Source organism: Chelonia mydas, chromosome 9 (assembly GCF_015237465.2).
Source record: "Chelonia mydas isolate rCheMyd1 chromosome 9, rCheMyd1.pri.v2, whole genome shotgun sequence".
Classification (NCBI taxonomy): domain Eukaryota; kingdom Metazoa; phylum Chordata; order Testudines; family Cheloniidae; genus Chelonia; species Chelonia mydas.
The window spans coordinates 78,202,868-78,274,956 of NC_057855.1; the positions used below are offsets into that span (position 1 = coordinate 78,202,868).

Here is a 72,089-nt window from a genome sequence, read left to right on the forward strand (position 1 = left end):
GCTGGGTGGCCTTGGGCAAGTTACATGGTTTCTTTGTGCCTCAGTTTCCACATCTGTGAACTGAAGAATTGCACTATGTAAGTGAGATTAGAATCAGGCCCACAAAATACAATTTGAAATCCCAAAGATAACAAAAAAGGTGTCTGACACTGAGCCTTGTACCTCCCTGTTTATTCCCTACATCAATGTTGGGGATAGGTAATATCCAAAGAACCTTATCATTTCAGCTGTAGCCACATAATGTGCTAATCTTAAACCTACAGTCCTCCGTCTTCACACACAAAATATTTTACAAGGGCATCAATTAATTACTAAACAACTTAAATTGCTCGTGGCAGGGATTAATGGATGAGGAACAGGGTTACGTCTGGGGAATTCTAATGCCTTGAGCCAAACAATTTGAATGTTTATTTCAAGCCTGTTTCAGTTGAAAACTAAGGAGTCAAAGTGCATTGCTAAATATTCATGGTCATTATTAACTGTGTTAATCACTGTGCTGTGCCCCTCGAGCATGAGAATAACATTTTTTGCATTATATGCTGCAAGCTGTAGGGGACAGCATAGGTCTCCGGAGAATGCCAGTGTTTTTCATTAAATACAATGCATAAGCAATTAATATGTAGGGAAAAAATGAGGCATCATTGTAATCAATCACATTAACTCAAGGATCGGCAACCTTTGGCACGCAGCCCATCAGGGAAATCCGCTGGCGGGCCGGGACGGTTTGTTTACCTGCAGAGTCCGCAAGTTCAACTGATCACAGCTCCCACTGGCTGCAGTTCGTCGTTCCAGACCAATGGGGGCTGTGGGAAGTGGCAGCCAGCACATCCCTCAGCCCACGCTGCTTCCCACAGCCCCCATTGGCCTGAAACGGCGAACCGCGGCCAGTGGGAACTGCGATCAGCCGAACCTGCGGACTCTGCAGGTAAACAAACCATCCCGGCCCGCCAGCGGATTTCCCTGATGGGCCGCATGCCAAAGGTTGCTGATCCCTGCATTAACTGTGAGAGCACTTTAACTGTGCAGTGATATTCTGACACACATGGGAACTTGACTTCAGCGATCTTTTGTGCCCCATCTGTAAAATGGGCTGAATAATCCTTCCTTTATCCGTCGTGTCTAGATTGTGAGCACCTCGCTGGAGGGATTGTTTCTGATTGAGTCTTTGTGCGTTGCCCAGCAGAATGGGGAGCTCAGATCTCACTAGGGTATCTAGGTTTTAGCTGTGATATAAATAATGAAAGGGGTAAAGAAGTTCAGGATCCTTTCATTCACACTGTCTTTAGTGGCTCACAGACATAGGTGGTTTATTTTGGGGGAGTCATTCTTATCCATCTCTTAGATGGTCTGTTTTTTTTTCTTTTCGTCTGTATTTCTTCTCCCTTATTCTTCTGTAGCTAAGAGTATTTGCATGAAAAGAGGGTCTGTTCTGCAAGAATTCTTCTGATCTGGATGCTTATTTGGTGGTGGTGGGGAGTTATAATCATAATGTTCTTTTTAGGAAAACATGAATTCATTTACTTGAAATAGCCTTCTGAGATATGCACCTTGTTTTCATTAGCTACCCAAGAAAGAAGCAATTTTGGTTGTTACTCCAGCATCTTTCAGTACAGCACAAGCAATATAAATGGAGATACTCCATCTAAGAGAGCGGACAACAGAACTGAAACAATTACAATTTCCATTTATTTTACACTGACAGGACTTCTCTGTAATAAAGGATGTGCATTTTTTTCTTTTTTCTTTTCAAGCTAGACAATGCAGGTGCCTGTTTCAATGGGACAGATACTTTATTCCAGTCGTCTGGGGTTGTTAACCCAAAAGCCTGCCTCACATAGCCAGCCTTAGCTTTAGGCACCTTAAAATGAATAAGTAAATTGATTGAAGGGCATAGCTGCAGCCTGCTTTGGAGAAATTTTGGACATAAATAATGTTTGTACTGAGCAGTAACTAGTGCTGCCTTTGCTCAGAGAGACTAGCGTTATTTACTGTTGTTCTTTACTGAAGCGCTAACGATGGTTTGGTGCAATACAGTATACAAAATGAAGGTCGTCTCCCCCCTGAAGACCTTACGAACGAAAAGACAGATACGGAGAAAAGGGGATGCACTGTTAAGGGAAACCTGGGAAAAGGAATTGGTTGGAATTGGATTACTTCTTGTGAGCATTTAGGAGGAAGTGAGTTCTAGGAGGCACTTTAGCTTATTAACTTGAATGCAAAAGGTCATAATCCTGAATCAGTGTTCATAAGAAAGTGCAGACTTCCAGAATAAGTTCATTCTCTCTACTGTGCCTTCTGAGGCACTTAAATGTACAGTAAGACCATCATTCACTGTGGGTAATACCGTAACTAGTGGTATTCCTCCACTCTGCTTTCTTGGAAGTTTATCATTACTGACATCCAAAAGAGGGCTAGGTGTGTCTCAAGACTGCTGAAAGACATAATCACTGCCCAATAAGCTTACAAACTGAGGCCCGGATGCTGCAAAGTACTTACCTTTTATGTACGCAAGCTATCCCAATTTAAATTTGCTGGGATTTAGTTAAACTCATGCTTAAGTTCTTTGCAGGCTCAGGGCCTTAATCATTATTGAGAAAGTTTCTATAACCTGAGAAGTGAATCAAAAACTATGGTCTTTCTTTTATTTAATTTTAAAAAGTACCCCATGGGAGTAGAGCCATGCCCCCAGGTTGTTAAAATCTGACTGCTGGTGATAGCTTGGGGCAAGGATGAGGCACTGTAGTACAACGTTGTGTCAGGGTGTATGGGTGTTTTATTTGTAAGATACTTGGTTGTGTGTGCAGGAGAGAGATCAAATTTCCTCCAGTGGCTTGGCCCACAGAGAGAATAGAGAATTTTATTTCACTACTATCAACCACTTTAAGGAAGACCTCCTTGTTGTAGAGCAGGGGTTCTCAACCTATTTCTTTTTCTGGCCCCCTCCAACATGCTATAAAAATTCCATGGTCCACCTGGGCCACAACAACTGTTTTTCTGCACATCCAGTAGCTTAAAAGCCAGAGCTGGCATTAGTAGGTAGTAAGCAGGGGCCCCACGCCACAAGGGGCCCCACAAAGCTAAGCTGCTCAGGCTTTGGCTTCAGCCCTGGGCGGTGGGACTTGGGCTTTGGCTTCAGCCCCAGGCAGCCCTCGGGCTTCGGCTATAGCAAGTCTAACACCATCCCTGCTCTATGGTTTATTTTGGCAGACCCCCTGAAACCTGCTTGCAGGGACACCCCCTGCCCCCAGACCCATGTTGAGAACCACTATTGTAGGGGATCTAGGTTTTCCTTCTGAAGGAACAAGGTTCTGTGGTTCTAATTGTGAATATTTAGAGCTACTACTCATGATGGCCACTAGGGGCCATATAACAAGGAGGTAAGGATCTGCGTAGACCTTACCCAGCTCAATGGGAATGTCTGTCTCTAGCATCCCCCATTTTTTCATGTTCTCTGTATATATGTCTTCCTACTGTATTTTCAACTACATGAATCTGATGAAGTGGGTTTCAGCCCACGAAAGCTTATGCCCAAATAAATTTGTTAGTTTCTAAGGTGCCACAAGTATTCCTTGTTCCTTCTGTCTGTAGAGAGTGACATGTAGTCCCATGGACCGAATGCATCCTTGGTCAACTTAATGAAGCAAAAGTCTTCTCATTAGACCATAAGAACGGCCATACTGGGTCAGACCAAAGGTTATGAGAAGGAGTAAGTAACACCTTCTTATTTACTTTCTCCTCACCAATCATGATTTTATAGACCTGTAGTATAATCTTGTCCCCTCTTTGAGAAGCATTTCCCCAGCTGGGAGCAATGAGACAGGCAGTCTGCATGGAAGGAAACTCCATGCTGTTTCTTTACTAAGATGTAGATTTGTGCCCCTGCCCCCTTTCCTGCCAGAGAATGGCCACGTAGCAGGTAATGGTCCATCAGCCTTGTTTCCACCTGAGTGAGGCATCAGTTTTCCCTTTGTCTCTGAGGAATGGGTTTGGCAACTGCCCACGTTGATTTGGAAAAGATATGTTTAGTCATGATCTCGGCTTATGTTTATAAGTTCACATGTAACACAGCTATGTGCATTTTGCCATGCTATTACTGATCATCAGATTATGAGGTTTTTAAATGATTCCTCACAAGGCATACTTTTTACAAATGTTAGTGCAATAACCTATAGCAGTGGTTCTCAAAGCTGGTCCGCTGCTTGTTCAGGGAAAGCCCCTGGGGGCTGGGCCGATTTGTTTACCTGCCGTGTCCGCAGGTTCGGCCAATCGCGGCTCCCGCTGGCCGCGGTTCGCCGCTCCAGGCCAATGGGGGCTGTGGGAAGCGGCACGGGCCAAGGGACATGCTGGCCGCCCTTCCCGCAGCCCCCATTGGCCTGGAGCAGCGAACCGTGACCAGTGGGAGCCGCAATCGGCTGAACCTGCGGACATGGCAGGTAAACAAACCAGCCCGGCCCGCCAGGGGCTTTCCCTGAACAAGCAGCGGACCGGCTTTGAGAACCACTGGCCTATAGGGTGTGAAGCCAGGAGTATATTCTGTCACAGTGTGAAAGCATTTGTTTCTAGGTAGTAAGATTTACCTTTGGTTCCAGTTAAGATGAGCAATCGGTCTCTATGAACTGCCTTGTTAAATGACAAACTGAGTGACAAAAGTAGCAGAAGGAGGAAAGATCCTCAATCTGATCCAGATTCAGATGTCCATCAAAACTCCAGGAGCTGGATAAAATGTACCAGAAAATCCAAAACATTTACTTGTATTTACTGGGAGGTGAGTGATTCAGTCTGATCAAGTGTGGCAGAGAAACACCATAGTTTGGGATTTTAAAAAACAGTTCCACAGCTTTGAGGGAGCTCCAGTTCAAGCAACTTCACGGATCACTGTAGAAGTATGGCATGGGGAGATGAGCAGTCACTCGAACTTAAGTTCTTTTTGGAGTTTGTTACATCTGCACATCTGTTGACCAAGCACTTGGACATACTTAGTGCAGTCCCCACCCAATAGCAGGAGCTACTGTTTGTACTTTAACCCAGCAGAGAATCCATATGGGACCCTCCTAGTGTAAAGCAGGGATTGGCAACCTTTGGCATGCGGCCCCCCGGGGTAAGCCCCCTGGCGGGCCAGGCCGGTTTGTTTACCTGCCGTGTCCACAGGTTCGGCCGATCACAGCTCCCACTGGCCGTGGTTCGCTGTCCCAGGCCAATGGGGCATGCGGGAAGTGGTGGCCAGCACATCCCTCGGCCTGTGCTGCTTCCTGCAGCCCCCATTGGCCTGCAGCAGCGAACTGTGGCCAGTGGGAGCTGCCATCGGCCGAACCTGTGGAGGTGGCAGGTAAACAAACTGGCCTGGCCTGCCAGGGGGCTTACCCTGGCGGGCCATGTGCCAAAGGTTGCCAACCCCTGGTGTAAAGAGAGCTGCTCTTCCATTGGCTGAGATGGTAGGAGCTATGCTGTAATCTCATCTGGAAGTTACTGTCTGTATATTTTACAGCTGTCAATGCTAACGCAGTTGGGGAGGTGGCAAACTGTAAGATTCTAATCGATTCTAACTGAAAAATGTAAGTGTGCTCTTCCTTATTGAAATCTAGATACACAATGGGTCAGATTCGGAGTGGATATATTATTTAGATCATGAGCTTTTTGGGGCTAGGCACTTTTTTTCTTCTACATGTCTGTAAAGTGCATACATGGAGTTGTTGCTATAGTAATAGCCAAAAAATAATAAAGTGTAAGTAGGTGCAAAAACACTGATGTCAACAGAGTTGCACACACTTTCACCTGCCCTGAATTTGGCCCACCACATGTAGTTTTGCTCACCACATTTAGGGCCTGATTCTCCATTGCCTGGCACTAGTGTTTGCTCGTTTGCACCAGAGCAAAATGAACGTGAAGTGGGTACAAAATGCTACCATTCTGTTTTCGCAATACTTTACCTCCCCTCTCCCCCCCCACCCCCTTCATATTGGCGTAAATTACTTCACTAGTCACAGAGCCACAATGAATTAGGCTCTTATATGGTAACTAACATCTCCATAGGAGAAATGCTACTGCACTGATCCCTGTCACTGTCATGAGGTAAATTATCCAGTAATAACCTGAAGGTGATGATCTGAATTGAGAAGCCACTGTGAATTATGCCATTGCATAGATTGCTTGTTAAAATATCTTTTTCTGCTTTTACCTACCCAGTCAGCCGAACTTATGCAAATTAAACAGCATTTCTATAGCTTTTGTTCATCCTTACTAGTAGTTTTCCAGTCCTAAAACTCCATATATTAACTAATAATGTAGCACTTTGTGTTTGGCATTTTCATATTACATATGCACAATTTCCCCTCAATACAAAAGTCACTAATGGATCATCACTCTGCAAATGCACCCAACTATTTCAAGGCAGGAGGAGTGGGACTGCTAAGTGACAGTACTTGTGAGTTTATGGCACATTTCCATAAGGAAACTGATCATTAATTTTTTGAATTCACACTGAAAGATTGGCTCAGGGAAGCGGGACTAAAATGGTAAAATATCAAATGTTTCACCAATTTAAAGCATACACAGCCCATCATCATGCTGATTGTTGGCTAGCACCTTGATTTAAATTACATGGCTTGTTAGTAGAGCTATGCCTGTAGCCATATCACCTTGGGTTGAGGCCTTGTCACTTTGTAAAGCACTAGAGCTGGCTGAAATTTTTTAAAACTTGTTTTTTGGTTGCAAACATTTTCACAAAAAAGTGTGTGTCCCTCCCCCCGCCCCCCACCATTTCTGATGCATTCCACTAAGCGGGGCTGGACCATGTTAGTATATGGACGAGAGACTTCCCCCCAAAAAGGCCAAATGCAGCAGGACATGCTGTTCTAATAGGTGGCACTCTTCTCTCCAAGTCAATAGTGAAACAGTGTTCCAGCACATTATTAATGGGTGCTCTGCTGCTGCAGGTCCTGATTATAGATTCATAGACGTGAAGGCCAGAAAGGACCATTAGATCATATAGAGTGACCTCCTGCATAACACAGGCCATAGAAATTCATCCATTATTGAGACCAACAGCTTGAGTTAGACTGCAGCATGGCTCCCAAAAGGCATCTGGTCTTGATGTGAAGACTTCAAGAGATGGAGAATCTCCACATCCTTTGGTAGTTTGTTCCAATGATTAATCACCCTCTCTATTAAATATTTGTGCCTTATTTTTAATATGAGTAGGGCTGGCTTTAACTTCCACCCATTGGCCTTATTTTGCCTTTCTTTAGAGATCGTACACTGATCAGTTAATCTCCTCCTCTTCTTTTTGTTAAACTAAAGAGATTGAACTCCTTGAAATGCACATAAAAGCATTTTTCCTGCCCTCAAATAATTTTTGTAGCTCTTCTCTGCACTCTTTTTCTCTAATATTTCACATCCTTTTTTAAAATGTTGACATCAGAACTGGTTCCAGTAAACTATTTGCAGTTATTAAACTACGTAAGCATTTTCCACAAGAATTGGAGTAAAAATTCCAGCATGTGCCCAAATTCTTACATGGGCTATTTTATTCTGCCTCACTGGAAGGTTCCCTGCAGTTTCAATCCGATACAGTATTTTCCCTCTCTTCTAAACTTGTTGTGTGGCTGCATGCTGGCAAACTGTTGCGCTTCACCCCAGTGGTGGATGGCTACACTAAAATGATGGGTGAAGTAATTTCCATGTGCTTATCCATGGTTGTTTTTTTAAAAAAAATATTATATATCAGTTTGATTGAGAGCTTTCTGGATGAAAGCTATTTTACAAATATAAGACCGCATTGACTCGGCAATTCACGTTTCTGCTCTGTGAGGAATCAGCATTTTTTCCCAAGCCCAGGTCTGCTGCTGTTTTGATGAAGGAAGGCCTGACCAGCTTTCTTCTCAAAGAAAGAGATAAAGATTAACAGCTACCAAGTTTAGACAAGTTCATGATAAATTTCTGGTCTGTGAATAATTCTGTAGGACCCAGAGTCTAGGTCATATACAGTAAACAGCTGGCACAATTATTAGATAAACTACATATATATGTAGAGCTAGGAATAGAACAAATTGGTATTTGATAGAAACAGAACTTTCTAAACTCTGCAATGAAGACCTTTAGTAGTGCAAATTTGGAAGCAAGTGTTATCTTCCAAAACTGAGACTGGGAATCCAATTTTGAGAATGTAGACATGGGGGATCCGGGGGACATAGTGTACTTAGATTTTCAGAAAGCCTTTGACAAGGTCCCTCACCAAAGGCTCTTAAGCGTAGTAAGCTGTCATGGGATAAGAGGGAAGGTCCTCTCATGGATCAGTAACTGGTCAAAAGAAAGGAAACAAAGGGTAGGAATAAATGGTCAGTTTTCAGAAAGGAGAAAGTGGTGTCCCCCAGGGGTCTGTACTGGGACCAGTCCTAGTCAATATATTCATAAATGATCTGGAAAAAGGGTAAACAGTGAGGTGGCAAAAATTGTAGATGATACAAAACTACTCAAGATAGTTAAGTCCAAAGCAGACTGTGAAGAGCTACAAAGGGATCTCACAAAACTGGGAGACTAGGCAACAAAATGGCAGATGAAATTCAATGCTGATAAATGCAAAGATCACAACTATACAGAAAAAGATGGGGTCTAAATTAGCTGTTACCACTCCAGAGAAAGATCTCGGCGTCATTGTGGATAATTCTTTGAAAACATCCACTCAGTGTGCAGCAGCAGTCAAAAAAGCTAACAATGTTGGGAATCATTAAGAAAGGGATAGATCATAAGACAGAAAATGTCATATTGCCTCTATGTAAATCAATGGGACACTCACATCTTGAATATTGCGTGCAGATGTGGTTGCCCCATCTCAAAAAAAAGATACATTGGAATTGGAAAAGGTTAAGAAAAGGGCAACAAAAATTATTAGGTGTATGAAACAGCTTCCATATCAGGAGAGATTAATATGATTGGGACTTTTCAGCTTGGAAAATGGGGGATATGATAGAGGTCTATAAAATCATGACTGGTGTGAAGAAAGGAAATAGGAAGTGTTATTTACTCTTTCTCATAACACAAGCACTAGGGGGTCACCAGATGAAATTAATAGGCAGCAGGTTTAAAACAAACATAGGGAAGTATTTCTTCACACAACGCACCGTCAACCTGTGGAACTCTTTGCCAGAGGTTGTTGTGAAGGCCAAGACTATAACAGGGTTCAGAAAAGAACTAGATAAATTCATGGAGGACAGGTCCATCAATGGCTATTAGCCAGGTTGGGCAGGGATGGTGTCCCTAGACTCTGTTTGCCAGAAGCTGGGAATGGGAGACAGGGGATGGATCACTTGACGATTACCTGTTTTGTTCCTTTTGCTCTGGGGCACCTGGCATTGGCCACTGTCAGAAGACAGGCTACTGGGCTAGATTGGACCTTTGGTCTGACCCAGTATAACTATTCTTATAAAAAGAAGCGGTAAACACCCCAAATAACCCACCCCCCCGGCCCATCACATTCTCTGCACCTGAAAAGACAAAGGAAGCAGCCGCTGGACTCTGGGGGAGGGGTCCTGACTGAGTTAGGTCAGTAAGACTGCTGAAAGCATGTGATGATGAAACTTCTCTTTGAAGGCTAGGATGCTTTGAATCTAATATAATTTTTAAGTTAAGTACCAGTAAGTATTTTAATCTTGTAACCATTTCTGACTTTTATGCCTCATTACTTGTACTCACTAAAAATCTGTCTTTGTAGTTAATAAACTTGTTTCATTGTTTTAATCTAATCCAGTGTGTTTAAATTGAAGTGTCTGGATAACTATTCAAAATAATAAACTGGCATATTATTCCCTTAAAGGAATAACAGACGTAGTATATTTGTACTGTTGAGGAGAGGGCTGGGCAGTACAGGACAAACATTTCTGGGGGAAGATCCAAGACTGGGTGTGTGTTGAAGTTGCCCTGCAGCATAACCAAGGCTGGTGAGAGCCAAGGTGTGGCTTGGATGACTGCAGTACACACAGACACAGCTGGGAGTGACTTACATGCTGGAGGTTGTTTGTGAGCAGTCCCGGTTGGAGGCTACAACAGCAGAGCATGATAAAGCACCCCAGGTTACAGAGCACAGGTGACACAATCCCCCCACTAGTCTAGATTGTTCCCCAGTATGTCACACACACATAAAAGGAGATTGTAGAGTATTTTCAATCCAACATCTCACCTATCCTCCAACTGCTATAATCAGAGAATGTAATTTTACTTTAGATTCTAAGGCTGGGCTTTTCAAAGCAGAGAGCCACTCAACTTCCACTGAAAATCAATTAGGTATCTACTCCAATAGGCTCCTTTTAAAATTTCTCATGACAGACATCATTAAAATGTATCTGAAAATGGCAATGAAAATACACATCCATATTAATTTCAACCCCATTTTCAGAACACAAAACTGGGAGAAATTGTGTGGCAAATGTTGAATTTTTAATGGCATATACTAGCTATAAATTTATTCATTTGAAATTACCCAGAATGAGCCATAATTTTGCTAGAAACTGTTCTGTATAGGGCCATCCAGACTTGCGCCTGGGAGTTGAACTGGATGATCCCACAGTTTGTTTGTTTGTTTTTTTTCCGTCTGTAACTTAACATTCATAGACAGACTTCGGGATGTGACATCTTTTTATTCATTTCACATAACACATACAAACTTTCTATTTGTTCTAAGGCCCATTTTCCTTGCACAATTTGACCAACGAGGAACACAGTTTATTATCTGTTTTTATTAACTAAAAATCCCAGACTAATGATGAGGAAACATTTCCAGGAGCTTTGAACATCAGCTGGGTTCTTACTGTGCCAGAAACTCCATGTCGTTATGCACAAGTGACCAAGAGGTAACTAGGAAACATCACACAGTCATGACAGCAGCAAGATGCAGGAAATCCATCTTCCGTGGGGGACTTTGTCACTACAGAGCAGACGGGACCCTGATGCTTTAATCTCCAACACTGGTTTGTTTGAAAAAATAAAAAGTTACATCTGGACAGATCAATAACTCAGATAAGCACAAGATCCTTACTGGAAATGTGAAGGTTGAAAGTCACAATAAAAGGGAGAAACATCTGTTTCCTGCACAGCTCTTGTCAAACATTTTTATAAAGTTCTAAATAGTTTCATTGTGATTTGTGAAAAGGTCCAAAAATTCAGGGAACAAAGTGAGGAGAACTTTTGAAGGGAATCCTTTTCTCTTTTTATTCCATTTATTTCTCCTCCGAATGGGTGTATATTTTTAGATTCTCTTCCCTCCTCTCCAAACCCCGTGATCAAAAATGTAATTCTGCTCTTTGATCTCTCCTGTGCTTCCTTTTGAGTGTTGCTTGACATGGCACTTCCCACAAGAGATGCAAAATTCATTCATCCTGAGTGAGTAGAAAATAAAAGCTGCAATTGTTAGTGACAAATATTTGGGGTTCCCTCCCTCTTCTTCCCCCTTTTCACAACAAGAAGGCCATATACACAGATTCAAGAACAATACAGACAGGTGAATTGACAAGTGTTTAGGCTATTGATTAGCTATTGAAATTCTCTTACAGGTGGAGGCCAAAGACCTGGAGGGTAGATATACTCTTCTCCCAGCCATCGCTTCTCAATGAAGCTGTGAGCTGTTGCTGTGAACTCGAACAGCAGTCATATTGTGCACACAGCAATCACTGAAGCCCAGAGGTTTACAGGACTAGACATTTTATACATATAACAAAAGCCTCCAAAGATACACTAGATAGAATATAAAATTTAGAAGGGATATAAACCTTCATGTTTCAGGGCATAAACCAATCGCTAACTTAGAAGACTTAAGACAAAACTTCCTTTATGGGCAGGTTTTTCCATAATTGTCACTTATAGGGTTTTATGCAACTTCCCCTGAAGCATCTCATACTGGCCACAGGAAACCACATTAGATAGACCATTGGTCCAATGTCCGGAACATAGGTATTGTCATATATCTGCTATAGACACTCAGTGAAGCCAGTCCTAGAAATCAAGCAGTCTTTAAAAGAAACCAACAGTCTCTTAAATAGACAGATTTCCCTATCGCAAAGCCAGACCCACATTTCCCAGAGGGCTCAACAAGAGGAACTTATTTGTGAGTACATATAATATCGGAAAGCTGCACTTGAGGGTAAGTTCTTTGTTCCACGATGACACCATGCTGTGCAAGTAGTTTGGTTCAGGTGAAATGGGAAGTAGAGGTCAGGCTTGGCTAGTAGGAGAGCAAATTGCAAATATTAAGGCCAAATATTGTTTAAATGCACTTTCTTATGTAGAAATGAAGATTCATTTAGTACAAGGGGTGGTGAGGTAGGTTTGTCTTTTTGTTTTAATTTGGGGGGAACCTGTGGTGTCAATTTAAAAAGGGAACAATAGCAATGTCTTGAGCCAGGAATAGATGCTATCCAAGCTCTAGACGACAGATGCTATGCAAATTTCCCTCACTCATACCTCCCAGTAAGTCTCAGTTCTACTTACTCAAATTTAGTCCATGGCATTTCTATTGTGACAATCAGCATGGTTTAGATGCCAATTCTGGACCCCAGTTATTCCAGTCCTGGTCACACACCATTAGCACTGTCCATGAATCTTACTGCAGTTAAGTTCTATTCCAATCCTCATACCCCCTACACAGCTTTACCAATGCATCTCAGTCATAAACTATCTCTGAAATGACTAAGCACAGGCTGCTAATCATGACAATCTGTGTTGGTTTTGTTATGGGGAAAGGTGTCTCCTGAGACTAGATTAATAACCAAATGCTCTGAAGTGTCCTAATGAATGTGTGCTGATATCTGCATCAATCAGAGCTGGGGTTTGGGTAGGAGTTATTAATGAAAGTGAACTAAACCCTCTTACAAGTTTCATAAGAACATAAGAATGGCCATACTGGGTCAGACCAAAGGTCCATCTAGCCCAGTATCCTGTCTTATGACAGTGGCCAATGCCAGGTGCCCCAGGGGGAATGAACAGAACAGGTAATCGTCAAGTGATCCATCCCCTGTCTCCCATTCCCAGCTTCTGGCAAACAGAGGCTAGGGACACCATCCCTGCCCATCCTGGCTAATAGCCATTGATGGACCTATCCTCCATGAACTTATCTACTTCTTTTTTTTTAACCCTGTTATAGTATTGGCCTTCACAACATCCTCTGGCAAAGAATTCCACACACTGACTGTGCATTGTATGACGAAGGAAAAAAGAAAAGCTCCACTTATTACAACTTCTATAGCTACGTGCTGAACATGAGCACCGTAAGGTTTGAGGTAAGAACAGTGTTGTGCTACAGGAGTGGGCACTGGGGCTGTCCAGCCATCCCTTATTGAGGTGGGAAAATAGAGTCTTGAATCATGGCAGAAGGACCTCCCAGTAGCTGGTACTAGTCAGCTGAGAGTAGAGTGTTGAACTCTCTCTCTCTCTTCTCCCACAGCCTTCAGTGAGAGCAGGATTGGGCCCAGATACTGCAGTCAGTCCATCCATCCCTGTGTCGTCAAACAGATTTTATTTTTCTCAAGGCTTTTTTAGTTTATTTTAGTATCTCGGTGAGCCTGAAGGCCATGAACCCTCTTCGGGGAATAGGTGCTAAAGAACACAAAGAAACAACGTCTACTGAGTGTGTAACAAAACACAGCTTCATAAACAACTTGAACTGAATATCCTGATCTGCAGCTGAGCAAGCTGTCAGGAATGGGTCCAAGAGAACTCTCTCCCCTCCCCCCAGCGGGTTGTATCTAAGCCCTTCACGCACTTGTAGGAGGATTAGGCACTGAGGCAACAATCAAGAAGACAAGAATATGCTTTATCTTCTGTCACAGCCCTAGACCAGGTGATGAAAGGTAAAATACAGGATTAATAAGCAAACCACTGGCAAAAATATCTGCTGTCAAAAGAAAAAGGAGAATGCTAAGGCCTGGAACGATGTGCAGCAGATTCAGACAGGCAATGTGAGAGAAGAATGAAAAGGATGGAAGGATTTCAATGGGACAAATTCAGAAAGAAAATGACACTTTATTCAGAAAGCTGGAACCATATGCCACAGCAGTGAGTGAGGGAATAGGCTTTGAATGGGTTCCGCTCATCTGGCTTTCTGCTATATCCGAGCCTTCAAAGCTAGAAGACCATCCCTTAGAGCTTAGCTTCTTTAAAGAGTGTCTGAAATAAATTACATTTGGTTTTATAAATCTGCCTTTGTGTCCTTCAGAGGTTTCCAATTGGGGTTTCATCCAAAGTGCAGGAAGTTCAGAAATGTTGCTTACCTGCTGAAATTACGTGTGTTTCGTTAAATATATGATGTGAAGTAAGCAGACATGTTACCTTTCAGCCAGAGAGCTGTAGAGCAAGTTGTCCTGACTTGAGAGAAAAGCTTTCACTTCACTCTCCGCTGCAAAGGGGACTTATTTATTTGTTTGCAAAGGGCCAAAATCATTGTTTCAATCTCTTTGCAGTTTGCTTCTGAGCTGCTTGTCTGTTTGCTTCCCCTCCTTTGATCTTGGTGGGAGCAACTCTAAGTACGGTTACATTTACACCTTCTTCTAGATCATTAATGAAAAATTCAGTGTGGTTTCCTATAGTGACCCCTGTGATACCTGGGACTTGAGTCAAAGCCCATTGAAATCAATGAAAATCTTTCCATTGACATCAGTGGGCTTTGAATCAGGCCTTTGGTACTGTTTTACATTTGAAGGGCTACAATTAATGACTATATTGTTTCTCCTTCATCAGCTAATTTCTAATTCATGGTGAGTTCTCTTTATCTAGCTGGTGTTTTTCCTGCATCTTTGTTTGCTATGTAGTGCGACTATATAACAACGTGTTTCTGAAATTCAAATATCCTCTGTGGCACATTCCCCATTATCTATTTCATCAGTAATTATGTTGAAGGCCATTAGATTCATTTGGCTTGAGCTAGTGTTAATAAATCCATGCTGTTAATTGGTCATTAGACACATCTCTCCTGAATCCTCACATATTGACTCACATCAGCCTGTGCTCCAAAATTTTCCCTGGAACAGACAGTTCACCAAACCTACAGTGTGACAGGCTTGCCTTCTAGTGAAACTGGGGAATAGGAGGGGAGGTTCTGGGGTTTGCTTGCCAATGACTAATTCACCAAATCACCCATTTGCCTAGATGTTTTATCACTGAGAAGTGTCAAAGAACTCAGAACTATATCTACAGAGCATGAAAAGGTCCGGATCACACAAATTTCCTCGAACGCCTCTCCCCACCACCCCAAAACTCCATTTGACAAGCCTGATAGCTATGTTACAAAGCTGCCTGCTTCCCTCAACGTCTATGCCCTATATCACCTAGAAAGAAGCTCTGTCCCTTGGCCAAGAAGGTCACTTGTACTTGGCCAAAACTGGGCACCCAACTCTAAGTGAATGGCAATCATGATCAGAGAAAGTCCTTGGATTTGTCTCTCCATCTTTCCCACCTGAAATAACTATCCAGGACTCTATCCTGAGAAGCAGCGACTGTCAAATAAATTTGGGCATCATGGTGGATAATCAGCTGACCATGGGCTCCCAGGTCGACACTGTGGCTAAAAGGACTAATGCAATCCATGGATGCATAAACAGGGGAATCCTGTATTTGGCACTAGTGTGATGGCTGCTGGAATACAGTGTCCTGTTCTGGTGTCCATACTTAAAGAAGGATGTTGACAAATTGAAGAGAGTTCAAAGAAGAGTCACAAGAATGATTGAAGGATTAGAAAACTTGCCTTACAGGGATAGACTCAGAGAGCTCAATCTATTTAGCTTAACAAAGAGAAGGTTAATGGATGTCTTGATTAGTCTATGAGTACCTACAAGGGGAACAAATATTTAATAATGGGCTCATCAATCTAGCAAAGAGAGGTATAACATGATCCAATGGCTGGAAGTTGAAGCTAGACAAACTCAGACTTTTAACAATGAGGGTATTTAACCACTGGAACAACTTACCACGGGTCATGGTGGAGTCTCCATCACTAACCATTTTAAAATCAAGCTTAAATATTTTTCTATAAGAGATGCTTTAAAATTATTTTGGGGAAATTCAATGGCCTGTGTTATACAGGAAACCAGACTAGATGATCTTAATGATGCCTTCTGGCCTTGGAATCTCTAAGCCTGGTGTCATGCCACAGCACTCCCATCTCTAGTCACTGGAAGTCTGAAAGAAAATATCCAGACTGCTACCAACAGTAAAAGAAGATTATTATTGTTATTATGAAACATTTATATATAGTAACGCCTACAGCCCAGCCAGTTTGGAACCCCATTCTGCCATGTGCCAGACAAACACAGTAAATGACAATCCTTGCCTTAGAGATTCACTTTTGGGTCCAACAGTAGAGCATCTTGATTTTTGATACAAAGTTGCTTAAGACCCCAATTCAGTAAAGTGCTTAAGCACATGATTAGTCCCTCTGAAGTCATATGCTTAAATGTTAGGCATGTGTTTTAAGTACTTCGTTGATTCAGGCCTTAGTCTGTATTCTAGCAAGGGCAGATTCCATGTACTGTTTAGAACTTTAGACCAATAAAAGGACACATAAATTATTGTAAGTCTAATGCCATGCAGTTGAGTTTAGTGTAGATACAATTTCTTGCCACTCTGACTTTGCCAGTCAAACCAGCCGGCATACCCTTTTTCTGTCACACATTCTATCATTAACCTAATGCGAGAGGATTGCTGCTATCGGTGTCTTCTTTCTTTGCTATATTAATGGGAACCCTTCAAGTGACACAGAAGCCTCTGGTAATGGGGAAAGCCTGTTGAGTTCCGAATCTCATCCAGGCATCAATAATTACTGTTACAGACAGCAAAGTAATTATCATGATTTAACAGAGCCAGTGATTAACATATGCTCATCTAGGGAAGCAATCTCAGCAATTAAAGAAGAGCTGCTCTTGGCAACAGATCCAGGGAAGAGGTGGCCAAGTGTAATGGCAGAGAGCTGGCAAACCAGAGGGAAACAAAGTAGACAACCCACTCATATGAGGAGGGATATGTTATTCCTTCAGAAGTAAACATGAAGCAATTCAAAAAGAGTAAGGAATATCAAAAGGGGGCAAGAAAATAAATTTAGAAGAGGCATCAAATGTCTTCCAATACCCATGCGGCTGACAGTGATAATAGAATAACTTGCATTCCCACAGAATCTTTTCAGCTGGAAGGATCCCAAGTCACTTTATTAACTCTGTATAAGGATTACTCACTGAAATGGAAGCTGTTTCTGGGTGGACCACAGAAGCCATTCTATGCCAGCAATATTGCCTAATAGTATTAAGCAAGAGTAGTGAAGAATAACTTCTGTAGTTTAACGACAAGAAGGACTTTTAGGGCAGGGGCAACATAAACATGGGAATTTGAATTTGATCAGAGGACTGAGGCCAACACCCCATTGCCTACAAAGAGTGCTCATATCGTGGTTCTTTTAAGAACCACAACTAGTCAGATCCCCAGTTCTATATTTCACATGAAAGATGTCAATATTAGTGTTGTTGCTATGATTATTTTATAGTACCCCAAAGCATGATAGGAACTTTTACAGAACGTATAGAAAGCGATGGTCCCTGCTCCAAAGAAGTTAGATCTCATAGTAGATATAATGTGATCAGTGGGGATAACAAACTGTACAGAAGGGTGGGGAAAGAAATGACAACGGTTACAACAAGGTGCTCAGATACCAAGGTTACCCACTTTAGGCAGATGCGCATCTTGGTGGGTTATTTTAAAGGGTATCTGAACAGATTTAATAGTCATATATTAATTGGCTTTGGGGAGATTTTCAAAGGCACACATGGTAGTTAAAATCTCAACTCCCATTGACTTTTGGCTGTTGTGACACTCTACACCCCAGGGGAGTGCCCTATAGCCCCCATATTCATCATTTGTATACAACTGTGATACTGCATATAAAGCATGCCATGTGAGGTATCATGGGAAAGTTTATGATTTGCTGAAACCCACTGTTCCATCTAAATATGTATATCATTAATCCATATGAAGTTATGAGAATGTGGTGTATGGTTGTCACTAAAATATGCTGTGAGTTGGGGAATCGCCCAGATATTAGATCCCCAGAGACTAGGACAAGAGAGCTGGGGGGATTTGGCTGGTGCCTTTCTCTGTGTGATTCATGAGTGGCTCTGGGAGCATTCATGCAATCTAGCTGGGTGTGGGGCTCCACATGCGGTTGTGCTGAGTGATAACAGCACCTGGAGGGGTTTGCTGTTTGTCACGAGCAAAGCATTGTGAGAGACAGCCTAGGCTGGAGACTTAAGGGGGTACTGCAGTCTTACAGTCCTAGGCTGCACCCTAAGGTTCCTGTCACAGTTGTTTGTGAAATGTTTGCTTAGATTAGTCTGTATTCTATGTCACACGATCTTGTTTCTGTGCCATGATGGAGGACTGAAAATTTTTGAAGCAAGGCACTAAAGAATGAGAAATAATGAACATATTTGTCAGGTATGGATTTTCAGAAGAATAATCCTCTGTTAAAATCAGCAAAACGTTCAGGATATGTGAATGTTTTCACGTGGTGGCCATCTGAATATTTGTGGTAATAACAGGACCTCATGAATCACAGTGAACCCAAACTTGTTGTCTGGATTAACAAAAATATTCATTAACTGGTATTTTTATCATTCAGTTAGCACTGTGTCCATATCAGAAGATAAAGGAATATTCTGTGCTTTATTTGTAGGCATGGTGCACCTCAATCCCTCCTATTCTCTGTTTGTGGCACATAATGGTTTTGTCTCCTGAAGGCTTTAATACATTGGTTTAATTTCCGTTTTACATTTAGCATGTAGGTGCTGGGCAGTGTTGGTGGCCTGTGATAGATAGGAGATTGGACTATATGATGTGCTGGTCCCTTTTGGCTTTGAATTTTATGACTCTGTGGTGTACAAGCAATGTTGTCCGCTGGGATCCAGTGGTCTTAGACCTTGCCTTCCAAGGAGTTCTTTCAGGTCACACTTGAGAGAAATTACAGGTGTTCCTTCTAATTTTACTGCTGCAGCATATGGCAAAAGCCCCTCCCTTTGCCTGTTGACATGTTGGGAAAATATTCTTCCATTTTGTTTTCAGCTACGACTTTGCATTGTGATCAGTGAAGTGATCAGTTTGTGGTGTGATCAATTTTGTACACAGCCGGGCAGTTGGGCCATCCTGTGAACTTTAATTCGGGGAGGGCAAAACAAACAAAACTATCTTTGCTAATATAAAAATATTATCTGCTTCACCCTCTATCTGCCATACTCTCCTTTTTTTAATAACCCTTCCTAATGAAACTCTCATTCGGGATTTATAATTTAGCAGATTGCACTTGAAACCCGGGCACTTCACTGATACAATCTTGTAGGCTGTTTATTAAGAGTCTTCAGCAGGCAGACTTACTAAGAAGAACAAAGATGAACTGCCGTTTAAAGAACATTGAACAAGAGACAGATGTTGAGCCCTGTCACTATCAGCTGAATTAAACAGCCTCAAGGCCTTTGATAAAATATATTCCCAATCAGAGGATTATGATATGGGGTCAGCTACTGGAAAAGGATTCCCTGGACAGTAGAGGGCATTTACACAGTTTAGGGGCCTTAGAAAAGCTTTAGGTCAAATACTTAAGGGGGGGGATCAGTTTTCTAGTTCTGGCTTTACTCTTCCACTCCATTACCTGAAGAATCCTCATCTACTTTTCCCATCTTTAGTTTTAAACCACCCATTACCATAGCTTATCCTTCACTAGAGCAAGTTCCTTTGCTGATTACATTGTCAAATTGGTCAAATAATATTTGACCTCTGAAAGCTCCAAGCTAGTGGATTCAAACAATAGGTTTTGCAGGGTGTGATTTCAGACTAGAAAGATAACTTTTTTGTTCTATGGTTAGAGGTTAAATAGATAAGAATCAAAAGGAGAAAAGTCCCCAGGTTTGGAGAATGAACTAGTGTCAGGAAAACTGAGCCCTCTCCAGATATTCTATGTATCTGTCTTTGGTTAGCATTGTCCCCCTCTTCTACCAGTATATTTCATTCTGTCCCCTACCGTTTCCCAATCTAAAGGGGGAGACTTCTCCTTCCAAAAAGAATTGTCTTTAAAAAATATTTCTGATATACTCACTGGGTGCATGTGACCCACCATACATTTTCAAGCCATGAGCTCAACTCTGATGCTGCTAAAAATTTAAAGCTCGTTTATTAGAGGTTGTTATTTCTCTGGTTTATTGCGGGGTTTGCTCTCTATCACATTCCAGTTCCAAAGTCAAGAAACGGGGCAATGGCAGAGCTTGGATTAAAACTCAGGTCATCTGACTTCCAGGGATGTACCCTGTCTATCCACTGGACCATACTACCTCCTCCTGTGGTTACAATACATTACTGGCTAAGGCTATGTCCATGGAGGATGCTGTAGTTCAGACTGATTTGGACTTTTTGGCCTGGTACAATATAATTCCCCCATTATTGCCTTATTGATACTAGGTAAAATGGGATGTTTGCCAGAGAAAGTCTTCAGTTTAATGCACGCCCTCCTTGAATAAAAACTTCAAAAACCTATTCTCAGTAGTTAACAGAAGTGAACTGGTATTTGCTAACCTAAGTTTCCTGGTGTGAGACACTTAGTTTACTGCAGCCTGTCTTCCTGCTCTGTTGTCTGCTAAATGAGTCCTTAATGTAGTTTTGAAATGTTTAGTATTTCTTGGAATAATTCTTATTTCACTGACGTTCACATAAGAAAAGAATATCTCTCTGAGAACAATGTATTCCTCTGAGCCAAGGGACTCGGGAACAGAGCTTAATTGCCTTGGGCAGGGTTTATCTGCATTAGGCAGTAAGTATTTGTATGCAGCACCAAATAAAAAAAATTACCCTTAATCCCTGCGTACACTGAGCCCTGGTCTACACTGCGGGGGATCGATCTAAGTTACGCAACTTCAGCTACATGAATGACATACTTAGATCTACTTACTGCAGTGAAGACACTGCGGTAAGTCGACTGCTGACACTCCCCCATGGACTCCGCCTGCACCTCTCGCTCCGGTGGAGTACTGGAGTTGAAGGGAGAGTGCTCAGCAGTTGATTTATCGCGTCTTCACTAGACACGATAAATCGACCCCTGCTGGATCGATCGCTCCGGAGGTAGGTGTAGACACGCCCTGAGAAAAATGTCTGTATTTATTATTGCTACTTAGATAGACTATGGTAGTGCCTCGAGGTCCCAATCGAGATCTGGGCCCCATTGACAAAGGCACTGTATAAATGAATAGCAAGGGACAGTCCCTGCCCAAAGAGCTTGGACTCTAAATAGACAAGACAGACAGAGTCATAAAGAGGGGAAGTCCCTTGCCTGTCCAAAGAGCGGAATTGGAAATAGAGACCAAGTCTCCTGCATCACGGTGCAGTGACCTGTCTGCTGAACCATGCTGCCTCTAGGTGTCAGACAGGCAAAAAAAATTTCCTTCTTTTTGAATGCTCTTAAATCTTTGTCTTCTTTCCTGACTCTGTCACCCTGACTCTCCCTCTCCTCTCCTCCCTCTGCAGCTCCCTCTATCTAATGGTTGCTTCACCATAGATTAATCTTTTCAAGGAAAAAATAAAATCCTTACTCTTGCTGTGCTCCTGTAAACTCGGTTGTTTAACTGAGACTATGATGTAACATTCAGTAACGCTACAGAGTCCTATAACTGTTAAGTTAATAAATGCTACAGTCCTGAGAAAACATTCATGGCCTCTAGCTTAAGTGCCGATGTAAATCCATTCACTCAATTAATGTTATAAAAAATCCCAAACGATAACAAATCAGACTAGGACCTAATATTAAAGTGCAGTTCCACTCTGAAAAGTTGCTATGTAATAATGACCCACAGTCCATGGACCTGCTCACTGCTAACATTGCTGCCAAAATCAGTTCTGTCTGCTTTTACTCTTGTTAGATATGCAGAGCCAACGTTGTACTGGGAGAGTGAGCTGGATTCATAGATGTGAAGGCCAGAAGGGGCCATTAGATCATCTAGTCTGACCTCTTGCATAGGACAGGCCATAGAAATTCATCCATTATTGAGACCAATAACTTGAGTTTGACTGAAGCATAGCTCCCAAAAGGCATGCAGACATGATGTGAAGACTTCAAGAGACGGAGAATCTCCACATCCTTTGGTAGTTTGTTCCAAGAATTAATCACCCTCTCTATTAAATATTTGTGCCTTATTTTTAATTTGAGTAGGACTGGCTTTAACTTCTACCCATTGGCCTTCTCTTGCATTTCTTTAGAGAACCTTTTAATACCTAGTATGTTTCTTCCCCTGAAGGTACTCATACACTGATCAGCTCATCTCTTCTTCTTTTTGTCAAAGTAAAGAGATTGAACTCCTTGAATCACACAGAAAAGCATTTTTTCCTGCCCTCAAATTATTTTTGTGGCTCTTCTCTGCATTTTCTTCTTTCTGTTATTTCAACGTCTTTCTTAAAAGGTTGACACCAGAGCTTATTGCTGGATTCCGTTTAACTATTTGCAGTTATGAGACTACCTATGCACTTTCCACAAGAGTTGGGAGTGAAAATCCCATGGCAGTTGGAGGGTCTACAGCTCCCCACAGTTGCCTGCATGGCTCTTATCATGGCCCAGCTGTGGCTCATTGGCCCCCAAGTCCGCACCCCCAGGCCAGGCCGGAAACCAGAGTGGGATAAGAGCCATGCCTGCAGCTGAGGGGAGCCGCAGACCCTCCACCTGCCCTAGGCAGGAGGCCTGGGGAGTGGGAACCTGGACTGGGGGCTGCTCGTGGGCCCCCCATCCTAGGCAGGTAGAGAGGCCCGAGCTCCCTGCCCTGGTTCTGGCCTCTGGCTTGGCCGTGGGGGCGAGACATCAGGGAAAGAGGAGGCAGGGCTTCGTGGTCCCTCCACTTTTAGGAAGAATCCGTCACCCCTGGCTTGAGGAAGCATCTGTCAGTGGCAGTGAGCTGAACACCATTCTGCTTCAAATAGGAATGGGGAGTAACTGGCTAGGAAGTGATACTGCTAAAAGGACCTGGGGGTTATAATGGATCCAAATGGAATATGAGTCAATGCAAAGTAGTTGTGAAAAAGGCTAATATTCTGGTGGGTGTAACCAGGAGTATTGTATCTAAGACACAGCAGGTAGTTATCCCACTCTACTCAGTCCTGGTGAGGGCCTCAGCTGGAGTACTGTGTCCAATTCTGGGAGCCACACTTTAGGAAAGTGAACATATTGAAGAGTCCAGAGGAGAGCAAGACAAATGATAAAAAAGGACAGACTGAAAAAACTGAGCACGTTTAGTCTTGAGTCAGACTAAGGAGCTCCTCTTTTGTCCCCATTTCACTCCACACTCTCCCTTAGACAAAGCAGGAAAGCCTTCGTAACTCACCTGGTGGCTCCTGATTGGCCATTGCCTGACCCTTCAAGCCACTGGAGGATCAAGTCTTGTTAGTATCTGAGCCTGAGTGGCTTATCTAGACAGGGGGTTGCCAGGCCAGTGATACCCACAGCAGGGGGCAGTGAAGGCCTGGCATAGCCCATCACATCTCCCTTTTCACGTTATGCCTCTGGATCAACAATATCCATGATCTCTCATTTCCTGGCATACTTCGCTCCTCTACTAAAACTCCCCTCTCAACCTATTGACACGAATGATGCATCATAAATAAAGCCCTTTGCCACCAAACCTTTGAACTCACCTTGACTCTCCAACTCACAAATCTGTGTTGACTGTCTGCACATTTGTGGTGGAGCGAATGCTCTGTGAGGAAGGCCTCTGCTTGTACCTGGCTTGCTCGATCCATGCCTCTCGATAGGCCATGATCGCAGCGGGCAACACGTTGTCCTGTGTTTGAGGCACCTTCTGGCACATGCTGAGTAAAGACTTGAGCTCTGAGCGGAAGCTCTCGTTCAGCCAGCAGTAGATGAAGGGGTTATAGCAAGTGCTGCTCATGGCAAACCAGTGCAGAGCAAAGTAGATGGAGTTTTTGGTCTTGATGCCAAGGCTGGAGATGAGCACTACATAACAGTTGAGTGGGAACCAGCAGACAGCAAAGACCACCACAACCAACACCAGCATCTTGATGCTCTTCTTCTTGTTCTTGTGGTGAATGATGTATTGCTGCTTGGTGATGTCCCCAATGGCATTGCGCAGCCACAGCTTCTTGGCCAGGCTTGTGTAGGTGATGGTGATGATCAAAAGGGGCAAGAGGTAGAGGAGGAGGAAGGTGGAAAGGTCCAAGTATTTCCACACCAGCTCTGCAGGCTCAGGAAAATCAGGAAGACACAAACTCCGGACAGTAGCTTCCCTTTCAAAACAAAAAATAGTATTTATATAGTATGTGGCCACAAAAACCTTCAGGTAAATTCCTGCATTTCCTCAAACCAGTGTGGGACTTTCAGGCCACAATATAAATCGCCTTTATGCTGCACTTGTGGACATCACAGAGCTAGTATTGCCACCACTGCTTCCATAGGACCCAAATCTTCTATCCTTGTGTACACTGAACCATACCCTAATATGCAAGCAGCCCCATTGCAATCAATCTGACTACTCCCATAGTAAAGTACTACCAGATGGAAGGATGGCAGTACCTGGCTCATAGTAACTAATATCCTTCAAAGGGGAAGAAGTACCTTCTCACCTCTCTTTCATGTCACCCCACTTCCAACACCCCTCCCCTCACTAGAAAAACAAATAAATTACAGATGTGACTACTTATAGATACTGTAACATTGTAACTGCAAGATGTTTGTATGCATTCTTGACTACCCCTAGCCTGGTATTTGTGACACTTCTCCTTCTCCATATCCCCCTCTGTTGTCTGTGTGTATGTGCCACTTGGGACAGAAAACATGACTTGTCTGTCAAGCATCTTGCACTTACAGGTGCTGTAAATAATAAATGTTAATTGGGGGGTGGGAAAAGCTAATCATGGAGGACAGATTATGAAACTGAATATGCAGTACGCACAAGTGTAAAAATAGTGTGTATGCATGCATGCACACATGAAGGGGAGTGCTGTACAACTTTGATTGTGGTATGTTTGGGCAGAGCTGAAGAAAAGTAAGAAAATGCTACTTCTCTAAGGCTTTCCAACCAATGATCTCCAAGCACTTTGCAGATATTAATCAAACCCTCATCACCCCTCTGTGTTAAATGAATATAACTATCCCTGTATTGTAATTCTGTTTATGAATATGTTGCACTTCTATAGGTCTCTTTCCCCATCACTTTCAAAGTGCTTGGCAAAGCTGGCTAAACACGATTATCACCATTTTACAGAAGAAGTAAATGATGCAGAGCGGCTAATGGGGCTACGCCAAGAATTAATATGGCCCATGCTGCTTAATTAAAATACAGGTCCATATATGTATCATACATGTGTAAATTAGTATTATGCACAATAATAATATTCATACTATCTACTTTTACACTACGATAAAAGTGATCATGGTGATCTATGGTGTAAACTGATTACTAGCTGGTGTCACAGCATAGTACTGGCACAGTAGGACATTTATACTTTCCTCTGAAGCATCCAGCATTGGCCACTGTTGGATGGGCCATTAGTCTGTTGCATTATGATACAAAGGGAGGGCAGTTCCAGTACAATCATTCCAGTGTTCGCACAAAGTGGAAGATATTGGGTATCTGATTCTGTTAGTTTCTCATCCTGGCCTAGGAGAGCAGCATTTCAGAAAAGTGTTAGACTAAATCAGGTCCTTGTATCCTAATGGGCTTTTTTGTCACCATGATGCACTCTCCCTTGTACTGAGGTCCACATTCCCATTGTCAAGAGTGAATGACATGTTTTTTTTTTGGGCGGGGGGGTCCTGAAGTGTTGCGTTATTCTAAACAAGAAAGGCCTATTAACGAAAACTAAAATCTTCTCTTGGAAGCCGTTGCAGAGAAACGGGCAGTTTTGTTTGTCATGGCATGAGATGGGTCCTCACGTCCCCTCAATAAGGCAAAGAGAAACTCTTATGACCCATTTTTTATAAACAAGATATCAAAGGCTAGCATAAAGCAAGTAACTGCAAAGAAAAGAGAGTTCCCTGCAGGATGTCGACAAGAGAAGCAAGGACAAAGCCCCATCAGACAATTCTTAGGAATGCTACACAACCCTCCTACTCATCTTCCCCACACAAACCCCAAAGGGACAAACAGAAGGTAGGAGTGTGTCTCTGTAATATCCCAAGCTGTGGGCTCCACCTAATGACTCCCCATGCTTCCCCAAACTCACAGGTGTTGCCTGTTAACCTAACCCTGTATGATAGGCAACTATCTATTAATATAAGTTAAACTATTTCTCAGTGCCCCCCACCAGAAGGGACTGAACATTCCATAGACAAAAATAAGTATATGTAGCTGGAATTGATGAACTATTAAGGGAGGTGGTGACCCACTCATTTATTTCCTGGGGGTGTTTTAAACCCATCTTTTTCTGTCTCTCTCCCCTTCTGCTTTGTCTCTCTTTGCCCATCTTCTTTCTACCGCTGTCTGTACTCAGCTGCAGTCACTGAAGACTTCTTAATCCCTGTCAGACAACTTTATTCTCCACAGTTTGATTAATATCTTTAATATCCTGTTGTCAACCTCCTGCACTGACTATTATGCCATTAATGGAAGACCTTCCAGAACTGACTGCTGTGAATTTGGGATGACTGCAAGCCTAGGGGGAGCTGACAAATGTCAGGTGTGTAACTAGAAGGATTTTGAATTTTTAGGACTTGGAAACTTTTGATAATAAGGAAGTAGATGCAAATGGAGAAAGCAGACTTTGAGACAGAGAATTTAAGGCCAGAAAGGACTGTCACAGTTTAGGGCAACTTTTAGGCACCGACTTTCCAATGTGTGGGGGGTACTCAACCCCCGGCTCTGCCCCAGGCCCTGTCCCCCACTCCATCCTTCCCCCCCAGGCCCTACCCCTGCCTAGCCCTGCCCCACCCACCTCTTCCTGTCCCTCCCTCCCCCAAGCATGCCACGTTCTCACTCCTCCCCCCGCCCCCGAGCCTCCTGCATGCTGTGAAACAGCTGATTGTGGTAGGTGGGAGGCACTGGGAGGGAGCAGGAGGCGCTGATTGGCAGGGCCCGCCAGTGGGCAGAAGGTGCTGGGGGGAGGGGGAGGTGCTGATGGGGGGCTGCCAGTGAGTGCTCAGCACCCACCATTTTTCCCCATGGGTGCTCCAGCCCCGGAGCACGCACAGAGTCAGTGCCTATGACTGCACTTGAATTCCCCCTCAGTGGTCCTGCCAGGGCATCCACTCTCTGCTTCCAGTTCCCCAGGTGTTGTCTCTCTTCAGTGGAAACAAGTGTCTCTCTCCCTTCTGACTGGTGTTTTCCCAGGCTGGACAGTTCCATTGCCTTCACTCTGTCATTCCCAGCATGGACAGGTTGCCTTAGGACACCTGCTTGCTTTCTCTTCAGAGATGGATAGCACTGTAATTGCTACAGACATAAGTTACCACACAGTTCTTTCTAAGCAAGCCTACTTTATTCTTACAGTACAAAGCATTACAGAGAAAACATATTAAAACCAATAAAAGGACCTAATAAGCTTACTAGAGTTCGTCCTAACTTTCTCTCGGGCTCTGGAAAGTGCATCTTTTAATACCCCACCCTAGGGGCATCCTTGTTGTTACAAGTTCATCAGAGCTTCAGCTCACAACGTGTCCACTCATAACACATTCAGTTCCCTTTTTATACAGTTCAGAAGTCTTAGAACTGGAGTTTCCGGAGGCAGGTAGTAAGTATACAAAGGATCTCTCCCTCCCCAGGGCATATCTTCAAAAGGTTGGCTTCAGAGGGGAAGAATTTGCATTCCTCTTACCTCAACGTATTTCCTAAGGCAGGGATCGGCAACCTTTGGCCCGCGGCCCACCAGGGAAAGCCGCTGGCGGGCCGAGACAATTTGTTTACATGTTAATTCTACATATCATCTTGAATATGAATTCCTCCCTCCCCAAAAGGGAGTGAGAAATTAGGAGGCAAGGCAGGGGAAAACAAATGGGCTCTTGTATTAAAGGTTTTTCTAGACAACATTCTTAATGCAATAGTTTTGATGTAACAGCATTGTGTCCTCTCTCTCTTGCTGTCCATTCATAGGAGGGAAGTAGCTGTGAGCCAAGGAAGAACGCCAAGGCTATCTTGTGTGGTTTTTGCACAGATAAGTCAGAGGGCTCTGTAAGCAAGATGAAAATCTTTCTAATGTTGATTATTTTAGCCTCCACATTCTTCTCCTTGGGACTGAAATCTCAAGCAGCCAATACTGCTCGCTGTGATACTATCAATCCTGTCTTGCTCCAGTGGGGTTCTCCTGGATATTTACTGACCAGCAGTATTGAATGAGAACATGGGGAAAAAATAAACCTGGTTTGTTTTGATGCATCATACATGGCTGCATCCATCCCGAAGAAACCTTTCTTTACTGGTTAGGAAAAGAGAGTCTCATTAGCTGGCATCACAAACTTGCTGTCAATAGTGGACTAAGGTAGTACCTAAGATCTTGGCCCTGCCCCAGAGCACAATGATCCCTGGATCCATCACCCCATCCTGCCCCCATGATACAATGTTTTGTGGCTTTAGGATCCCGACATCAAGTCCTCAAAAGCTTCTGCCCATGTGTGTTGGCTCAGTTGCAGGTAACACCCTGAGTTTGATTTACATGCCTTTTCCTGGTACTGATCCATGCTACTTTGCGGGCACGGGGGTCAGAAGAAATCTCATATAAAGGGAGAAGTAGTAGTTTAAGGCTTAACTAAGAAGAGACAACTGCTGGGTCTGAGCTTCCGCATGGCAGCCTAGATAACTAGCTATCTTGCATCCAATTTCAAGATATCTTTGGACTCTCCCTCCCCTCCCCCCAAGGAGCAAGAAGGGAAACATTTATGGATTTTGCTATGCCAAACTCCAGCTCAGAATCTTCACCTTCTTGTGGAACTTTGTGAATCTTCCTCTGAATGTGAAGTTTCACTTGATCCCCTTCGCATTTGCCAAGAAAACAGCACTCTTCACCTCCGCTTTACAGCAAAATAACCAAAGCAAAGGGGCATTAACAAAAAAGGTTTTATTGTCCTGCAGAATCACCAGACCGCCTTAAAAAGCACCGCCATGTGTTATGAGGCTGCTGCTTCTATTTTGATGTATTGTGTTTAAGTGTTTGTCAGAGGTGCCTAACGTGTTCAGTGAGGCTCCTCTTGTTTAGATTTATCAAACAAATAAAACCAAAGATGCTGAAGGGAGATGATCTCGCTCACTGAGTAAATGAGTGGCTCAGTTTGCTGAGGTTTGCTCTTCTGTTGATCAAAGAGGGAAGTCTTTATTGTGTAACGCAGTGATGCTAGATAGCTCTATGCATGGCTTAGACATGTATAACCTTGCCTATATAAGTACCAGACATGTGTGCTGTGTTTTTGATAGTTTGATTCCTGCCTCCTTCACCTTCCCTCACAAAAATATAGGGTTTGTTGGATGGCAGGGGTGTCCTGTTTATGAACAAAAAAGCGAATGGGGAAAACAGTTGCCGTTTAGCTAAAATAGCCCTCCAGCAGTGAATCTAGAGCTGAGAGAAACCACACAGTAGCTCTAAGTCTTTTAGAGATGATAGAAAACCAAGGCCCTGAGCACTTGTGCACACTAAAGTTCCAAAGGCCCCAAGTTTCACAGTGGACCAGCTGTGTTGACCAAACTCCATTTTGGGTAATCACAAAGATATTTAGGTACCTAACAACCATTAAAATCCATGATAGTTAGGTGCCTAAATACCTTTGAGAATCTGGGCCATTCTGTCTATATAAAACTCCCCGTGCATTGTCAGCTGGATGCAGTGATTGTCACTTCTCGGGCTAAACTATTCTGCTTTATGTCAGCCCAGCTTCCCACCTGAAGCAGAACTACATTTCAGTAGTGTGGGAAGTGATTCTTGTAAATGACTGTGTAAAGTGCCATGGGGGCAGAGGAGCAACTTACCGGTAGTTGTACTGGAAAAGCTTCTGATAGATTGCATGGGGCAGGGAGAAGCAGGTTGCCATCAGCCAGATAACAGAAATGCTCAGCATTCCTCTTGTGAGCGACATCCTTTGCTTTAGCGGGTTCAGAATAACCTGCAATGGAGACTTCACAATGACTGTCATCTCACTGGGAAAGAAAAGTCCCTTCAGTAACTGATACTTCTCTTCACATGTTCCAATGCTTTTAAGAAAAATAACTGAATACTTAGAGAAATGCCTAACGAATTAGAGTGATCTAGAGAAAACTGAAACGTAGAACTCTACAGCTGGTACCAAAGAGTACCTTCAAGTCAATTTTCTCTGGTTTGTCTTGAAATTACGTCATACCTTAAACCATGACTGAGCAGTGACAATTGTGTAAGATTATCTCCACTTGAAAGGATGTTTATTCTAAATAAATCAAATTAAGAAATGCCTCACACGGTAACTGGGGCAACAGAGCACACCCAGCTTGGGTAATTTGCATTGTCACACAAGGTGAACTGAGCTCTTTATTTTTTGACATTATTTGTGCAGAATTTCAGGGTCTGAAGATCAAGTTTTCTATAGGGAAGGGACATTGTTTGCATGTTTCTAGTTTTTCTCTCTACATTTTGTAATGACGGTAGTGCTCGCAAAAGTGACAGGCTGACACCGATGGCTGTAGGCCAGAGTAACATAGGCAGATGCTATGTAAACTCCCCTCTCAGCTCTGACTATGTGACACCCCCTCTTGTGACACCCCATTTTATTTCAGTTCTGGACTCCCCTTTGCTTACCCATGGTTAGATAGGGGATACTGTGGTTTGGAGCACCTGTGCCAAAGGAATCTTACACCAGTCTGGGGATTCTGTACCTGATGTCTGTCCAGAGCTATGGCTGTCAGGGTGAGTGTGGAGACATGAAGAGAGCAGTACTGCACGAAGCGGCTGATATGACACATGGCCTTTCCAAAGGCCCACGTGCTGTTCACAAACCGAACCTGCAGGGAATGTAACAAACCAGCAAAACCATCAGCAGGGCACGGTGGTTCATGTACCTGAGCCAAAACAAACAGAGGTGCTCTTGAGACTGCATCTGGAGAGCTCAAGAATATACATAGCCTTATGGTGCCCTCTGTCACTTGGGGCAGGTTTCCTTTGAAGCCCAAGAAAACTATTGTCAACTTTAGACATTGAAACTCCTTGGTAATTGTTTATAAATAAGGCTACGACTTAGACATGGAGGTCATGGAAGTCATGCAATCCATGACTTCCAGCGACCTCTGTCACTTCAGCCTGCGGTGGTCAGGAGCTGCAGGGGCCGGGAGCTGAAGGGGTACCCACTGACCCACTGAAGGGGTACCCACTACCCACTGACTCTGGTGGCCCCTGGAGCTCCAAGCTACCGCAAGTGGTAGGGGTACCCCACTGTTCCCGGCCACAGAGTGGGAACCTCCCAGCTTCCAGCTGCGGCAGGGGAACCCCTGAGCTCCTGGCTGCAGCAGGCAGTGGGAGCCCCCAAGCTCGGAGGTGAGGGGGGAACCCCTGGGCTCCCGCGTGCCACGGGCCCCCAGAGCAGCGGGCGGCGGGGGTACCCTGCAGCCCCCAGCTGCTGCAGGCTGTGGGGGCCCCTGCATGTCTCAGCCATTGGTGGTGGGGGACCCTGGATCTCCAACACCCAACCCGTGGGAGCTCCTAGCTGCCCCGCAGATCCCCATTTTGACACCGATATTTTTAGTAAAAGTCACAGACAGGCCACGGCTTCCGTGAATTTTTCTTTATTGCTTGTGAGCTGTCAGTGATTTTTACTAAAAATATCCCTGACAAAATCTTAGCTTTTTTGTAAAGGTTAAGACTGAAATTCCAGACATTTTGCTAAACAGTAACTTCTAGGAGCTTCACAACTAGTTTAGAGCCTTCTAAAGGGTTGAGCCTGTAAATCACACCCCCACTTGTGAATACATAGAAAATAATTCCCATGGAGGAGTCTATACAAGCCCTATTGCACTCTAGTGGTTCAATGGCAGGGACTAGGAGGTGATGTTGTTGGAACTAATTTTGGATTTGGAAAGACTAAGTGGGAGTCGGGGGGAAAAGACCCCTCTTCTACTTACCTGGAAGAGCTGCTGTCTATGGGCCATGAATGTGCCCAGTTCAAGTCTTAGCCCCAGAAGCATGCACCGAGTGAGTGCAGCCACCAGATGAAGCATGGTGCTGGATGGCCAAGCCCAGGCCTGGCTCCGTTTTTGGCAGGCATAGTAGCATGGCTTGTGGCACTTACCAGAGTGAAAGGAGTGTTGAGCAGAGTGATCATGATATCGGACACTGCCAGGTTGACAATGAAGAGACTGGTGGCTGAGTGCGTCCTCTTGTTCTTCATCACCACGTGGCAGACCAGCATGTTGCCAAACAGGGATATGATGATGATAACTGAGTATGCCACGATTAGAAGAGCTTTCACTGTGGGCTTCTGGGACTCTGGTTCATACTTGGCCAGCTCAGCAAACTTCTCCCACTCAACAATCCCGCTGTCTGTCCAGTTGAAGGCTGTCCTGTTGGCTGCCTGGTAGATTGACATGCGGTTGGCCAAGGAAGAGCTATGGTCAAACTTCTCCAGAACTCCTGTGACCTGGGGAAAGTAGGGAAGCGACTGATGTAGGGGGCGAGTCATTGTGGTTTCCAACTGGGTTAAGTTAAGGGCAGACACAGTTTAAGTTGCAGCTCCAGGAAGTGTGGTTAGTGATTGTTTGCTTCACTTTGACAACGCTGCTTTTCTGTGAGACTAGCATGAGTAAAGCCAGCCTTTAAAATGTAAAATTAGAGAGCGGCTAAAGGTCACAATAAATTCTCCTGTGCAATCAGAAAGGCAGTAGGGTCTTGTTTAACTCTGATGTGTAGCGTGGAAAGGAATTGTGAGGAACTGCAGGCTCTCATAACTCTTTCGTGTGGTAAAAATTGCATTAGCCACTAAGACAGGGTGGAAAAAAATCCCTAATTCCATGAAGCAAACCTGTAACAAACTCTCGGCTCAATGCTAATCTTGGACAGTATTTGGCACTGTCCTACTCCCACTGCAGCTTCTCTTCTTGTTCTCAGCTGTACTTATGGTTCTTTCGCCCTTCTGAGATACTGCTGTGTTCATCCTCATTCTTGATTTCTGACCATCTTACTCTTTTCTGTTGAAATGAAATGCACAGCTATTTCCAGGACTGTCCTTAAGTGCACAAATAGCTGTTATCTTCATCTAACCATGATAATTGTCCGGAGGGTATTCAGAACCTGTGAATTATATCAGAAGAACGTTATAGGCTATTTTCTCTTCCACACAATTACTGTGAATTCTGCTTCCTCTCTTTCATTTTTGATGGTAAATGATCTTTTCAGCTAGAGGCCTGGACACAAAATCGTAACTCCTAATACCTTCTGAGCCCCCCTCTCAGCGTACATCCAGATATTTCTGGCAACTGACCTGCAATTAGCAGAAAGCAATACAGATTTTTGGATGCTACTGACTAACAGGGGAGGTATGGCATAAAGATGTTGTTAGCAGGAATTACTTAACTGTATCACACCATCATGTATTATGTATATGCTATACGTACACATTAGAGAGCAACAAGTGTTACATGCTGTGACGGGTTGGACCCCTTGGGAAGTCACCTGATGCGCTGAGATATCACTGAGTCTACCTGTTCTGCCAGCATGGGTCCCTTTAACCTGTCTAGCTGAGCCAGGCTCTTCAAACCTCCTCTAACACACACACAGGCAAGGCCACACCCAGCTGCAGATCTGCTCTGGGAAGACTCAGCTTAAGGGACTTGCTCCAGCACTCAGATGTCCACTTCCCTTGGAGTACAAACCCCAAATTATATGAAATTCCCCTCTCCCCTCAATGTGGAGGAGGGTGTACACAACTTCTCTCTCCCCCCACCCCATTTGAAATTACATAAACTGGGTTATATTATAAACCAGAAATAAATTTTTTTAACTATAACAGGTGTATTTTAAATAGTTAAGGAGGTAGCAGACAGAACAAGGCAGATTACTAAGAAAATAAAACAGAGCACGCAAACTAAGCTTAATACACTAAAGAAATTAGTTACATATACGTTCTCACCCTAAATGTGGTTCTAAAAATCTTCTTCACAGGCCAGACACTCTTCCAGCCTGGGCCCAGTTCTTTTCCCCTGTTCAGTCTTAGTTGTTTCCAGCAGTCATCTTGGGTGGCGTAGCAAGGGAGAACTAACAACCTTGGATTACCTCACTCCCCACCCTTAAATAGGATTTGCATAAGGCGGGAGTGCTTTCTTTCCTAGTTTGACCCCGCTTCCCTTACAGTGAAAAGTTACAAGAAGTCCCAAATAATGTTTTAGTATCAGGTGACAAGACCACCTGACTCTGTAGGGCCCCTGTAGCCATTCTTCACAGGCTGACCCACAGGTTCACAGGAAGACTAAGCTTTTTTACAGTCCAGTGTCCTTGTTGATGGGCCATCAGCACTGTCTGGCTTTTCCATTGTTGTACCTGAAGTGTTGGCAGTGGGCGTCACCCAAAGTAGCATAGTTGAAATACAGATACATCGTCAATATTTCTAATTTCAGATACAGAAATGGCACATGCATACAAATAGGATAATCGTATTCAGTAAACCATAACCTTTCCAATGATATCTCACATGACCCATCTTGCATAAAGTACATCTCAGTTATGTCATTCATATCATAAACATATTTTCATAAAGAATATGGAATGACACATCACACCTGCTACTTAAAAGTTGCATCAATGTTATTTTGCGTATCCCTCTGCCTGTGAAACCAGATGCCTTCACTATTGTAAGTGCAACTCAACAGGCCTCAGAGGGAAAGGAAACTTTTGAAAAATTCCTAAAGTAGCTTTGAATCGCACACTTTTAAGGACTGTATACCTCACAAGCTTCCGGGGCTTAGCCTTAAACCGTTAGGCAAGAGAGATTTCTGGCTTTCTACTGGGACAAAGACCAAGGCCGCGTACTTTAAACATGTCACCTAACTATTGTCACTGTTGTGCCAGGGTAACCTGCAAAGAAGGAAACACTTCTTTGGCAGGTTGATTTTTCTTTTTTAAAACGTAGTAGCTGTTTGAAGCTGCTCAAAGGTTTGTAAGTGGGGAAACATTCTCTCTCTCTCTCTCTCTCTCTCTCTCTCTCTCTCTCTCTCTCACACACACACACACACACTCTCTCTCTCTCTCTCTCTCTCTCTCTCTCTCTCTAGCCCTCTATTTTTTTCAGGTGGTCTAGTAAGAGGCAGTAGAGTGAGCAATTTGTACACTCACTGAATGATCCAGTGCCCCAGCCACAATATACCAAGTTAGACATGCAGGTATAATGGGTGGTGAGTTTAGTGAATTCAAATGGCCAGTCTCTACAGATAATTCTCCCTTCCAGGTGGTCCTTCTATTTCAACCATGAAGCACAGTGTGAGAGCAGTTTGTGGGGGAAGTTTACATTGTGCTATCTCTGCTAAGAGGATAAGCAGGTGACTGGGTCAGGCCTGCCAATCTGGCATCTTTCACCACCCACTAAACTCAGTAAAAAATGTTAAGGAGAAATGTGATCCCACACAGAGACTGTAAATCTCAAATACAATCAATAAACGCCTGTGGAAAGCAAGAATTCTAAAGCTTTGCCTCCCTTTTGTTTCCAATAAATGTTGCCCCTAGCTGGGTCAAGGGAGGGGAATTTATTGGCCGGTGTTTCTGACCCTTTCACCAAACTGACCAAACCCACAGTCTTGTATTTCTACTGCTGTCTGCCAGTGCTGGGGATACCCCAATACCCAAGTTCTGTGTTGTTCCCAGAGGATGATATTTCTTGCCCATTGTATACACTATCCTTTTAATGCAGCATAAGCACAGGGCACTGACTTACCCTCCTCCCTACCTCCCAGAACTGTTTATCAGTAATAAAAATCTCTGTGATAGCACCTTATATTTGCTTGCTGCTCTACGACTATGCACCCAAATGCTGCAAGGAGCTCTGCCCCATGCCTACTGTGATGTAGTGTACACCCCACACAGGACTGGAAGGGGTTAAGGTGGCCAGGGAGGCCAATTAACTCCACAGGTGGGGCCTATATAAAGCTAGCTAGCTGGCAACAGAAGGAGGCTACTGGGAAGTAGGATGCAGTCACTTGCTGAGTGGAGGGAGTTGGGAGGCTGGCAAACTCAGAGAGAGGGGAAGCCATGAAGGTAGGTGAAGGCTCTGGGGAATAGCAGCAAGGAATAGGAATGCAGACCTTGGCTGCTGACCAGAAGGCCCCTGAGCTGGAACCTGGAGTAGAGGACAGGCCTGGGTTTCCCTACCAGACACTGGGAATGTGGCACCAACCAGGCAGGGGACAGCAGATTGCCTGGGACAGTTTGTTCCCCTTCAGCTGGGTCACCATACACTATCCCCGGGAGTCATGAAGAGGAGGTTGCGGTTCCTAGAGTGAGGATATGCCAGGAGAGACACCACTAGAGAAGGGCTCGATACCTGGCCAGAGCTCATCCCCAGGATAGCCAGGAGGAGGCACCACTAATGGTGAGTTCCCTTATGGTACCTACACAGAACTCCATGCAGCATTGGGGCCATAACAGGAGATGTTCCCTGCCTTGAAAAACACATGCTTAAAGCTAGATAAGACACAGGATAACAGCAGAGGGAAGGTGGGTTGTGAGAATTACTGATGAATTAAAGGACTGCTGGAAGAAGTGCATTCAATATGAAAGAAGAACATGAGGGTGCAAGGCAGATGAGAAGAGGAAGACCCTCTAGCATGTGAGGGAACATGATGGAAGAAAGGAAGCCAAGACTGGATGGAGAGAAAGGATACAACAAGGCAATACATGTGTATAATATGTAGTGTAGGGGCTCTGTAAGGATACAGAACAGTGACGAAAGTGGGTAATGCTAGCTAGAAAGGGGGCATGGCTTTCCCTGCATGTCTGAATATCTTTTTCCTTCGTGTCTGCCTGAGATTCTGGAAAGTCTTTTGGGACAGTGTTAAGGGTGGTCTATAAAAACAAATGGATACAAATACAGGTCTTGGAAGAAAGTATCCGAGAGACTGAAGGAAGCATGAATCCTGAAAACAGCTCATTGAATGCACTCTTCAACCCATTAAATTGTTCACAAGAGAGAAAGATGGACTATAGGGGAAATCCAAAAGCTTTTAGCTGCTAAAGTACAGCAGGAGTAATAAAACAGGGGGAAAAAATTCTGATTTTCTGAACACCGAAATAATACTGGGGGGGGGGGGGTAGTTAGCCTTTGATTGTGATGGTGTTTTGCTTTTGCATGACACAAGAACCAGGGCACATTCAATGAAACTGAAAGGCAGCAGAAGTCAAACAAAAAAGGAGTGTTTTTTGTTGTTTTTTTGTTTTTTTAAAAAGGCACAATTAGCCCATGAAACTTGTGTTACAAGATATCTTTGAAGCCAAGAGCTTAGCAGGATTCTAAAAGGACTGGCTGTCTATATGGATAATGAGAATACCGAGATTTACATTAAGTAAGGATTTTACAAAGAGTGTGGAAAGGATATGAACCCTGTAGTAACTTTAATCAATTCCTTGTTGTCCTATTCAGCATCACTCTCCTCCCCTTTAGGCCACCACTAGGTCTGACCTTTCCATCCTCCTTTCTCTCTCTTTCTTCCCCTCTTCCCATCTTTGAGAGTCTCCGTGACTCCTTCCTTTGCATTTCCATTCCTGCAGCAATTCCCAGCTCTTCTAGCGCTTTAGTCCCCCCCACCCCACCCCCTTTTTCTGTTCTGTCTGCTAGAATGATCTGCCATGGAATGGTTAATGCTGATGTTGAAGTATCATGAATGGGCTTTGTAGCTGATGTGTCAATTAGATGAATGGGGAGAGGGTTGGTTCACACCCCTCAGAGCTATCTTATCAGGCTCTCTGCAGACTCAAGCAGACACTGTGTCAGTTTACACTGGTTTAACATTTGGAAGGTTTTCTTTGCAACCATAAAAGATAATTACTTTTTTTTTTTTTTTAAACACGAAAGCTGAGTTTCTGAGAATGTGGCTAGGTCATGTGGGCCGCATACATACACTATGGGGCCAGATCTGGAGGTTAGGAGGAAACTTCCCCTGAGGACAGGTTATTCTATAAAAGTGGAATTTTTAAAAGTGTCCAAGGCACATGAGCCCCACTTGAGCCAGAAGCACTTGGGTGTCTAAGTCATTTAGGTAGGGTGGGATTTTCCAACCTACCTAAACGGGCCATTACAGAGTTTCTTCCAGTGTCACTTGAAGTAACCAGTACTGGCCACTGTTGGAGACAGGATATTGGATCAGATGGACTACAGGTCTGATCTGGGATGAAAATTCCTATTTGTGTGTGTTTAAGCTAAACCTAGATTGTGCTCTTGTCATAACTGAAACATTCTGTTTTTGTGTGTGAAGAGAGCTTGCTTAGCAAGCAGGCTTTTGTACATTAGCTCATAGTTCTATAGATTTATATATTATCTGGAGGAAAACTGAAGTAGACAGCTTCAGATACATTTTTACATGTTTCTTTTATGAGGCATCACCATCTCTTTTGAACATATGTCTAACTGTTTAAAAACATCTTTTCTGTTTAACAAGCATATTCTCAGTCACAACCTGACAGTTGAATCCCATTCTGAATATATAAGTATTACTGAAACTGTTCCTCCATTGCTTTGTCAACCCAGGGTAAAAGCAAATAAACTATTTAATAAAATCAGATATTAAAAGTACCAATTATGCACAGATTACAGGCAAAATCTAATGGAGAACAAATTACCTTGTCTTTAGCTTATTTCTCATTCTGCCCTCCACTCACATTTTGCTTGATTTTGTACAGAAATCCCCAAGAATTATTACATCAGCTTTAAAAGGCAATTCCTTTAAGTACTGTCACAAAAGTGTCTCCAATTAAAAAAATAAGGGCAGCAACAGAGATCCTCCAACAATTGCAGCAGTGTCTCCAGGATTTCTCTCTGTTTCCAGTTAGGAATTTATTTAGGGATCTGCAAAGAAGTACATTCCAGCTTCACACCCTGATCTGAGCGATCAGTCATATGTTTTGTATAAAACGCTTTCCATTCAACGGGTCTCTTCAGAGAGCATAGAAAAGTCACATCCAGGGAAGTATTGCAATCTAGTGACATTCTCTCTCTCTCTCTCACACACACACCCACCCACCCACCCCTGGATATTTTTTGCAGTCTAGTCTCTCTCTCTCATACACACACACACAGTTACAATAGAGTGAAAGGCATGCCAACACCCCCAGGTAACTAGTGCAATCGAGCCACACACAAACCCCTCAGAGGTTGCAAGCTAGTGGCACACACAAACTCTGTCCATTTTTTTTTTTTTAAAGTGTGTGATAACAATGCGGATTGCCTCCACAAGAAGCTAAATTCACAGAGCTGCTACACTGAGCCAAGCGCAGCAAAACAGCGTTCGTTCTCCCTTTGCTACCTGTTTAACTTCGCTTCTTTACCCACCTGCTGCAGCGAGCGGTCTCGCAGCCACCACAGCAGCTCCTGGCCCGGAGGAGCGGCTCTCCGTTGGTCCCGCTACTTTGCAAGAGGCTGGTTGCATCCCAGGGATCCCCCCTCCTAGCCCTGTTCGCCCGCAGCAGCAGGCTGCAGGGGTAGGGGACCAGCCTGTTGCACTCTCACATGGTGCCTACCGCCCGCTACCCCTCAGCTGGCCACACGTGCGACGCTGCCCGGCCAATCAGAGGCAGCAGCACGCAATGGGCGGTGCCTGCTCTCGTTCACAAAACAAAGGGCTCCCGCCCTGGGTGAGCCCTGACGATCTGCAGCGCGCGGCTGAGCAGCCGGTGTGGATACCGCACCAGCAAACCCAGCCGGGCAGGTTGCAGCCCTAAGGGCACGGTGAGTGCCTTGAGCAAGGACTGAGGGAGGCTATGCTTTGAGCAGGGGGGTGGACTAGATGATCTCCGGAGGTCCCTTCCAACCCTGATATTCTATATACTGATTGCCAGGCTGCGTGCCTGTCCCGCTTTCTAGCTACCTTCTCCTGTAGAGCCCATCAATATGGCATCTCGCTGCTTAAATTACATTGACTTTTTTTGAATGGGTTATTTAGGCAAGTCGCTTTGCTGCGTCATGCCTCAATTTCCCCACCTGTGCTAAACATACTCACCTTCCTTGGTAAAGTGCTTTGAGATCTGTGGATTGCATGCTCTGCATAACAGCTAGGTATCATTAGTTTGCCAAATTAATCCTACAGTCAACCCCGGGAGAAATCAGACAGTAACCAGGCCCTGCCTCCCCCCCTAAAGTGAATAGCTCAGTTCCAGGTTGCCGGGAGATGGGCTTGCAGAAGTGACCTTCTCAGGCAGGTAAAGAAGAGAAGACAGGGAGGCATCCGAATCACATCATTCTGAAGGAGGTGCTGGAATCAAGGCAGGAGGAAGAGACTGCCAGTTGGACTGTCTTATTCTGTAGCCTTCAAACTAGTGATACATACTCTCTCCAACCAAAAGGAATTGGGTTGAAATGCAAGCCACCATGAGATGTTCTTTTGTTTTTGTTTTTTAAATAGAGACAAGAAAATCCAAAATGGAGCTCACTGTATGTGCAATATACACAGGCTGGAGGTGATTTTAACACTGGTTGTATTAGAGTTCTTGCTTCTAATATAACATTACATATGCACTTAGAGTTGACCCAGCCTAGGCGCACACACCCTCATGTGGCTGTATTATTCAGCTAAACACCAAAGGAACCAATCTATGTATTTAACTAAAAACACCCACCATCGTTTAGTGATTCTTTTGTTTCTTTGCTTCAGCACCAGATGTCTGCATAGTGCTTTATAGACAGACAAAGGCACAGCCATGTACCAGGGAATTTACAGTAGGGACTTGTCTTCCCTAGCAGTTTCACTAGAGTTATGGCCCAAGTGTTCCTGTTAACGTTTGCACAGCAATTTGCCAATGCAAGGTGCTATCTAAATGTTGTTGTTGTTGTTATGTCATAATAAAATGTAGGGATTAGAAAATGAGAGATTAGATACACCTGCAAACAAACAAACAAACCTGTGGTTCCTTTAGAATTTGAATTTTATGGGTGGTGGAGGATGCTAAGCAGAGGAACGAGAATTGAGTGCTCATTTCAAACAAGAGATTTGATCTCTACCAAAATCAGTGAAGCCACATGAAACAAGAAATACCTTGGTGTCCTTCTGCCAAGAGGTGCCAAATCAGATATCCCCTGATGCTGATGACAAAGGATTGATCTGTCCCACCAATCAATTTAAAAGCCACAGTTCTCCAAGCCCAGCTAGTATGAAATGTAAGCAGCTGTGCTGCTTATTAGAAAGGAAATTCTCTAAAAGCCTGATTCAAAGCCCGGAGAACTCTATGGGAATCTTTCCATTGACTTTGCTAGGCTTTGGATTGAGTCCTAAAACAGGAAAGTTCAGAGTGATGTGGAAAATGTAGTTACCCTGCTAGGAGTCTGCGTTATAATCATTGTTTTGAAAATTGCCAGCAGCAAAGATTTAGGCAACATACTTTCAGGTCAGATTGAGTGGGCTGTTAGCCTAGAATGTTTTGTGATGGTGTGAAGCACTTGTGTTATATAGAAAACTTGGAAACACAATGTGCGGGGGGGGGGGGAAACCCCTTCAAACCTGGCCTAAACATTTTGGTTTAAGATCTTTAGTGGATATTTTTTATTTTTAGTTGCTGATTGCTCCTACTCCTAGGAACTTGTTTTCCTGTTTCTGAGGCTCCTGTTAACTGATTCTGGTATCTGAATAAAATATAGTCTAGAGAAGGATTTCAAGAGGCAGTTGGAAAGTGGTATTGCTCTTCACATTTTCCTTCCCCCCATGTGCATTTTTCTTACCTTGATGTTTTGTTAAGTTTCAGTGTTCTAGATGATATCCCAGTTCGTTATTCTTTACAAGGCTACTACGACGGTATACATTTATGGCTGGCATTAGTATTGCCTTTCCTTTCTTATTTAGTACCATATGATACTCCTGATTTCACTACAAACCTGATCCCCAAAGCTGTTCAGTGTCACAAAGGGAACTGAAAGATGACAATCCCTTTCCCTCTCCAGCACAAATAGGCAAAATATGGGAAGGTGCCATTAAAGTGTTGACAAGCTACAAACATGGATTTGACTCCTGGCAGGATGGATAAGATGAGCTGTAGTGCCTTGGCGAGTGATCTTCTGGGGAACACCAAGTGAAAATGGTGAGATCCTTCCATAAGACTCTCAGATAATATAATGGCTATAAATCCTGCCACCAGTCCATGCTTGACATTGTTGGAAATGGATTTTTCATTGTACCTACAGTCTCATTTAGAAAATACACAGTCCAGAGAGAGGATAAAAAATGAGTGTGTGTGTGTGTGTTCCAAAGTGTCCTAAGACTTCATTTTCCTTTGACAAATTCTGCACCATTCCCAGCCAGACAGCTGGATTCCTTAGGGTAACCGTGCGAGCTAAACAGATGTAACTCCAAGGTAGAAATTGGTCAATTGTCTTTATGGTTAGCAGCAGATAATAAACACTCCCACATGGAGAAGTGTTAATATAACACATTGAAGAATGGGGCTGTGAGCCCCTGAAGGGCTGCTAGACCTCTCTGAGGAGAATCAGGGCTACTGAGCTCAGATCAGAGCTAGAGTGCAGGGCAAGCAGAGTGTTTTCCTTTAAAATTTGTGTTCCTTAAGTGCCTTTGGTGTTGGTGAAATGTGCTGGTCTGATGTCCCTATAGATCAAAGTCCTTTGTAAATCTTTAGTGGAACATTATTAGTTTAAGCTTCTCTTGCACTGTCCCTAGCCAATATTCTTCATCTTGACTCTGGAGAGTACCTCAGTGAGTAGGCAGGTCTCCAGCAAGATCATGTTTTTATATAGGAATTGAATTAATTACATATCTGACTCTGACAGGTATAAAGAGGGCAATTTGTGGGTTTATCATCTCAATGATTTTTTTGCATATGTTCTCTGATTGTGATATTCAACAGCATCTGAATACTCCATTCATAATGATCCATTCGTATTTTTCCTGCCTACTACATTTCGCTCTTAACATTCTAGTGGTTTATAACCATGTGTAAATTCAGGGGTGAAATCTGAAGAGTTCATAGTAGCCAAATTCCAACATAATCCCTGGCTGTCTATCTCTGGGAGTAATTATTTAATTACATATGTGCTCTGGCATCTTCTGAAGCGCACACATCACTAACTGTTTATAAATTAAAATCCCATCTATTAAAATCAGTGCATCTTGCATTTCTTGGTACCTTGTTTATGAAATTCATTTTTCCCCCAAACTGCATACTCTTTGAAATATCATCTTGCCCTGACTTGCAGTTTGCGAAGGTACTTACTTTCTAGGTACCAAGGCCCCGATTCAGCAAAGCACTTAGGCCTAGTCTACATTACGGGGTTAGGTCGAATTTAGCCGCCTTAGGTCGATTTAAAAATGACTGCGTCCACACAACCAACCCCGTTCCGTCGACCTAAAGGGCTCTTAAAATCGACTTCTGTACTCCTCCCCAACGAGGGGAGTAGCGCTAAAATCGACCTTGCTGTGTCGAATTTGGGGTAGTGTGGACACAAATCGATGGTATTGGCCTCTGGGAGCTATCCCAGAGTGCTCCATTGTGACCGCTCTGGACAGCACTTTGAACTCCGATGCACTAGCCAGGTACACAGGAAAAGCCCTGGGAACTTTTGAATTTCATTTCCTGTTTGATCAGCATGGCGAACTCAGCAGCACAGGTAACCATGCAGAGACCCCAGAATCATAGAGTGTAGAATGTTTCTACGCTCCCCTTATCGCCGTCCCTGAGGTTATCACAGATAGGAAGGTGAAAAAACGCACTCGCAATGATGTGTTTTCCGAGCTCATGCAGTCCTCCCGCGTTAATAGGGCACAGCTTAATGCGTGGAGGCATTCAGTGGCAGAGGCCAGGAAAGAATTAAGTGTGCGCGAAGAGCGGAGGCAGGACGCGATGCTGAGGCTAATGGGGGGAGCAAACGGACATGATGAAGTGTCTATTGGAGCTGCAGGAAAGCTAACAAGAGCACAGACCCCCCCGCTGCATCCACTATATAACCGCCTACCCTCCTCCCCATGTTCCATAGCCTCCTCACCCAGACACCCAAGAATGGGGGGTGGGGGGAGAGAGAGGATCTGGGCACCCAGCCACTCCACTCCAGAGGATGGCCCCAGCAACAGAAGGCTTTAATTCAAACAGTTTGATTTTTAGTGTGGCTACAATAAGCAATGTGGTCTTGTCCTTCCCTCCTCCCGCATCCCACCCGGCCTTGTCCGTTATCTCATTTTTAAAAATATTAATAAAGAAAGAATGCATGGTTTCAAAACAATAGTTACTTTATTTTGAAGTGGGGAGGGTGGTTAGCTTATAGGGAATTAAAATCAACAAAGGAGGCAGGGTTGCATCAAGGAGAAACACACACAACTGTCACACCGAAGCCTGGCCAGTCATGAAACTGGTTTTCAAAGCCTCTCTGATACGCAGCATGCCTTGCTGTGCTCTTCTAATCTCCCTGGTGTCTGGCTGCTCAAAATTGGATGCCAGGCGATTTGCCTCAACTTCCCACCCTGCCATAAACATCTCCCCCGTACTCTCACAGATATTATGGAGCACACAGCAAGCAGTAATAACAATGGGAATGTTGGCTGTGCTGAGGTCTGACCAGCAGCGCCAGCGAGCTTTTAAACATCCAGAGGCTTTTAAACATCCAAAGGCACATTCTACTCCCATTCTGCACTTGCTCAGCCTATAGTTGAACTGCTCCTTACTACTGTCCAGGCTTCGTGAGCCATGGGAGCAAGGGGTAGGCTGGGGTAGGTGTGACCATGCAGTGCTGCCAGCTGGGAGAGCAGCCTGAGGCAGAAACGTCCAGGCTCACAGGAGAGCAGAGTTGCAGCGGAAGTGGTGGAGCCATACACCCTGGACAAGGATGGCTAGCAGTCCTACTGCACCATCTGCTGCGGAGGCACTCAGGAGCTGCTGCTGTGTAGCAATGCCAGCTGCTGCAGGTGCTTCTGTGTCGAATGCTTGGAGGTCCTGGTAGGGCAAGGTACCTCAGCCAAGGCAAAAGAGCAAGAGCCCTGGCGCTGTTACATGTGTCAACCACAGAAGTGCTATGGGGTGTTACAGCGCCGACCGGACTGGAATGTACAGCTGCAAGACTTCTTCATCAGTGACAAAGGACAGAAATATGATGCACCTAAAACCTAAAAAGAGTCACTACCCTTGATAACGGAACGTGAGTGATTGCATTGGCTACTTGTATCACAGCAGCCCCCACAGTAGATTTGTTATACCAATAAAATAAAAACGAGCTGGATCTTATTAGAGGGGATAAGACAAAATGTCACATTTATTGTGAATACAAAAAGAATCATAGTGGGCAGTCAGTTATAGCTATAACATTTCATTCAGTTTCACAGTCATTCACACATTCATTCATACACACACACAGGTTCTGCAGCTGCTGTATAGTTACCAGTCCTGAATGTAGCTTGAGTTCGTGGCTGGGTTCGTAGCTTGTGGTGGCTAACAGGCCAGGAAAACCAGGCACAAGGAAGGGCTGGGGTCTCTGTTGGGCATGCACCGATGCCCTTCCATGTTGGCAGCAAAATGTTACCCTTCAAAATCTTCCATCTCACCCATCCTTTTTGTAGGCTTTAGTTTGAATCCGGAGTCTATAGGTCTTGCTGTGTCACGCTGCCTCTGGGTTCGGTGTGATTGATCACCCATCAATTGCAGACATGACTGTCAGCCTAGGACCTGGTTTTGATGTTTCTTCAATTGTACTTTTGTTCTTTTCTTTTGAGGGTGGACTCCTCTTACTTTGTCAGGGCTGTTATCTGCATCTTCAGCCGTTGGGTGTTTAGACTTTATTTCATCAGGACAGGCTGTGGCTGGAGGTTGATTCCATCATCCATCCATACCTCATTCACACGTCTGAACTAAACTAATAAGATTACAGCAGGATTTTGCAAAAATGAAGGTTGCAGCAAGCTTTTACAAACGGAGTGAGCATTTTAAAATGGAGTTTGGGACAAGTTAAAATGGAGTTTGTTACAATATAGACAAGTATAATGAATGACAAACAGTGAGCAGAAGTAACAGTGTTGAAACAATGTAAAAGTTTGAGTGATTTAAGCAGCAATTGGATTGAAAGTGAAACTCAATTAGCCAGTTATCGGGGTAACCGGTTTAATGAATGAATGTTGTTGCTTAAGTGTTTTCCTGAATTGAGGGTCTACAACTGTTTGCAATCTCAAATAAGGGAATAAAATTCATTTCAATCAAGGTAATAGTCAAAGAATGACCAGTTTGAGTTGTCATGTATCCTTTGAAATTATCTGAGCTTAAATGAAAACACTTTAAATTGAATTTATGCAGTGTTGTTGTAGCCACATTGGTCCCAGGATATAGCTTGTCTCTCTAACCAACAGAAGTTGGTCCAATAAAAGACATTACCTCAGCCACCTTGTCTCTCTTAAATTGTATTTGGCTTTTAAAGTTCTGTTGAAATTAAAGAGTGTAATGCTGTATGTTTGAAATATGACCATTTATATCATTAAGATTGCCACTGTTAGACAATTGCAACAAATCTTGGACAAAGCACATCATGTAAGTTGTCAATGGAAAAGTTAGGATTTGCTAAGTATGATTATCCTGTTTATATGCATGTATCATTTTTGCATCTGAAGTAATAAATATTGACTATGTACTGGCATCCTTCATATGTGCTGTATTCCTTGGATAACAACCATCAGGCAAGATCTACATTGAAGCCAGACGGCTATGTGTTTGATGGCCCATTAAAGACAGTTAACTCTCCCAGTGGGCCATAGAAAAAACTCATCCTTCCCAGTACTACTTCCCGTGGATGTCTTACCACGGATATGGGCAATGGCTGCTCCTGTGAGTCAGCAAGCCATGTAAGGACATGTGATATGTTCATGTGACCCTGGACTCCGTCTTGTTCCAGTAATTTTCCACAAACTGGGCTGTGAGTTTGTTTGAAACATAAAATTTCCAGACACATGGCCAAGGGTATAAAAGACTCCTGGCATGACTCCTTTTTGCCTCTTTCCTGCTCTGATACTCTGGATTTACAACTAAAAGGAGCATATATGGACGGAGGACCTTCCAATCTTTAGGAAGTTACCAGAGACTTTACAAGCCAGCAATCTATAACATTATTTCTACAAACTGGATATAAGAATATTGCAGTTATTGTATGTATATGATCCATTAACCATTTAACTCTCTCCTTCTTTTCTTTTCTTAATAAGACCTTTAGATTTTAGTTACTGAAGGATTGGAAACAGCGTGGGTAGGATCTGCGTTGACCTGGCTGTGTGACTGATCTCTTGAGATCAGAAGAACCCTTTCTTTGATGAAATGGGTTTTCAGTAACCACTCATCATAGAGTCCAGTGTCTGCATGGTGAAACTAGCCTAAGGAGACTGTATTTTTGACTTCTTGTTAACTAGTGTGGTGACACAGAAGTTGTTACTGGCTTGGTGTAATCTTATGATAGAATAACCTTCAGTTTGGGGTGAATCTACCCTATTTCTCAGCAGTTTGTCCTGAATCTGGCATCCTCAGCTGTGACCCACCAAGGTGCACTGACAATAGGGAACTATCCCTCTTTTAAATGGTAGCTGAATTTAATTTGCAAATTTAAACTGAATAATTTCTGCCTTGATGGATGCAAAATACCTCCCTCCTCTTTTCTTTATGCACTCTATGGAATATTCTATTCATCAGTCTACTCCTATCTTTGCTTTCATTTTGACTGCCATTTGCCTATTTTATTACCTCTTATTTGAATTAAATACTCATTTCTGGGGCTTCCAATGTATCTTGTTACTGAGCAGGCTGGTTGTTTTTTCTCCCCCCAAGTAAAAAGATTGCTTGGTTGTCATTTGTGCATATTTCGTGGGTGATGCTCACAGTATCCACCTGCTTCCGTGGAACTTTTGCAAACCATAAATATCAAAGGCATCCAATAGTTACCTTCATTTGTTGTTTTTAAACTGTTGTGCTTATGGGTGATTAGATACTATAGAGGTGGGTGCATTAGAAATACCGCAGATACATAGGTGTTAGAGAAGTTACACTTTGGCATTTCAAGAAGTCTTTCTTTTGAACCATAACTTTAAATATCAATATCATCATCATCATCATCAAACAATTCAAAGTGTGTAGCTAGCAAACTAAAATGTGTCTAAATGTACACTTACACACTCTGACTGCATACAAGGGACAAGTGATCTACCAGGGGATCATTTATAATCCCCTCTGAGGAGCCCCAAGTTGGGCACCCAAAGACTGTGGCACTGAAAATCACTAGTGAAAATCGGATGAGTCCGAGTTCATGCAGGAAGTCAGTGGCAGAGCCACACAATGACTCCATCCCAGAACCTCGAGTCAGTGCCTTCTCCACACGACTATTTTCCTTCTGGATCTTATTTCACCTGAATTTAGATCACTGAGTTTAGTCTAAAAGTACGTGTTACTCACTGAAAACTGATCTGTGCAATCCAGTTGTAGCCAGTTGAATCCCAGTTGAATGGGAACAGTGCCTTTCAACTCGCTATTTCAGACTGACGTCTGCCATTAGCATATATTTTTAACAGCCTTTATATTGCTCACTAGGGAGTAGGAGAAGGGGTCAATTTCAATAGCCTTCAAAGAAGAAAAGGCAAACAATAAAATAGCAATTATGCTTGATTTTCTTCAGATAGTTTCAAAATGTGATTAGTATTTAGAACACAAGTGACAAATGTGATTGCTGCCAGTAATGGAACATCAGAGAGGATAGAAAAGAATTTGTTTGCAAATGGGCTAGAAGTCAGAGAACCGGTGTACTTTCAGATAGATCAGTTGTAGATCTGCTCTTCATTCTTCTTGCATTGAATGCCTGATCCTGAAGACACTTGTGCATCAGCTTAACATGATGCACCTGAGCAGCTGTATTGAATCATACGGGACAACTCACATGTGTAAGTATTTGCAGAACTGGAGTCCTAATTTTCTTTCCCCTATTGTTTAGATTCCTGGGGTGAAATCTTGAGAGTTTTGCAATGACTTCAATTCAGTTAGGATTTCACCACTGAAACTGAACCTCAGATCCAGAACTCAGTGCTTGGTTTGCATGGCTGGTCTGGGCAGATTCAGAGAGGAGTAGAAATTCTCCTTTCCTTCCTAGTCTACTTTGTGATAGGTACTTCAGTCCAGTGGTCATTAATACATGATTGTTATCGATTTAAAAATGTTGGTAAACATACACACAAACCCAAATATGATACCAGTGTGAAGAAAAGGAAAAAACAAGAAAAAATTGCAATGCCTTTTTTTTTTAAATCAAACCACTAAATAAATAGATTCTCTCCTCAATTCAGACTTTACATTTACTGTTCATTCAAGCCCTACTGAACACTATCTTTCATTTGTAGAAGTAGCTGATGAACTCTTTTCAGAGTAGCAGCCGTGTTAGTCTGTATTCGCAAAAAGAAAAGGAGTACTTGTGGCACCTTAGAGACTAACCAATTTATTTGAGCATAAGCTTTCGTGAGCTACAGCTCACTTCATCGGATGCATAAAAGTGGAAAATGCAGTGAGGATATTTTTATACACACAGACCATGAAAAAATGGGTGTTTATCACTTCAAAAGGTTTTCTCTCCCCCCACCCCACTCTCCTGCTGGTAATAGCTTATCTAAAGCGATCACTCTCCTTACAATGTGTATGATAATCAAGGTGGGCCATTTCCAGCACAAATCCAGGGTTTAACAAGAACGTCTGAGGAACGGGGGGGGGGGGGTGTAGGAAAAAACAAGGGGAAATAGGTTACCTTGCATAATGACTTAGCCACTCCCAGTCTCTATTCAAGCCTAAGTTAATTGTATCCAATTTGCAAATGAATTCCAATTCAGCAGTTTCTCGCTGGAGTCTGGTTTTGAAGTTTTTCTGTTGTAATATCACAACTTTCATGACTGTAATCGCGTGACCAGAGAGATTGAAGTGTTCTCCGACTGGTTTATGAATGTTATAATTCTTGACATCTGATTTGTGTCCATTTATTCTTTTACGTAGAGACTGTCCAGTTTGGCCAATGTACATGGCAGAGGGGCATTGCTGGCACATGATGGCATATATCACATTGGTAGATGTGCAGGTAAACGAGCCTCTGATAGTGTGGCTGATGTGATTAGGCCCTGTGATGGTGTCCCCTGAATAGATATGTGGGCACAGTTGGCAACGGGCTTTGTTGCAAGGATAGGTTCCTGGGTTAGTGGTTCTGTTGTGTGGTATGTAGTTGTTGGTGAGTATTTGCTTCAGGTTGGGGGGCCGTCTGTAGGCAAGGACTGGCCTGTCTCCCAAGATTTGTGAGAGTGAAGGGTTGTCCTTCAGGATAGGTTGTAGATCCTTGATGATGCGTTGGAGAGGTTTTAGTTGGGGGCTGAAGGTGACGGCTAGTGGCGTTCTGTTATTTTCTTTGTTAGGCCTGTCCTGTAGTAGGTGACTTCTGGGTACTCTTCTGGCTCTGTCAATCTGTTTCTTCACTTCAGCAGGTGGGTATTGTAGTTGTAAGATCACTTTAGTTAAGCTATTACCAGCAGGAGAGTGGGGTGGGGGGAGAGAAAACCTTTTGAAGTGATAAACACCCATTTTTTCATGGTCTGTGTGTATAAAAATATCCTCACTGCATTTTCCACTTTTATGCATCCGATGAAGTGAGCTGTAGCTCACAAAAGCATATGCTCAAATAAATTGGTTAGTCTCTAAGGTGCCACAAGTACTCCTTTTCTTTCTGATGAACTCTGAGCACCATGAAGGAAATCATCATTTTGTCATTTATTTGATATGTGATAGATTCTCATAGGAAGCTTCTCCTATGAGGCTTTAATAATAAGGATGTTGGCTGTTTCCGTCATATCCAAATGAATTGCTTTGCATGTGAAAGAGCAGTTGCAATCCCAGTTGTGGATTCAGCACCGGCCTTAGGGAAAATGGTACCCTGACCTGTGTGAACTTTTGGCGCCCTTCCTTTGAGTCCGGATGCACGGGGGTTGGGTGAACAGGGGGACAGCTCCCCATATACTGACCCCGCTCCCCCTGCAGCTGTGGAATAATAGGGTAGGAAACTCTGTGTGTGTGTGTGTGGCTTCCTGAAGCTGAAGGAGGTTCCCAGAGGTGGGTCTGACCTGGCCTTGGGAGCATCCCATGCAGGGGAAGAAGTCGTCCCATCCCCCCTCAGCACAGCCAGGATTAGCAACTGGAGCCTGACGCAAGGTAGAAGCCCCAAGCTGGGGCACCCCCAGCCCTGCCCCTTTCTGGCTCTGCGCCTAGTGCTCCCTTTAGGGGCCGTGGGCTGGCTGGGGGGAGGAGGGGTTGATCACAGCGCCCCCCTGACCACAGCACCCTGGGCAATCACTCATGTCACTCACCTGTAAGGCAGCCCTGTGTGGATTTCTGTCTTTGTACCTTGCAGTGCTGTAGGATGCCATTATAAGTGCAGTAGAGGTCAGAGTGGAGATTTATTTCCCCATTTGTTATCTAAGATGCAACCTGTTGCTGGCCAGAATTTGAGGTTTTTTTTGGTCATGAGTAAATAATTGCCCAAACATTCAGCCAGGCACATCTACAATTGCCCACGTAAATATGAGTGGACCTTGGCCCTGATCCTGATCCTGCAAGTGCTTATTCATGGGCTTACCTTTACACCTGTGGGTTATCCCATTGAAATCAGTGGGTCTAGGTATATGTGAAATACCAGCTGAACCTCTTCTCAGAGGGGTGAAAATCAGTAGTTCCATTGAAATTAATGGAGTTACACTGGGATAAAACTGAGTGAGAGGAGAATCAGGCCCATTGACTTTAATGGGAGTCAGACAGATTGCCCTTTAGTGTTACGTGTTGCTTCCTAATCTTAGAGAGACAAGGCTGGGGAGGCAATATTTGTATTGGGCCAACTCCTGTTGGTGAGAGAGACAAGCTTTTGAGCTACACAGAACTCTTCTAAATCAAAGATATTATCTTGTCCACTTCGTCTCTCTAGTATGCTGGGACCCATGCAGCTACAATAAAACTGCTTCCCAATCTTGTCTAGTCTTGATATTTTGTCTGCACAGGTAGCTGCTCTGCCTAGGCTCTACCTGCCTTCTCCAGGTACGTACATATCCCCTATTTCTGGGACAGCTCAGAGAGGCGTGAATGAAGGAAGAGCCAGACCTCCCATGGCTGGGTTCAGCTCTCCTGGGTGGAAGAGAAGAGAGAGTTTAGGCCAACAGAAAATGTCAGGAGAGCATCACTAATTGCCCATTCAGCGTCAATAACTCCTCAGCCATTCCTCGCTTCCTGTCTCTTAAAGGGCATAAGGAAAATGATAGGTGAGATCGTGGCACTCTGGAGCTGAAGGGCTCCTGTCCTCTGGGCTGCATTTTTAATTCCACTGGTGAACAGCAGGAAATAGCTTACTCATCAGAAACTGAAGCAAATAGCTTCAACTTGCTGCATCATGAGCATGAGAACCAGTGGTGTCCGGAAAGCGGCTTTCATCTACCTCTCGTCATTTAGACGTGGTGAGGGGAAGAAGGTGTGTGGTTACTTGGCACATGGTATAGCGTGTTGGAAACACCTAGTGAGGAGGCCTAACATAATACAGTAAATATGTCTTCTTTCACAATGTTGTTTAGTGGTCACAGCAGGGAACTAGGATACTTGTTTTCCGCTTCTGACTCTGCCCCTAATTCTCCATGTAACCTTAGGAAATTCACATGGCTCAGGCGCAGGTAGAGAATACGTGTAATTTGCACAAATTGCCAACCCATTTTAATCCCTTTTATTCCCCTAAAAATATACATTCTCCCATTCCTAGCATGCATGGGTCCCATCAATCAGCTCCCTAGACTATTTCTATCTTAGTGAGAACTAAGTAGGATACAAATGACAGAACAAAATCATGTTAATATCCCTTTGTTCTTGGCATGTCAATACACGCTGAATCCTTGCACATAGAACAGTTGCTGTTTATGAGAAGAATGGGGGGAAACCCCCCACACCTTTCTTAAACAGTATAACATCCTCTGTTCATGATTGTGTTTCTCAGACACGGGTCATAGAGAAGCCACCATGATTTTGTTGCTTATTAGCACGTATGATTCTTTTCCTGGGAGGTTGCTGCGGAGTTTGATTGCTTTTAATTTCCATTTTGTAGCTAACAGCACATAATGACAGAAGGGGGCATGCTTCTTTCAGTAGTGTATATTTGGCTGCAGAAGCTGTGTAACTGTACTGATTGCCAATAACAAGCAAAATAGTCAAATGAGTACATGATGTGCAGAAAGGGTGATGCTGAGTCATCTATATACATCAGGACACCTTTCTGTTGCTGTGTGTGTTTCCTGACTCCAGAAAGAACAGATCTGCCTCCCCCAAACTGTGTACGGCTTTCAGCCTTCCTGTGGCTGTGAAACCACAGAAACAGAGAATGAAAACTCACAAGTTGAACTGTAATCCAGTACCAGGGCTCAGTCCTCCAAGGTGCTGAGTACTATGGTCCCGAACCAGCAAAGTATTTATAAGGACATCCTCAACTTTGTGTGCACAAGTAATCCCAGTGATTTACGGGATTTCAACTGATTTCATGGAGATATTCACATGGTTAAAGACAAGCATATCCTTCAATGCTTTGCTGGACTCCTCTGCAGTGAAGACCAATACACAGAATTCATTTAGTTTCTTCACAACGGATTTGTCTTTCTTGAGTACTCCTTTAGCATCTCAGTTGTCCATTGGCACCACTGACTGGCAGGCTTCCTGCTTCTGAGAGACTTAAAAAACCTTTGCGGTTAATTTTTGTGTCTTCTGCTAGTTGCTTTTCAAATTCTTTTTAGGCCTGCCTTATTATATTTGACTGGCCAGAGTTTATGCTCCTTTCTATTTTCCTCACCAGGATTTGCCTTCCAATTTTTGAAGCATCTCTTTGTCTCTAATTGCCTCTTTTATTCTCTTGTTCAACCATGGTGCCCTTCTTTTGGTCCTCTTACAGGTTATTTATTTATTTATTTATTTAAATATGGAGTATACAGTTAACTTGGCTGCTATTATGGAGTTTTTTAAAAGTTGCCATGAAGTTTGCAGGTATTTCACTTTTGCGGCTGTTCCTTTTTAATTTCTGTTTTTGTTGCCTCTCTAGTCTCCCTGCATATTTCATAATCGCTATCACCATCCCTTCCTGGTCAGGTGCTTGGTAGTATATTTCTACTCCTATACTCGTATTATCATGCTAATAGGTTTTACAGTAAATGTTCAGCTCCAAATGAAATAAGCTGTTACCAGAACGGTTCAAGGACATACAACAGCTATGAAAAAGAGGGGGGGAGTGGAAGAATATGTACAAAAAAAATACTTTGAGTAATTTCTAAAACATAAATTCATTCCATTTTCTATTCTTTGGTTGCCCTGGAAATGGAATCCAAAGCAGAGACCTCTTTCCAGTAGGACTGTGAAAAGGAATAGCGCTAACGATACAAATTACAGAAGTAATGCCTAGCCTTCCTGTTGGTCTGTTTGTTTTTAATAGAGATCTCTGAGACAGGAGAGGTATTATATCGAGATCCTTGTCCTACCGGAGTCCTCACATTCCCGTATTGGTGGTCATGTACTGCCTTAGACAGGTGTTTTCTCTAGAAGGCTCTTTCTTGCCTGATAGACTTGTTGACGTAGGACTGGCCCTGTAGCTATTGAAAGCGCTTTCTTTGTTTGTACAGAAGAAGGCTTGGCTTGTGGCTAACGCTCAAGATTGGGTGTGAGATCAGGATTCTGTTGCCCACTTGGCCTCTGACTCATGATGGGGCTAATCCAAATCCCCTTGAAACCAACAGAGTGAGCTTTAAATCAACTCCTCTATGACCTTGGGGAAGGTTACTTTGCCTCTCTGTGCTGCCTCAAATTCCTCATCTGCAAAACAGGAATTTAAATACTTCCCTACCTCTGAAAGGATTAGTGTGTGGAAGGCCATGAGCTCCTTAGAGGGAAGACCATATATGTGGGTGAAGAATTACTGCTTTGTATTATTTTCATCTCTTTATGCTCACCTGTCTTAATCTTTTATTTCAGCTGCCCTCTTCTTTTTACTTTCTCCCTGCCTTTCTCATGTGACCTTCACTGAATAGGTCAGAGAATGAAGTGGATTTGCTTGCATGTAAAAAGCAAAACAAACCAACCATCACCTCAGTTCTGTGTAGAAAGGTTAATCTGCTGAGCTTTGGGAACTGTTGTCATTTATACACCTAATAGCCTAAAAAAGGCTCTGTTCCTCTTGGACCATCTCCACACTATCAACCCCACGCATATCTGGGTTTATGGCTTTCCTTTCTTTTTTGTTTTTTTTTGTTTTTTAATACAAATCAAATCTTGAGCCCTGAAGGAGGTGACATTGATTTGGTGATAGAGAGTGATGATGATCATTTTACACTTAGATAGCACTTGTCTTCCTGGCAGACTCTACAGTGCTTTTCAGGCTGTAATAAAAGGTTTATACACCTGCCATGTGTGGCCACTCAGTTTTCATTTAGCATCCTAACCTTATTGTATAGAGCATCAGGATCTAAGGGCTACAGTCTAAACCCCCTCCAGCCCAAACAGGACATGGTTCTGCCCTAATAGGGAAGCAGAGGATTCTCCTTGCACAAGAGAATCCTAGGGTGGTGGAAAGCCAGCCTTGCCAGCTCTGTGCCACCCATGAAAGGCCACCCCCTACCCTCTTGCAACTCTCCAACACCATCTACTATGAAGAACTCAAAGAAGACCCCACACTACAATTTACCCAGGAATTTAAGGATATCATCAAATCCTTCCCCAAATGCCAAGAGAAACTTTACAACCTCATCCCCCATGAACCCACCTGAGGGGCCTTCTACATGGTTTGCAAGATACACAAAGTAGGGAACCCAGGCACACTCATGTCTGGCCACAGCACTCTTACCAAAGGAATTTTGGGACTCATAGGAAACTATCCTCAAGCCAGTCACCACACAAAGGCCCAGTTTCCTCCAGAACACAAAATACTTCCTCCACAAACTCTGCAACATTAACAACCTCCCTCAGAACACCAACCTTGCTACCATGGATATCACTTCCCTATACATCTTTCACAATGATGGCATAGATGCCTGCCTCAAACATTTACAAGACAATGGACAACCTGCAGGTATCCACCCTGAGCTCATTGCCAAACTCATCCATTTCATCCTTACCGATAATAATTTTACATTCAACAATAAACATTTTGCCCAAACCATGGGAACAACCATGGGTACTAAGATGGCTCCCCAATAACCCAACCTCTTCATGGGTCACCTTGAAGAAGAATTTCTGGACAAATGTACCACAAAACCAATGATGTACCTGAGATACATGGATGATATTTTCATCCTTTGGAAAGCCAATATAAAGTTCCTCAGATTTCCACCACAACTTCAACAACCACCACACACCCAATAAACTCTCTCTGGAACACTCCCACACTGGCATTGACTTTCTGGACACCACGATCAGCTTCAGCAAAGGAAGCCCACAGACAACTATATACAAGAAAACCACAGAGCACCCCACTTATCTTCATAGATCCAGTAACCACCCCAAACACACCAAAAAATCGGTTATCTACAGCCAGGCATTCGGATACCACAGAATATGCTCTAAGGAGAAAGTCTGGGATATACACCTTAACATGCTTAAAATGGCCTTCACCAAACAAGGACACTCCCCCAGAGAAGTAGATCACATCAAGGAATGGGTCACTCACATACCTCGAAATAACCTGCTTCAATATAGAAATAAAACCCCCCTCATTGTCACCTACCACCCCACACTGGAACCCATACAGTATATCACCAAACTACTACATGGGGACCCCATCCTGAAAGAAATCTTTTCTGAACCCCCATTCTGGCCTTCAAACAACCCCCAACCTCACCAAGCTCATCAGAAGCAAGCTCCCCACAGACCAGGACACACCAACTCAAAGCAGCACCACATCCTGCCAGAACAATAGATGCAAAACCTGCAGACATATCTCCGCTGCTACAATGATCAACACTCCCCACCATGCACCTTTCAAGATCCATGGATCCTACAAATGCCTATCACAACATGTGGTGTACCTCATCCAGTGCACTAAAAGCTCCACTAACAACTAGGTGGGTGAAACCAGACAACCACTATGCTCTCGAATGAACTCACAGAAAAATGCTAAAACACCAAAACCACCATATCACCTGTGGGTGAACACGTCACAAAGCAATCACTCTGTATCTGACCTCTCAGCCTTCCATTCTCAAAAGAATCCTGCACAACGCTCTCAGAAGATGAGCCTGGGATCTTAAATTCATAGCTTTGGTAGACACTAAAAATAATGGTGTTAATAAAGACACTGGATTTGTGGCTTATTACAATAATCTGTAACCCACTATAATCTCCCTTTTTTTGTTCTACAACCACAGGGGTATTAATGGGCTACTTCACCTTGAATGGTCTCTCAGAATATGTGCTAACTATTTATGCTAAACTATTTGAACTTGTATTTAGTTGTAACTCTCCTAGGACCTTTCCCAGATGGAAGAGCTCTGTGTGGCTCAAAAGCTTCTCTCTCACCAACAGAAGTCCGTCCAATAAAAGATATTCCATTAGGCTGTCTACACTACCACTTAGGTGTCAGTATAACTTATGTCGCTCAGGGTTGTGACTAAGCCACCGCCTTAATGACATAAATTACACCAATCTAAACGTCGGTGCGCACAGCTCTATGTCAGCCACCGGTCATTGGGGGTGGATTAATTATGTAGAAGGGAGAGCTCACTAGTGTGGCCATAGCCTCCCCACCCTATCTCTCTGCTACCCTGGGACCAGCATGGCTACAACTTTGCATACAAGGGGGATATACTAGGGGGCATAAGTTGTAGCCACCTCAGCACTGAGAGGACAAAAAGGTGGTAGAAAGCCAAACCTCCTATACTTCCTCCTCCAGAGCACTGACCGCTGCTCAGCCTCACCTAAGGATCTGGGCCTAAATCTCAAATAAAATAAATCAAAGAGTCCGGTTTTCAGCCATAGGCACAGAAGTTAGGGTACACAGATCCGCATTTGGGTCCCTCGAGCAATAATTAGGGGACTAGAGCTGGGATTTGAATGTACAATTCATCCTGTCAAAATGCCAAATTTGAAAATTAGATCAACAAAAAACTTAGAGGCTACATTTAATGAGCCAGGCTGGAATTTTGTTAGGAAGTCAGAGCTAACATGCACACCCAGTGTAAAGGTTATCTTCATTAACCTCTGGTGGTCAAGACCTTGATTTTATGACTCGTCCAAGAGCTGACAAAATTCAACAGTGATTCCAGTAGTGTTCATCTGCCTGTTAAAATGGCAATGCTCCAAGAGATTTTTTCACAATTTTGAAAAATGTTTCTTCAGTGGCTATAATAATAATAACCCATTGGAAACCTGAGTGAAATTATTTGTTGCCTTGGTTACCCACTACTTTCTCCCCTCCATCATATGTGAATACATATTTGTTATTGACAGGTTTCAGAGTAACAGCCGTGTTAGTCTGTATTCGCAAAAAGAAAAGTACTCCTTTTTGTTTTTGTGAATATTTGTTGTTGTAGCTTTATTCATGAATGTAGTCTCTTTCCTCCACCTACACCTCACATCAAGACTTGAGACAAAGTTGAATATCTTCACTTCAGAAAGTGAGATCACTGAGCTGCTTAATGACTGGATCTGTTCCAAGCCATTTTGAGATCACAATAATAAGCTCCAATTTTCATGGTCAGCTTGATCTTTTGACTTTCCCCCCATAGAGCAGAGAAATGTTCTAAATTCAACTCAGAAAAGTTTGCTTTGGGCTTTATTTCACAGCTCACAGGTCTGTCTGGGCCCCATTAGGGAAATGGAAGTCAAACAATTCATGTTAAAAACCTATAATAATAAAGTAAGGGTTTGTAGGAAGTTTACATAGGTCACATTCTCTAATAAGTTTGGGGTGGCGGAGTCATTTTAGTTTTATTTACTTATTGTACTTTTGATTTATACACTCAGTCAAAAATGTGACAATTCTCTAAGTATGTCTGACAGCAAATAAAAATAAACCATATAACTAGGCTATAAACTATATGCTATCTTTATAATCAGAAAATGATAAAGTGTAATGCTGGACAGGACCTCGAGAGGTCTTCTAATGCAGTGCCCTGCACTCATAGCAGGACTAAGTATAATCTAGACCATCCCTGACGGGTATTTGTCTAATCTGTTCCTAAAAACCTCCAATGACAGAGGTTCCACAACCTCCCTAGGCAATTTATTCCAGTGCTTAACCATCCTGACAGTTAGGAAGTTTTTCCCAATGTCCAAAATAACGGTTGTAGGTGCAAGACTTGGGGCAAATTTGAAATCACACACAACACATCTATTTTTGGGTAAAGTATTCCTTATCCAGACTACTGTGTACATGCTACAACTGTAATAAAAACTAACAAACATTCTAGGTAGTGTAGCATTATCTTTACAGGCAAAAATGCTTTTTCACCGGGAGAGGGAAAATAAAACCCCTACTCAGTTCAGCATTTTGCTGTAGATTCCTTGACTGTAGTACAAACTATCGGATGAGTGCAAACAAATTCCTGTTGTGTGCACCAGAGCGGTCATGTTTGATTCAAAGCTGAGGTGCTCTCAGAGACCTACTGGTGACAGGTTTAATTGCAGCCGTTAAAGGCGTGAGTGGAGAGCAAATTGAAAAACGTCAGGGGAGATCAAACATCTTTCAAAGAAATGAATAATGTCAAGATAACCACAAGTAAGGTACAAAATAGAATGCGCCAAATCCATCCCAGGTATCACTCCATTTCTGTGTGTGTGTGGAGTCACTTACCAGGAATCTGTTCTCCAGGTTGTTCCTTCTGGTTTCTGGATGAGTTGTATATGCATCTTTATTTTATCATGAATACTTTTCAGGGGCTGGTAGTATGTAAGGCTTCGGTCTAATGTTACACCAAGATACTTCAGGGTGGGATTGTCTTGCAGTCTGGAATGGCTCACGACCGTGAGTGCCTACATCAGGGCAGACGGTCAAAAACAGGGCAGACACTCCAGACTAGTGGTATGTTCCATAATTTGATGTCACCAACCCAGTAACAAATGTGAACACCTGGCTCACTATAGTAACAGTCTTACTATAGAGTCACAGACAGTTCCCTTAGGCTCTCCAATCTATCTTGCCACCCAGGCAAGCTGGACTTAGTGTTAAATGGTCACTTACACCAAAAAAAATCACACCATATTCAGGTTGCTTCCAGTCCTAAGAGACCAGTGATACCCCAGTTCAGTTGGTACCCTAGCTCTTACACCAAAGACAAAGCCTGTAGCAAATCCTGTAATAAACTATCTACAGGTTTTTTAACTAGGAAAAAGAAATGAGTTACTTACAGATTAAAGTGAGTAAACATATGCCCACAAATGAGCTACTATCTAAATCCTCAGAATGACAGAGTGGTAGTGATCTGCCAATTCAAAGTGTTTTATCACAGCAAACCGAGGCTGACTCTGGGGATCTCTGCTTTAGTTTAGTGTGTCTGGCCCTATGAGAGTTCAAACAGCAAAGAGAGGGAAAATTCTCTTTTTGTAATCTGTTACATTTAATCTTCCAGTCTATGCAACCAGCTCCCTTGTACATAGCATTTCCAGTGTGCAGTAGGGCCATTCACTGATCCTTTGTGTTGCAGTGTTCCTTAATGGCCTGTTTAATCTTGATCGGCTTCCTGAATGGGGTGCAGGGGAGATGATTCATATGCCCGAGTTCATAAGTTCAGAGCAAACATTTTCAAAGTTATAAAGCAAAACTTACACATTTCTGTATAGCGTGGAATACAGACATTACAAGTGAGGTTAATTCATGCAGCAACTTACTGGCATTTTATAGAGTCCAAAAACTAAATACATTCTTATAAGACTAATACCTACTTTGAACAAAACTAACATACAGGTGAGCTGGTTTGGTTTCCAGCTATGAGTTTGTCAGTTCTTAGCTAATGCCTATGGTCTTGGCCAGAGCTGGCACTTGGTTTATCAGCATCCCAGGGATCAAGTCTTGTCTGATGGCCACAGAGTTCATATGAAATTCCACCTTAACCTTTCTATTATAATGGTGGAATGCTAACACAAAACACTTGATGTTGCATGTTCCAAATATTCTTCCACGGTTTTAAGGTTCTTGGCTAGGATTTGTTCTATGATAGGTAAAATCCGAGTCTGTGTAGTCAGAGCAATGTCATCAGCATAGACAAGTTTCCATAATGATGTTCAGGGAAAACTCTATGGACACACAGCTCCCCTGCATGACTTGTCAACTCTCACCTTAACACTGCCATGCAGACCATTACATACACAGTCAAACAATGCTATTACTGTGGCTTTCCATACTGGTGCATGTCCACCCACCCCAAATTTGCTGTGATTGTGAGACTCCTTCAGGAAACCATCATATTTGAGGGAACAAACATGCAAAGACCCAAATAACATACTGAGATTATTGCTCAAATGCAGAAAACCTTGTTGGCTTGCAGTGTAAGAGCATGGAGACTTGGGTTATTCCCCTGAAGATCAATGGTGAGCAAGGTGGAAGGATACCAGTGTGATGAACAAACACCTCATCAAGGACCCAAATTGAAAACCCAGTGGCTTTTCTCTCCAGCAGAAATGATGGTCCACCTTGAATTGCATCTGCACATCACATGGCAGGTGTGCCTACGTGGCCAGTAAAAGGGGACTGAGACACAATCCTATTTGTGACAGCAGAAACAAACTTTGGACTGTGGAATACCTCATCGGCCAATGTCCCAAATGATCATATCCTGGTGGTATTTCTGCAGTCCATTCCGTGTCACCTGAAGCAGTTAATTGGATGGTCAGCCTAGACTCGGACATCTAACATTGCTGCTTTTAAGCCATACACACTAAGAAGGAGCCCCAGTGTCAGGTGTAAGGCCCTGCAGCTCTGTCTGCTCAGTCTCTTAAGCGCCTAACAAGTCAGGTAGACTGCCTGATGGACTGCTCTGCCTGATTGGCTGAAGAAGCTAGCAGGCTCGTTCTTAAGTCGAGCAGTAGCTCACTGACTAGCACAATGTGCATGCTCACGGATTTTCTGCCTCTCTGTGCTCACCTCACTCCAAGCCCTGCTCCTGCCTTGCTGCTCAGTGCTCCAGCCTAGACCCCGCCCTGCACCCAGCTTTGTTCCAGTCCTGTGCCAGCCCTCTCCTGCCTTGGAACTAGCTCCGTTCCTTCCTTCCGAGACTTCCAGTAATCCAGTTCTGTCCCTTGGTTCTGATTCCCGGCTCCGACTCTGTCTCGACCCTTGGCTCTGGCATTCAAGCTCAGATTATGGTTCTGATCTTCAGTTCTGATCCCTGGCTCTGACTCTGTTTGACATTTGGATTCTGACCACTAGGCCTGACTGCCTATGACCACCAGGAATTGAGTTTGGCTTCTTGACTTTATGAGGAGCTCAGATTATAAATTGGAGGGAGCATTCTTCTAATGGAGTTCAAGTAAATTCTACCTACCATATCATCACTCAAAGCTTATATAAGGCTCAGTGGCATAAGTAGGCTAGGCCCCTTGTTAAAATCCAGTCACAGAACTCAAGGGGGTCTGGAATGATTTCCCTGGCTCTCTTGGAGTCATTCCCTCTTTCAACAGATTTAATAATTTTATTAAGATAATGTTGAAGTAAAAAGAAAACGGTACAGAGTTCAAGCATAGAAGTTTCTGGTTATCAGGGAATAAGGTACAGATTATCAAGGGGTGTGAAGTTCAGTTTAGAATTGGGTGGCGTAAGGAATACATAATCTGCAATCTCCCCGATTGGAGGTAAAAGTTTAACCGGTCAAAGTACAGACATTGAGATATGGGGGTATGTTGTCCATACTATGTTCAGGTGTGGAGTGTAATGAGTAGATATGATGATGGGGTTGGATCTACGCTCATTTGGTGGGATTTAATGTTCAGTGAGTTTATGGTTCCAGTTCATATGGTCCAATGGAAAAAGTCTCTCAGTCCCTTTCCCATAGTTATGCATGATGTTGTACCGGCTCACACCTCCTGGTACTGTCGGTGGCCGGTGATGTGTTCGATGTAGATGTCCCTGGACCATCGGATGGTGTCCGAGACCATGAGGCACCGCATGAGCCGTGCATAGCATCGACTGATCTCACAGGTCCGCAGCACACGCTCGTTGCAGGGGTCCCAAGCACCCAGGGCTCCGACTATCAGGGCATCCATCTGCACCTCGTAGCCCTTCGCTCTCAGGGTGTCAGCCAGAGGGGCGTATTTTTCCAGCTTACGAGCTCGGGCTTCACGGAAGGCCGGGGTCCTGTTCTCGAAGAAGACCGTGATGTCGACGAGGATGATCTTTTTCTGGGCCTCGTCGGTGACTACCACATCAGGTCACAACTGGCTGTCAGTACCGGGGATGGCGCAGTTCACGGCGACCTCCCCCAGGCGCGGTGCAATGGCTTTCACCAGGCGGTTCTGGGTGGCATTGTGGCGCAGCTGCCAGGCTCTGGAGTGGGGCTTGCAGCTGCACAGGATGTGGGGCAGGGTCTCGTTGGAGTAGTCGTACTTCCTGCAACGCTGGTCTCGGTTCCCGTGGTGGACGGCTCCGTTGAGCGGGACGTAGCTGAGCCGGGCGCGGTGGATGAACTGCCAGTCGGCGAAACGGGTGAAGCCGCCCCCAGCGAGGAAGTGGTTGCTGGCGTCCCACATGCTGGTCAGTTCGAAGGCTTTACTCTGGTCCGGTTTACACTTCAGGGCTTCTGTGTACAGTGAGTGGATGGCTGCCTTCAGGGTCCTCTCCAGCATGCCCCTGGCACTCGGGGTGACGATGGTGTTGTCATCAGACCTGATCTGAGGCACCAGGACTCCCAGCTCCTGGCGCTCCTTGCACTACTCCCAGCAGCAGCCGATGCGCTTCCCCAGGTGACGCGTGGCATTGTGAGCGCGGGACCACAGTGAAGCGATGTCGTACTGCACAGATGACTTACCCCTTGAGCTTATCAACACACTTCTGAAGAGCAAATGTTTGGCTTTGGAATGGACCAAACTGCACTAAGTAGCAGGTAAACATTTTCCTGGGGCAGGAGACACCTGGTCTCTAACAGAAAGCCTAAATAGCCTAAACTATCAACAGATAAAAATTGCCCCGTGCAGAGGGCTGGTACAAAGTCTAAGCACCAGGTAAGTTCCACTTACCCTGCACCGGGTTGAATTTCACCCTTTGCATAATGCCGGCTAGACTTTTGAACCCTGTACTATGCTATCAGTGTACTGTTTGTCAGGAAGAAAGGATAAACATTCAGACAAAGTGCACCTTCATCTTTGGTAGGTTATTTTTTCCAAAGGTGCTGCTACCTTTCTTTTTTCCTTCCTGGTGTGGTAATAAGACATTTAAATTAAATTGGAAAGGATTCCACTGTCCCTTTTCTCTCTTTTTGTGTGAGCTCACAGTCAATGTTTAATGCAGTGATCATACCTAACTAAGGAAACTTTTGCATATCCCATGCAGGATACACTTACCCTTGCATAGTATTTTGCACTGCTGCTGCTATAAGCTTCCAATTTAACATGTGTGGAAGTAGGACTGAGCAGTAAGCCAGGGGATCAGCACTTTCCCATCACTTTTGCTTTGTGTGACATTTACACCTCAGTTTCAATTTAAGTTTTCCTCTGAGGAAAGTTGGTAGATCTTGTTTTGTTTTTTTTTTAAACTGAAACCAAACAACACAAAACAAAACAAAAAAACCTCCCACTCAGTTTCTCCTGATTTGGAGTGCAACCATATATCCATCTGATGTTAGAAATCCTGACTCACGTAACTTGAGGTCCCGGAGAGCTTTATGTCAAAGAAAATAAAGCCAACATCATTTGTGCTTGACTAATAAATATACAGCTGATACGTGAACCCTAAAGTGGGAACCCCATGGGCACATATAGGATAGGATTTCTAAAGCTTTTGGGGAAGGCGGGTTACCATTGAGCTCAATGGAAGCAGCTGCATATGTTTGAAAATCCCACCTATAATGTCTATCCATCCAGCTTTAATGCATCCGAATGGGTTTCCAGGATGATTCACTGCCCCCCAGAACAGTAGCACAATTGGTGCACAAAGAATAGTTATCAATGGTTTGCTGTCAGACTGGGGGGTGTATCCAGTAGGATTCTGCTGTGGCCTGTCCTGGCTCTGGTACTAATCAATATTTTCATTATTGACTTGGATAATGGAGTGGAGAGCGTGCTTATAAAATTTGCACATGACCAAGCTGGAAAGGGTTGGCGGACAGGATTAGAATTCAAAATGACCTTGACAAACAGGAGAATTGGTCTGAAATCAACAAGATAAAATTCAGTAAAGACAAGTGTAAAATACTACAGCAAGGAAGAAAAAAATTAAATGCACAACTACAAAATGGGGAATAACTGGGTAGGTGGTGGTACTGCTGAAAAAGAGCTAGGGGTTCTTGTGGATCACAAATTGAATATGAATCAACAATGTGATGCAGCTGTGAAAAAGGCTAATATTCTGAGGTGTATTAGCAGAAGTGTTGTATCTAAGATGTGGGAGGCAGTTGTCCCACTCTACTTAGTATTGGTGAGGCCTCAGCTGGAGCACTGTGTCCAATCCTGGGCACCATACTTTAGAAAAGATGAGGAAGCATTGGAGAGCGTCCAGGGGAGAGCAACAAAAATGATTAAAGGTTTAGAAAACCTGGCTTTTGAGGAAAGGTTAAAAAACAAAACAAACAAACAAACAAAAAAAACAACCCTGGTCATATTTAGTCTTGAGAAAAGAAGACTGAGGGGAGGACCTGATAACCGTCTTCAAATATGTTAAGGGCTGTTATAAAAGGGACTGTGATCAATTGTTCTCCACATCCCCTGAAGCTAGAACAAGAAGCAATGGGCTTAATCTGCAGCAAGGGAGATATAAATTAGATATTAGGGAAAACTTTCTAATTTCCAGTGGAGGTTGTAGACTCTCCATCATTGGAAGTTTTTAATAACAGGTCAGACAAACACCTATCAGGGGCAGTCTAGGTCCTGGCTCAGAGCAAAGGGCTGCACTAGATGACCTCTCAGGGTCCCTTCAAACCCTACATTTCTCTGATTCTAGGGGAGTGCTGCAAACATTTGCTTTTCATAATCTCTTTATTAGTTAGATATATAACACAAGTAATCACACACAGAAAAGATGGATATTTCCTTTTCCTATATAAAAACCATTGCCACATGCTGGGCTTAGAGAGCAGTTTCTCTCTTTCCAAGAACTCTAGTGATTTAGTTTTAATCAGAGTGCAGTTAAAGTGGACAGGTACAGACTAGGTCACTTACTCTGAGAATTGGTAAGGAAGGTTTTATTCAGAGTAGAGCATGAGAGGTCATTTCCACTTTAACTGAATTCTGATTGAAACTAGTCTTATTTTTAAAAATGCTGAACGGAAATTAATTGAAAACAATTAACCGTTGGGCTGAAATCCCGCCCCAGCAAAAAAAGTGGCAGATATCCAGCATGTAAAATTTCAGCCCAAATGGTTAATGTCTGGCAAACTGAAGTTATTAGCAACTGAAAACAGGGTCATATAATGGGAATTGTCAAGCAAACTTAATAATAGGTGGAACTATAATAATGTACTTCCTGTCAAGAATGGAAAGCTGGGAAACATTTTCCTACCTCTGAGATCTTCTTGTACTGGGGAATCCATAGAGACCAAGGCCCACGTTCAGCAAAATACTTATGCCCATGCTTAATTTTAAGCACTCTTTAATCCCATTGAAGTCAGTAGGATTTAAGTGTGTTTTTGGTGGAGGCCTAAAGGATTGATCCAGTGCCCACTGACTTCAGTGAGCATTGGATTGGCCTCTGATTTCCAGCCAATGTGCTTGTTAACACACACAAGAAAATTTTCTAACCAGCAGATGTCTAGGGAACCTCTTCAGCTTTTAGAATCATGGATATGTACTGAAGGAGTTTGAACAACCATGGTTGCTTTAAAAATGGAGCTGACTGAATAACCCGTGGTAGGTAATTGCTTTGGTAGATTTTGCCCTCTTTCTGTTTGTGAATTATTCAGCAATTTACAGTTATCTCAGATGTGTTCAAAATTAATTGCTGAATAATTTCTTGAATCCTTCTCAATCAGCTTTCTGGTGTGAATACTCATGAACAAGGGATCCAGTATCTGCTTTCTGTGAATATTCTCTTAAAGTGGCTTAAAATTGTTTCTGTGAATTTTTCTGTCGATAAACTCAGTTGTTTGAAAAGACAGATTTACAAGGTCTGTTTGGGTAAACCCCAAGACCTATATGTGACAGGTTCGGTCACAGAGACCCCCTTGGGACTGTCACCTGTTGTGCTGAAATTACCTCTGAGCCTGTGTCAGGGTTCCTTCCCCACTCTGAACTCTAGGGTACAGATGGGGGGACCTGCATGAAAACCCCCTAAGCTTATTCTTACCAGCTTAGGTTAAAACTTCCCCAAGGTACAAACTATTTTACCTTTTGTCCCTGGACCTTATTGCTGCCACCACCAAGCATCTAACAAAAATAACAGGGAAAGAGCCCACTGGGAAACATCTTTCCCCCCAAAATCCACCCCAAGCCCTACACCCCCTTTCCTGGGGAAGGCTTGATAAAAATCCTCACCAAGTTGCATAGGTGAACACAGACCCAAACCCTTGGATCTTAAGAACAATGAAAAAGCAATTAGGTTCTTAAAAGAAGAATTTTAATTAAAGAAAAAGTAAAAGAATCACCTCTGTAAAATCAGGATGGTAAATACCTTCCAGGTTAATCGGATTCAAAACATAGAGAATCCCTCTAGGCAAAAACTTAAGTTACAAAAAGACACAAAACACAGGAATATACATTCCATTCAGCACAACTTATTTTATCAGCTATTTAAACAAAACAGAATCTAAAGCATATTGAACTAGATTGCTTATTAACTCTTTACAGGAGTTCTGACCTGCATTCCTGCTCTGGTCCCGGCAAAAGCAACACACAGACAGAGAGAATCCTTTGTTTCCCCCCCCACCCTCCAGCTTTGAAAGTATCTTGTCTCCTCATTGGTCATTTTGGTCAGGTGCCAGCGAGGTTGTCTTAGCTTCTTAACCCTTTACAGGTGAAAGGGTTTTTCCTCGGGCCACGAGGGATTTAAAGGTGTTTACCCTTCCCTTTATATTTATGACTGCCTGTTTTCCCTGCCAGCTTGGGACTCCAGAACTCTGCCTTGTTGAGCCAGACATGCTAGCCTGCTGCAACACAGACCCAGGGTCTGGTCCACGCCCCCAAAGCTGCAGACCTAACTGAAAACTGCTCAGTAGGTTACCTGTCTCCAGCACCCAGACACCCAGCTCCCAGTGGGATCCAAACCCCAAATTGTTGTGTATTTGGTTGTTGTGGTAATAGAATCTTTTGTTGCTATGGCAACTGAGTTAGATTATTAGGGGATAGCCCAGCCAGTTTTGGTTGGTTATTAGTTAGTTCAGTGTGTGGCAATAAATGGCTGCTTTCAAGGTTTACAGCTCTCTGAATCTCCAGTGATTTCTTCCTAAAACTGTTGCCCCCACGAATATAACAATGTGGTGACGAGGATGGGATGTCTGTGCTGCCCCAGCAACAGAAAGAAGTAGAAGTTAAGGTACAAAAAAACCCCACTTTTTGCTGCAGGAAGGGGGTGAGAATTGGCTTGTTTGCACTGGCTGTGCAAACTGAAATTAAAATCATGGCTACACTTACAAGGTCACTGGAACCTTTTGAGGAGACTATAGTGTAATGGTATGTATATACTCAGCGTTTTGAGCTTTTTGTTGTTGCAAATGACATTACAGAAGAGAAGAAAGTGCCAATATTCTTAAGTGTTGTAGGGGATAAGACCTACTCCCTGCTACGCAGCTTACTACACCCTGTTAAGCCAGAGACTAAATCTTACAGTGACATTGTGGAAATCCTGGGGTCCCATTTTTCTTCAAAACCATTGGTAATTGGTGAAAGATATAGGTTCCACAAAAGAGACCAGAAAGAAGACGAAACAGTTGTACAATCTGTAGCAACTTTGAGAAAGCTTGCAGAACACTGTGAATTTAAGGAGATACTAAATGATGCCGTATGTGACAGGTTAGTGTGTGGCCTGCACAGTGAAGCTATACAGAATTGCCTATTGACAGAGGCTCAGCTTACCTTACCGAGGGCTGCTGACATTGCGGTCTCCATGGAACTGGCTACAAAGGAGGCGCAATACGTCTGTGCATCCCCTAGGGTGCATAAAGTGTCACAAGAACCTACCCACAAAACTGCGCGGAGTCAGGAATGTTGCCGCTGTGGTAAGCTGGGTCACCAGGCATCAGAATGCTGGTGTAAGGAGCTGGTGTGTCGACACTGTGGCAAAAAGGGACACATTGAGTGGGCCTATAAACAAAAGAAAAAGAGGCCTGTGGTCTGGCCAACCAAAAAGGGAGATCTGCATACTCTAGAGCAGACCCAGGATGACCAAGGAGACACCTCATCACAAGAAGAAGTGCCACTCCACGTTTAGTCTTTGGCAGTAGGCTCACATGAATACTGGGTAACCCCGTTGTTGGACGGCAAACCTATATGCATGGAACCGGACACCGGTGCAGCCGTCTCGCTGGGCTCAGAGACTGTGTATAAAGAAAAGCTACAGCATCTTCAGCTTAAAGCAACAAAAATAGTTCTGAAGACATATACGGGAGAAGCTGTGCCCATGTTGGGCACTACTGAAGTTAAGGTGGAGCTCAGTGGACAGGCTGCTAAATTGCTACTGTTTGTGGTGAGAGGTAATTACCCAGCCTTAATGGATAGGTCTTGGCTTAGGAAGATCCAGCTGAACTGGACTGAAGTGCACCGAATGACTAAAGAAGAAACCAGTCTGCCCGCTATAGTATGGAAACATGCTGCTGTTTTTGGAGAGGATCTGGGAGGTATGAAGGGAATCACTGTAATATTGAACATTAAACCTGACAGTCAACCAAAATATCTGAAAGCCAGAACTGTGCCATATACCATCAGGCGAAGTGGACCTGGAGCGCCTGGTCACAAATGGAGTCCTAATATCAGTTACCCATAGCCCATGGGCAACTCCTGTTGTTCCAAAAGTGAAGAAAGATGGCTCTCTCTGGATTTGCGGTGATTTTAAAGTCACTGTCAACCCAGTGTTGTCCATATCGATGACCTCTTTACAGACTTGGCTGGGGGACAAAAGTTCAGTAAGATTGATCTGAGTCAAGTGTATTTACAGATGCACGTCAATGAAAAGTCCCAAGAGCTGTTGACTATTGTGAAGCATAAGGGGCTTTATCGATACTGTCACCTACCCTTCGGAATAACGTCTGCTCCCGCCCTGTTCCAGAGGGCTATGGACCAGATCTTGTGTGGCTTGCCAGGAGTCCAGTGCTATCTGGGCAACATCCTGGTCACTGGAAGGAATGAGGAGGGTCACCTAAAGAATTTAGAGGCTACCCTACAAATACTGGAAGAGTATGGTCTACGAGTCTGCAAGGACAAGTGTGAATTCTTCCAGCCCTCTTTTGAATATTTGGGACACATCACTGATGCTACAGGTCTTCGTAAGGCCCCTGCAAAAGTTAAGGCTATTGTGGAGGCTCCCTCTCCTTGAAATGTTAGCCAGCTTCGCTCGTTTCTAGGACTATTGAACTATTATGGAAAGTTCATCTCACACTTGGCCACACTGCTAAAACCACTTCACGAACTCCTTGGGCAGAACAAGGTCTGGAAGTGGACTGAAGCCTGTGATATTGCATTTAACAAAGCTAAGGATGCATTGCTAAATTCTGAAGTTCTGACGCACTTTGATCCATCCTTACCCCGCAGTTGGCCTGCGATGCATCCCCTTATGGAGTGGGAGCAGTCGTGTCATTCACTACGCCTTTGGGAGAAGAGAGATCTATTGCTTTTACTTCATGCACTCTAAGCAAAGCAGAAACTAACTATGCCCAAATCAAACGTGAGGCATTGGGAATCGTTTTTGGAATTCGGAAGTTTCATCAGTTCCTGTTCAGATGGAAGTTTACTCTTCTCACAGACCATCGACCCCTGACTTCAATTTTTGGACCCCACACAGGCATTGCCCGATTAGCTGCTAGTTGTATGCAATGTTGGGCATTGTTGCTTTCCACGCACACATATGAAATCAAATATCGGAAATCCACTCTGCACGGCAATGCGGATGGTCTCTCAAGGCTGTCTTTGCCAGTCAAACATCAAGATATTGCCCAGAAGGAATTTTTTTACTTTGAACAGGTAGAGAATACACCCATCACCACTACTCAGATAAAGAAGAGAACTTGAGTTGACCCAGTATTGTCCCAAGTTATGCACCTGGTGATGCATGGAACATCTCGATGAACCTCTCCAGCCTCACCCGACCTTGTTACCTACATGTCCAGGAGGACCAGAGTTATCGATCCAATCTGGTTGTTTGTTGTGGGGGAGACGTGTCATTATCCCACCACCACTGAGATCACAGATGTTAGAACAGCTACATTCCGGTCACTGTGGAATAGTGCGCATTGAAAGAAATTGCATGAAGCTATTTTTGGTGGCCTGGATTGGACAGTGCTATTGAAGAGAAGGCAAGAGCTTGTGTGTCATGTCAGGGTGTGAGGAATGAGGAATGCACCCCAGGGGGCACCCCTACACCCATGGGACTGGCCTGAAAACCCATGGCAATATATTCACGTTTCACTGGCCCCGTTGAAGGAAGCATGTTCTTGCTGGTGGTAGATGCTCAGTCTAAAGGGCCAGAAGTCTCTCTAATTTAGTCCACTACTGCAGAGAGTACTATCCAGAAACTACGGGGACTCCTTAGTTGTTTGTCTGCCAGAATAACTTGTGAGCGACAATGGACTGCTGTTCATCTCTCAGGAGTTTCAAACTTTTATGAAGGCAAATGGGATACACCACATCACTTCAGCACCATA

The 72,089-nt window shown here is 43.6% G+C and overlaps 1 protein-coding gene across 1 annotated transcript; it reads right to left on the reverse strand.

The window, feature by feature from the left end:
* Positions 1-10,610: 10,610 nt before the first annotated feature.
* On the reverse strand, positions 10,611-39,654 carry LOC102946178 (probable G-protein coupled receptor 83). Its single transcript, XM_007060246.4, has 6 exons — positions 39,467-39,654; positions 32,231-33,228; positions 30,825-30,950; positions 29,949-30,082; positions 23,677-24,285; positions 10,611-11,366 (listed from the first exon to the last, which is right to left on the reverse strand). The coding sequence occupies exons 2-5, from the start codon at positions 32,618-32,620 to the stop codon at positions 23,691-23,693; spliced, it is 1,245 nt and encodes a 414-aa protein (XP_007060308.1). The 5' UTR covers positions 32,621-33,228; positions 39,467-39,654; the 3' UTR covers positions 10,611-11,366; positions 23,677-23,690.
* Positions 39,655-72,089: the final 32,435 nt, after the last annotated feature.

Bases quoted from the DNA above. Each gene is read 5' to 3' on its own strand.
- LOC102946178 (XM_007060246.4), bottom strand. From the start codon at position 32,620: ATGACTCGCCCCCTACATCAGTCGCTTCCCTACTTTCCCCAGGTCACA. The intron at 30,083-30,824 runs GTACAGAATCCC...TCTCCATTGCAG, and splicing joins TAGCTCTGGACAGACATCAG to GTTATTCTGAACCCGCTAAA. The intron at 24,286-29,948 runs GTAAGTTGCTCC...TTGTTTTGAAAG, and splicing joins CTTTTCCAGTACAACTACCG to GGAAGCTACTGTCCGGAGTT.